General features: G+C 50.6%; 1 protein-coding gene and 1 long non-coding RNA gene across 2 annotated transcripts; both read right to left on the bottom strand.

The window, feature by feature from the left end:
- Window positions 1-11,804: 11,804 nt before the first annotated feature.
- On the bottom strand, window positions 11,805-13,239 carry LOC120238527. Its single transcript, XR_005530244.1, has 2 exons — window positions 13,105-13,239; window positions 11,805-12,537 (listed from the first exon to the last, which is right to left on the bottom strand). It is a non-coding gene; the product is annotated as an uncharacterized LOC120238527 (long non-coding RNA).
- A 24,201-nt stretch (window positions 13,240-37,440) lies between these two features.
- Window positions 37,441-38,172, bottom strand: NEUROG1 (neurogenin 1). Its single transcript, XM_039242247.1, has one exon. It carries the CDS (start codon window positions 38,170-38,172, stop codon window positions 37,441-37,443), a length of 732 nt encoding a protein of 243 aa, XP_039098178.1.
- Window positions 38,173-70,321: the final 32,149 nt, after the last annotated feature.

The raw sequence follows: 70,321 nt of genomic DNA, 5'->3' as shown, positions 1-70,321 counted from the left end.
ACAGTGTTGAGTTAAATACATCCCCAGCCTCAGGCAGCTCACTCTCTAGGGGGGAGACCCATGAAAAGTGACTGCATCACAATATGATGTTCCTAATACACCTGCAGTTTAGAGAGGGCACCATGAAAAGATGCTATTTGGAGTGACACAAAACCCAAAGCAAGAGTTGCATGTACAAGCTAAAGGTTTATTTTTCTCTCTGGATTTGTTGTTCATGGCTAACATGACAGCTCTACTTCATGAAAGCCTCATGAATCAGGTCCCTTCCATCCCTAGACTGTGACCTTCATCTCATCATCCAAGATGGTGGCACTGTTGCAGGTGGCAAGATGGAGGAAGAGATGAAGGGGCAAAGGGTGCACTTCAGCTCCCTCTTGGAAAAGGTCCCTGAAGGCTGCCCTGTGCCACTTTCGCTTATATTCCATAGGCCAGAACTTAGTCACATGACCACATCTAGCCATAATGGAGGCTGGGAAATGTAGTTTTTCTCTTGACCATTTACCCGGCAAAAAAATTCTATTACCAGGGGAGAAGAAAAGACAATCAGCAGTCTCTGTCACAGACGCAGGCAGTGGTGGCAGTAGGAATTAGGGGAAGTTTCCTCGAAGAGCTGGGACCTAAGGTATCTTAAAAAATGAACTGGAGTGCGCTATTTGCAGAGGAGAGGAAGGACATTCCAGACAGAGGAGACCGTGTGAGCAGAGTATAGGGTTGACATACAGCAGCGTGCCAATGTGTGTGTGTGTGCATAAATACATGTACCCATGTTGGCAGGCGTCAGAGTCCAGAGCTGATGCTAGAAAGATGGGCAAGCCTCAATTATGTGCCCTGTGCACCTGAAAAGGGATTTAGCTTTCTCTCCAAGTGTAGTGTGTAGTCTAAACTATAGAACTGAGCTGTAGGTCAATTTCTAAACTGAAATATTCAGGAAGTCAAATCTGCAAGAGAAGATGAAGCAGGAGAGGAAATAAGAGTAAAGGAGGGAGAGTCTTAGGTCCCTGAGCCGGGTGACCGGTGGGTGGAGGAGGACCAAGCTGCTGTGTGAAAGGGAAGAGGGGTTCTCTTTCTTGAGTGTGAGCAAGTTGGCCAGGGATGAGGAAAGCAGTTGGGGTGAAGGAGTGTCCAAGGAACAGAGGGTCTGAAAGCTGGACAGAGAGAAGGTTGAAGACTGAGTTAGGGGGGATTATAGTGGGGTGTGTGTGTGTGTGTGTGTGTGTGTGTGTGTGTGTGAGTGTGAATGTATATGTGAGATTTCAAAAGTGGAGGGAGTAACGGTGAAGAATGGTCACACAAAGAGTGTGGCTCTGAGAGGAGGCAAGGTCAAGTGTCGAGAGGTGAAGGTTGCTTGTGGGCCTGGAGCTGTGAGCAGCGATTTGGGGGTGATTGTCCCACCAGGCGTCCAGGTCTTCTGCGATAAGGCCACGCGAACAAGAGGACAGAGCCTGGAAAATCACACTGCTCAAGAACTAGCCTCTCTCTTACTGTGAATATTATCATCATATTATCCTAGTTGGTCAGCTGGGGTGACAGATGTGTGTGTGGTATCCAGGGGTGTGGGCAACTACTGCTTCTTGTGTTCATCCTCCTGGATGGGGAAACACATCCCCAGGCAGATCAAGGAGAGGAGCCAGGCCCTCGCCAGGCCACAGTCAAGAACTGTGGGTCAAGGTGCCAGCGCCTGCAGTCCGGTGGGGTATGGGTCGCTAGGAAACCAGGCAGGCCTCTGCCCGGCGGAAAGCTCCCTGTGTGGAGGGCCCGGCGCTGGGGCCTGTTCTCCCAGTGCCCCAGGGATAATAAGGACTTCAGAAAGGACAGCCCTGACTCAGGGCTGAAAGAGGCTTTAGTTCCTTGTTTGGCGGCTTAAAAAAGGCAAACAGAAGCTTTTCTCCTTTGGGGATCAATGTGAATCCCAGAAAATCCCATTATTTCCCTTTGAGATCAGTGGCCTGCTCTTGAGGGCTTTCTCTTCCCCAAGGCAACAGCCCTCTCCTCACTCTGTGTGAGCATCCTGCCCCTGCGTGGCCCCAGAATGGGCTGAAATAAGGGGTGGGGTGGGGGACGAGGCACAGGTGAGCCCCACACTACAGCTGTTTCCTCCTGCTGACTACTTATTCCTTATTCCAGTTTGATCCCTCCCTTCCCCTAAGATCAGAGGAGGCGGGTGGGCCAAAAAAGCCGCTAGGAAAATGTGTTTCAATGTCCTCCTCTTCCAGGAAGCCCTTTTTTGACCCCAGGAGCTGCCTGAGAGGTCTTGCTTTCCTAGGCTGCTACATCATTCAGGCTCTGCATCTGGACTGTCACCTCTTCTCATGATTGTAGGGGGCGAGATGCCTATCATCATGGAAGGATGACCATGATATTGATAGATGACATTTATTGAGCCTTTACTCTGATGCCTGGCCCTGGGCTAAGCTCCCTTAATATGTCTAACAACCTCACAAGGAAGGTATTATTATTATCCCCATTTTACAGAAAAGGAGACTAAGGTACGAAGAGGTTGAGTGTATTAGTCGACTCAGGCTGCGATAACAAAATACCATAGACTGGAGAGCTTAAATAATAGAAGTTTGGGAGGCTGGAGGCCCAAAATCAGGACACTGCCATGGTCAGGTTCTGGTGAGAGCTCCCTTGCTGGCTTACAGACGGCCACCTTCTCACTGTTTCATCCATCATGTCACAGAAGGAGAGAGAGGTCCCTCTATGTTCTTTTTATAAGGCCACCAATCCTGTTGGATTAGCATCCCACTCTTATGACTTCATTTAACCTTAATAACCTCATAAAAGCCCTAGCTCCAAATATAGTCACCTTGGGGGTTGGAACTTTAGCAAATGAATGGGGATGGGCATTCAGTCCAGAGACCAAATCACTGACCCACCGGGCACAAATGGTGAGTGGTAGACCCCTGGCTGATTATGAGGGAGGCGAGGAATCTATCCTGTACCTCTACATTTTCTGGGAAGTTTCTCCTATTGAGTCTTCGGTTCAGATGAACGTCTCCAGTTTAGCTTTTCTGAAAAGGAAATCTAGGGAGTGTGCCTGACCTCTTATCCAACTTGGTCCCCAAGTGCCAGCCACATGTCCAGAACCCACCCAGGGGCCTCCTTTCCAAGGTCTTCATCCAAACCTAGCCGTCCTAGGTTCTTACTAAGTGGGGAGCACTGAGCCGAGGACCAGAGCGAGACTGACCTCAGTGGAGATGACACCCTGAGGGTTTGCTTGCTTGCTGTGTGCAGACCCTGAGCCAAATGCTTTCCAAAGTGCCTGGCCTCGAGGAGAAGTCTCACCACTTGACAGGCAGTCTCAGAACGGGGTTAGGGAACCTGCCTTGTGAGTGCAGAGCCGAGGAGGGAATCAGGGACTCACACTGTGACCTACTGAGGTCCCAGGCACAGCTCAGTGACATCTCCAGTACAGTCTGGACATTTTTTCCCTGGCTGGCTGCCCAAAGCTCAATGATCCTCCGGGAGGGCGGAGGTTTCTTTGAAGTGATTTCTAAATAGGTGAGGTGTTGGTGGCATGTCCTTTCCAGTCATATCACATGCTAGCAGGGTGTACAGCAAAGCCCCAGCCCTTTTCTGGAGCTTGTGTTTGACTCTTCGACACTTGCACACAAAGGCACCCAGACACACAGTAGCCAGAAGGAGGTCTTTTGGAGACGTGCTCCAGTGAACAGAGAAGAAGGATCTTTCATTAGCATAACAAGAGTTTGCAGAGAAATAGGTGCTCCAGAGAGCACTTGAAGGCTACTTGTTATTTCAAGTAGGCTAACGTGCCCTCCAGCCTCAAGCTTTCCTGCAGGAGCCTGCTCTGGAAAGGGCTGTGGGGATGTTCCACCCCAGATGCTTCCCCAGGAGTCCCGAGAGCATTTGCACATCCCGGGCACGGGCTTTGGTCTGGGGAATGTGGCCAGAGGGGTGGACCTAGCCCAGCTCTTCTCTCCTGCAGCAATTATCCTGCTAGGTGGCAGCCCCACACCCTCCAGGGTTTTCTTTGCTGTGGGAAGGCTGATCCGCTTAAGGGGGCTCTGTGCTTGCTAGGCCTTTTGGCCTCTCTGTCCCCCCAGGTGGCCTCTACCCAGACTGATGCTGGATTTGTACTCACTCAGGCTGGGAGATGGCGTTGGGGCCAAGGGGACTGTTGGCAAGAGATCAAAGGTTAAGAGGGGTTAAGCTTTCACCCCAGAAGGTCACCCATCAGCCCTGAGACAAGTACCTCACAGGTATTTTCCTAAACCCTAGAGCAGAGGTAGGCTTGCAGGGAATGTCGATTCATTTACTAAGGAAACACACCATCTTCCTGGCTTGGATGCTCTCTCCCCCCACTTTCTTGTTACTGAACTGGCTCTGGTTAGGGTAAGTCACTGCCTCTCTGGGCCTCTGTTTCCCCATCTTTCCAGTAAGGAGCTTGGACTTGATAGGTTACCAGTCAAAGGCAGATGGCTCATTGTCTTGATCCATGTGAGCTCTTAAGTATATTTCTGTTCTTGGGCAGTGAGAGGATGTCAGGCCAGACAAGGTGGTTGACATGGAAGAAGGTCGGCAAGCAATCCCCACCGGGGCTGCAAGGTGTTTTTCCTGGAAATGCTGGGGATCAGGGCAGGACCCACTGGTCTAAATGGAGCAGCGAGGGAGGAGGAGTCCCAAGCTGTGCATCAGCCCCTCACATCTGCCCCTCTCGATGGCTCTGATTCAGAGGGGCTGGTGTCCAGCAGGCCCCACCAGTGGGGTGAGATTAGAGCTTGAGTGGGCTGATCTGTCCTGACAACCCAGCAGTGTCTTTGCAGAAGGGCTGGTGGGATATTCTTCCACCTGCTTGGCTCTGACCAGGTAGTTACAGCGCCAAGGGGAGACTATCAGGATGGTGGCAGCCTCAGCCATTGTGCAGCCCAGGGGCTCAGATCTCATGCGGAAGAGGCACACTGAGTGTTGTGGGTGGTGTGATGGAGAAAGAAAGGGAGGGGAGACAAATTACTCAGCTGGTCCTTGCCTCTCAGGGGCTTTCTGTTCTCATTCACAGGAGTACTCAAACTTCCTCTGCAGGGATCCTCGGCCAGGGCCACAGGCTCCTCCAAGACTGCCCTTTCCCATCTTGGTGGGTCACAGGACGGCAGCTGGTCTGAGGAAAGGACACCGGATGTGGACACAGGAACGACCAGGGGCGGCTAGGGCTTCATAAGCGTGGCTCTGGAGCCAGGAAGTTCGAGGATCGATCAGGCTCCATTACTGGCTGTGAAATTTGGCAAGTCACCAACCTTTCTGTGCTTTTGGATGGGCTTTCCATCTGTAAGCCTGGGTCATAATGCAGTGTCATTTATTGGGCACCATGATGAGTGCTCCATAAATGACAAGGCAGTAGCAATACAGGGAGAAGAAAGGAGTGGATATTGTACTTGATGTTGGAAGTTCTTGGGGAGAGAACTTTGTAGCCCAGGTGGGGAGAGGATGAGAGTCCTGGTGGTGGATAAGGACCATTGACATTTGTGGAGTGGCTGCTCCATTGCAGATGCCAACGGTTTCTAGTTCTTATGGCATTTATTCCTATCAACATCCCCATGGAGGAGTGTTCCTACCCTCCCCATTTTACAGATGAGCCCAAAAAGGCCTTGGGGTGGAGTTGGTTTAAGCCAGGTCTTGGATTCAGAGCCTGAGTTTGTGGTTGGTTTTTTTTGTTTTGTTTTGTTTTTTTATTTACATTCAAGTTAGTTAGCATATAGTGCAATAATGGTTTGAGGAGTAGATTCCAGTGATTCCTCCCCAACATATAACACCCAGTGCTCATCCCAACAAGTGTCCTCCATGATGCCTCTTGCCCTTTTAGCCCATCCTGACTCTCACAATCCTTCCAGCCACCCTCAGTTTGTTCTTGATTTTTAAGAGTCTCTTATGTTTTCCCCCCTCCCTGTTTTTATATTCTTTTTGCTTCCCTTCCCTCATGTTCATCTGTTTTGTATCTTAAATCCCACATATGAGTGAAGTCATATGATATTTGTCTTTCTCTGACTAATTTCGCTTAGCATAATACACTCTAGTTCCATCCTCAGTGTTGCAAATGGCAAGATGTCATTCTTTTTGATTGCCGGGTAATACTCCATTGTATACAATACCACATCTTCTTTATCCATTCATCCGTCCATGAACATTTGGACTCTTTCCGTACTTTGGCTATTGCCAGTAGCGCTGCTATACACATTGGGGTATATGTGCCCCTTTGAAACAGCACACCTGTTTCCTTTGGGTAAGTACCTAGTAGTGTAATTGCTGGGTTGTAGGGTAGTTCTATTCTTAATTTTTTGAGAAAACTCCATACTGTTTTCCAGAGTGGCTGCACCAGTTTGCATTCCCACCAGCAGTCAGAGTCTGAGTTTTTAAACAAAAGATCCCCCAACTATTAGATGGGCCCTCTACAATCTTGAGCTGGTTCAGCAAGTGGTTTGGTGTTGGGTAGAGAAGAAAGAAACAGAAGTCCCAGAGTCACCCTGTTCTTGTAGGGGAGGGAACAGAGAGGGGAGCCCACTCTGCCTTCCCCCAGAGAAGTGGCACTGAGGCTTCTCCGATCCTGGGCCTGGGGCAGGAGCCTGGAAGGGGTGTAGCTGCTCCATACACTAGGCTCATCCTGGCCTTGGCCGTGGGCTTGATGAGCCACAGGAGGCCAAAGGCTGTGCCTCTACCACCTTATTATGTTCTTCTGTGAAGAAGGGTAGGAGGGGGTGAGGAAGGCCTGTATCCTTGGGATAGAAAATAGGAGATGTGGAAATAGAAGAGTTTAAAGTGAAAGGAGATGTTGCTCTGACGGCCCGGTTACCGGCTGCATTTGGAGAGGGTCCCTGAGACTCAGCAACTCAGCAAGGCCCAGGCACGGACCAGAGACACTGGATCCAATGGCTGGACTGAGCAGCTTCCCCAATAGGACTTTGAGAGTGAGTGGGTGGGGGTAGGCCCCGCATTCTTCCCTTCCCCAGGGGGGCTCATCACCCTCCTCCCCCGGCAGCAACTGGACAGATGGCCGTCCCAGGAGAGGCAAATGGGAAGAGAAACCTCTGGCTCATTGAAGGAGGAGACTTAGGCTGGAGCAACGCTCACTGAGGGAGACAGTTCCCTCTCTAGCATTTTTATCATTGGGGACCTTGTCCCAGTGACCCCCTAGAACAGGCTGGGGGCCCCATAAAGTGGCTGTACCAGGACAGATGAGAAGAATGGTGTGCGTAAGAACTGGGGTGGCAGAGCTGTCTGACCCTGCGTGACCGCAGACAAGCCATCTGTGGGTGTTTAAAGTGAAGCTATTGCCACTGTCAGGCATCCTCAAGCCCAGGGACATCAAAAGGGCCTCACTCAGGCCAGGGCTGGGCCTTTCTTGTCCACGTCTCTGCCCATTTCCTGCCCTCAGAGCTTTTCAGGAATCTCTGACTATTATTGTGTGGATGCTGAGGCCCAGAAAAGGGAAGAAATTTTTCTTACTGTTATTTTTTTACTTTTTATTTTTAAATGTTTTATTATTTATCTTTTTTATAGAGAGAAAGACAGAGCATGAGCAGGGAAGGGGCAGAGAGAGTGGGAGACACAGAATCCGAAGCAGGCTCCAGGCTCTGGCTGTCAGCGCCGAGCCCCCTGAGGGGGCTTGAACCCACGAACCATGAAATCATGACCTGAGCCGAAGTCGAACGCTTAACCGACTGAGCCACCCAGGTGCCCCACTCTTACTGTTATTTTTGACCTTGGAAATATCTGAGGGCTCTCGATGCTAAATGAGGAACCTTAAGGAAGTGAATCAGGTTGGGTGATACATGTGTATTGGGGTCCGGGTTAGGTGGCCGTGCTATTTTTCCCTTAGAGGATTTGATGACATAGGGAGGGCACTGGATGACATTTGGTTTAGGTGAGACTGTAAGCTGCGCGGTCCTAGACTTACAGGGTAAAAAAATAAAATTGCCATGAGGCTCTATCGAGTTACTGAAAGCTGTCCCTGGCGGCAGTGCTCCAAGGCCAGCGCGTCTCCCTCACCCCTCCGGGAGCCCACTGGTCTTCTCATACTTCAGAGTCCGTCTGTGGGAAGGTCACTTCTTCCTGGAGTGCTGGACCTTATACCCTGCAAACCAGCCGCTCTGTGCCCCTCCCCCTCCCACCACCCCATTCTCTCTTGGGGGAAGCCACTCAGCACTGGGAAAGACAGACCCCAGCCAGAAACCACAGGCCCATCTCTGCGTGGCCTTTGATAGGCTGAGTGACCAGACAGGTCCTTTCTCTGATTCCCGTCTCAGGGTGTCTGGCTCCCTAAAGGGGGCCCTGTCAGTATTCCTCAGAGAGGAGGGCAGGGGTGAGGTGGGTGCAAGGCAGGGCCAGGACCCCCAATAAATCAATCACAGAACAGCTAGGCACCTACCTGCCTCCCAGATGAAGTTTACAGGGAAATTTTTAAGCCTTTAAAAACTTCCTGAGCTGCACCCCACATTGTATCAAGATATAAAAATGTGGCAAGTCTGGGTGGCTCAGTAGGTTGAGCCTCGGACTCTCGATTTTGGCTCAGGTCATGATCTCATGGATGTGGGTTTGAGCTCCCGTTCGGCTCTGAGCTGGCAGCATGAAGCCTGCGTGGGATTCTCTCTCGCTCCCCCTCTCTCCCTCTCAAAATAAATTTAAAAAAAATTAAAAAATTAAAAACAGTTTTAAAAAGATCTAAAAATACCCCCCAGATCCCATGTTAAATTGCATTTTTCTATGATTACACAAGTTAGGTTGATTTACAGTTGACTCATTAACGATGTTCTACGTACAGACATTTAATTGTTCGTTAATTTCAATTTTGCTGGAGTTGGATTGTTTTGTTTTTTAGAGCTAGTAATTATTTTCAAGTTTCGAATATTTCCTTAGGGCCTGTGATAAAGCCCGAGGCTTTGTGTTTCTGTTTTGTGGGGTTGTGGCTGCAGGCGGATTGTGGGGGGAGACGGGCCTATCCTCCCTCCGCCAGTCTCTGCAGGCCCTTCGGGAGGCGCCAGATTGTGTGGGCGGCGTCGCCTGGGGATGGTGGGATGTGGCTCCCACCCGGCTCGGGGCAGGAGAGCCTTACGGGCACGCCGGGGAAGCTCGGGCCCGAGTGGCCGCCTCCCCTCCCCCAGGCCGGGGTGGAGGCAGCCGAGAGCTCTCCAATTGGAGAGCCTTTCATCTCTTTGTTTTTACAGTGATTAACCCGTCCGAGCGCGCTCCAAGCGTGGCTCCAGGCAGCGCAGGGGGAGGGGAGCGGAGGGCAGGGCCAGGAGGGGAGGGAGGGGCTCTGGGCTTTGTCGCTTTATGGGTACTGTGCTGCCATAGCAATGGGGCTTTCTATGGCCTGACTTTCATTCGATTCCATTAAAAAGCCTGTCTGCTCAGTCTCGCGAGCGGAGTGGGCGTTCCGTTTTCTCCAGGCTTGCCCTGCGCCCCTCGCCCTTGGGGAGGGGAGGGCGCAGACTGGGCTAGATCGCCGGGCCTGCAGGGGGTGAGGGGGTGGCGAGCCGAAGACTTGATTTTGGGCACACAGCACCCTTGCCCGGATCGCCAAAGGTGGGCGGCTAGGCTCGCACTCCTACGACCCCGGGAGCCCCTTCCTCTCCAGGGGCGTTGGGGCTTGAGGGAGGCACGCAGTTCAGCCCTTGTCCGGCAGGACGGAGGCCAGGGCACCTGTCGGTCGCTCCACCTCTGCATGCATTTCACACTTTCTATCCTGTTAGGCGCCCGCACTCCTCTGCCTACGCGGACTTTTCCTCTTCTGGTTTTTATGTCATGTGGATTTAATCTAGTTAGACGATTTTCTGCTTAAAATTGCATTGTTAACAGCAATTGTTTAAAAGTGGACCGAGAATCTAGGCGCCCAATCTTTGAACCGGGCGGGTTTTGCATGCCTCTGCTTGGTGCTCCAATCGGCCTGTAAAGACCCGAGCGCGGAGGGGGAGGGCGACACAGAACAATCCTCGAGCTTTCTCGCTCTTGAGCCTTCAGGGCCTTTTCCCCAAGCGCAAACAGATGCAAATGTCTCTGCAAACATTGCACAAAGCTATAAAGAGAGAGGTGGCCTCTCCAGGCCTCAATAGCCCTTTAAACCCAGTCCAATTGCCCTTAAGTAGAGGTAAATGGTCCGCACGCATTTTTGCACTTCGGATGGAAGCGGGGGTGTAAGAAGCGCCAGCGCCTTGCGGGAGCGGGGGCTAAAGGAGGGCTCCTTCGGTGCAATGGTTTATGCCGCGTACCCCGGCCGCCGCGCACTAAGACGGGCCAGAGGGTGCAGTGGCTCTGGGGATGCAGCACCTCGGGCTGGACGCGGACCGCCAGGTGGAGGAAGCTGGTGCCGCGGATATGCGCGCCCCGAGAGGTTGCGGGTCCTTTCGGGCCCACAAAGGCCGCGCTAAATCGCCGCGCGCACAATAGCATGAAAGGGCGCGCACAGGCCCTTCAGGAACAAAGTGGGATCACAGTGCTCCAAGAAGACTAATAAGCTTTTTAACTGGTAGGCACGTCGGCTTCGCCTCGCCCTTTGTGCGCGCCGCGCGCCGCGGTGAGAGCGGGTGTGTACCCTCCAGGCCCCTGGGGATATCGGGGACTCTGCCTTCCGCGTGCCTCAGAAATCCTGGGGCAGCCGGAGCGCGTAGCACCAGGCGTTTCCTTCCAACCTCGCCAGCAGAGGCTCCGGAGGAGGCCTGCGGACGCAGTCCGTAGCTGGCCCCAAACCCCTGCGTCCTGCTCACCCACGTGGGCCTCGCGAATTTAGAGGCTTGGGCACTTCTTCATCCCTCGGAAGACCGTGTGAAGACTTCGGCGTCTTAGACCTTAAGAGGAAGTAGCTCCGAAAAGATGCCAGCGCGGGTGCGAACTCAGCTGCTCGTCCCCAGCACCTAGCCAAGTGGTCACTGCCTCCAGTCCAAGGCCTTCCCTCAGACACCGCTATGGAAATGTGCCCTGGGCGCGCTGGGCGGCCACACGCCGGGAATGGCCCCCTGCCCTTCACTTTCTTCCCTGCACTGTGCCACCTAACATACCATCCCTGTTTGTTGAGGCTGGGGCGGGGGGCATGGGGGGGGGAGGCGGGAGGTGCGGTGCCTGTGGGGGAATTGTGGTCACCGAACTTCCGGCCCTGTGGTCTCAGGTCTGGGACAGAAATCAAATTATACGTTAGGTATAGTCCCAGAGAGTCATCAACCTTTTGTACCTCAGCAGGGGTCGGTTGAATCCATTTGCTGGGTAGGAAGAAATGATCGCCCCACGGAAGGACAGGAGCTGTTGGTTGGGCTTCAGTGGCGAACCGAGGCATCTAAGTCTGCAGGTGTCTCTGGTCCCTATCAGCCCCTAAAATGTACTTTGAGGGCATGGACCATACTTTACTCCTCACAGGATGTGGCCCTTGAGGATGTTCCCCAGGTGTCTGTGGAACGAATGAACGAGTTAGGGAGAAGTGTTCTGGGCAGGGAAGTCTCTGGTTGTCCAGCAGCGAGAGATTTTGGAGCTTTGAGTGGCAGGAAAGGACAAGCCCTCCCTTGATGGAACCCCCCCAACCCTCCCACCCACCCACACACTCACTCCAGCCTTCTCTGCTCCCAAGCCCCTTTCCTTCTGCCATGGTGTCACTTTCACTTGTCTTCATTTGCTGTGTCAGCCCCGGGCTGTCACTTTCTGGAAGTGGTAGATCCCAGCCCCAGACCTGATCCAAACAGCCTGTCTTAAAGCTGGCGTTTTATGTGTGTGGCCAACAGCACTTTCCTCCACCGCAAACGCCTCGCCACCTTTAAATGCCGCCCAAATCGTGGTGGCAGCGGGTGTGCTTACCTAGATCATAGGCTGGCTAATGTTAGCCCCCATTATTTATTGAGGCTTTCTTTGTGCAACCTACTTCAACATGAAGGGTGCCAAGCCCCGCAGTTGGCACCGGTGTTTATCCCCATGGCACAGATGAGAACTCCCAGGCTTAGAGTTGCTGTCGCTTGTCAAACAATGGCAGAGTCAGGATTCGAACCTTGGCAATCGGTTCCAAAGCCCAGGTTCTGTTGCTAGTTTGTTCCAAATCGTGCTTTTTCTCTTCGCTAACTCCACCCCCACCCTCGGTACTAGAGACCAATTCTCCAGGCTGGGGGGACGCAGCCTGCCTCCCAAGAGGCGCGTCCTGGTCGCCCCGGGCAGGTGCAGGGCCCTGGCGGGCGCGTGGGGCGGGGTGGGGGCGTTATCTCCTGACCGATGGCGGCCTGCACATCTGTTTATCTCCGAGGCCGCGCTGGATTGGATTTCTCGATGTTTATCTCCCTCGGAGGAGCAGTGCGCTGGGGCCGCCGCGGAGCGCGCAGCTGCGAACCCAGCCGTGATTGACAGGTCGGGAACCTGGCCTCCTGCCTGGCTCCGTGTGGGTGTGGGCGGCTCCGCGGAGCTCACCCTGATCCTGACCGGAGAGAGCGCTGCAGGTGAGCGTGCAGGCAGCCAGGTGCCTCCGAGTTCCCTGGTCCGTCAAGCGCGCAGGCTAGGTCTCTGCTTCGTTAAGTACCGCTTAGCTGAGCCAGAGGGACAGTGTTGATTCAGCAATGCAGACTGGGGACAGAGGATGGAGTTGAGGGGCGGTGGGCAGTGAACAGATGGATGAAATCCCAATGAGTGCCTTTCCTAACCTGTCAGGTAGGCATCCTCAGGGAGCTGAGCAAAGGCCCTCAGAAGTGCCTGCTCCCAAGATTGCCTGGGGTGAAGAGGGAGGCCCCGTTTGGGGAAAGGGGAATGTGAGTACTAGTACAAGTACTTCCACGTGGGGCCACTTCAGGAGGTTACAAAGGTCAGTGAAACTAAGATGGACCATTTAGCTACCTTTTCTGGCCATACCCCCACCCATTCAGGTCGCCTCCCATGGTCTTTTGTTACTGCAGTTTGTACTTCTATATACACTCATGGCGTGGCCATGTGACTGATGGAGGTGCTGGCTCAGTGACCCCTGCCTTATTACATGGATGTCACCATGTATTGGTGATTTAAGTTCCCCTGTCCCAGTGGCTGCCTAATAGATGTGATCTGTCCCTCCAAAGTTTATTTTAATTCCCTCACTTCACCCACCGCCTAGCTCCCCGTTTTCACTTTCCAGCCCCCTTTAAGAGGGGGATTCCTGAGTACCTTTTTGTGCTCCTGATGTTAAGGACAGATTAGTACATCTGTCACAGCCCATATCCATCCCTTGCAACGGGGGCCTGGGGTCTTGAGCGACAGGAGATAGGACACTCAGCGTGGGCAGTTCCCGCTCTACCTGGGTCACTTGTTAAGCACTCAAAGTGTACAGAGAGCATTGGCTGGTCTTACTGGCTGTGCGGGTGGCCCCGTATGTTCAGTGATGATATCCAGGCACCTGGGTTTATCATTTCACACAGACTATATTGAGCCAGCTAGTGACAATAACTCCAAAAGAAAGTGTCATAATGGGCAAATGGATACTGGGTGGCTTCGCATGGGACACAGGTCCACCTCTCCTGGCAGAATGGGCACTGATTCTCTGGGCTGGAGGGCCAACGCATCCTTCTAGAGTGCCAAGAAGTAGAGATAGGACTGTTAGTAACCTCGATTGCCCTTCTCGCCCTGTACCGGACTGGCTATCTGATGGCAGGAGGTGTGCGAGCCAGACAAATGCTGGCTCGTTGGTTTCCTTACTATTTATGCTGCCCCGTGGAAGCAGATGATGGCTCTCACGACCCTTTACTGAATCACAAACCACACCGTCCATGGAGGCCCACCAGGAACAGAAAACCAGGGTACATACAGTGAGGGAGGAGATGGCCCAAGACTACGAGTGTGTTTCTACTGAGTGTTAGCCTCCCTTTTCCGCAAGCCACTCAGGCCTGGATCTCTGTAGCCAGGAGCTCTGCGGGGAGATCTCAAGCGCAGGGAAGGCCTCTTTCTGGTCGCAGTGACCTCTTTCTGGTCACTGAGTCAGGTTCAGGCTATCATAAAACAGTCTGCTTTGAGACATGACTGGTTAAGGTTGATTCAGGCTTCAAGACCTGGATTCTCTTTTCTTTTTGTGCTTTAGAACAGTCGCCATTAAAGTTGGCCTCGACCATGACAAGAGGTCAAGACAGACAGAGGGAGGGCCTCATCCTCCCAATTACTTCAAACTGGTACAGCTTAATCCATTCTTTCTGAAACGAATCTTTACGTCCCTGAAGGGACCCTGATGGCCTCTTACCACGAGGAGGCTTAAAAGGTTTCCCCCCCAAGAGCCAGGTCATGAACATCTTGAGGTGAAGAGTCAGGAATGGAAGGAACTTAACCATCCAGAGCCCTGGAACCTTGAGAATATTTGCTTTTAGAGAAAAGGCATGGAAATTGTCCTGGGCACAACTCCCAGCCCCATGGAGAGCTGCAGGCAGGGCTTAAGGCTCCATGTACAAAGGCTCCCCCAGGGTGTCCTGGCGCATCTGGGCAGAGATCCCCTCGATCTGGCTGCTGGTTCAGCTCTCCCCACACCTCTGGGTCACCTCCATCGTTTAGGCCACAGCGGTCAAGCTTCTGCTGCTCCCTCTTCTCCACCCCGCCCCACCCCTACTGTAACAGACCCTTCATCTGACCAAGTCCTGACATTTGGAATAATGAGATAAGGGCTGGGCCTTTAAGGAAGGAGCTTCTCTTTTCTATTTATCCTGCTGCCCTGATGATTCATTAAGATTCCCCTGTGTGGGGCTGCACAGGCACCCCCCCCCCCCCACTGTACTGCTCTGACATGTTCAGGGGTTCAAGCCTCCCTGTCTCACCCCTCCAAGACACAGGGCTGGACACAGGACACAGGTCCTACACAGAAGCCCCTGGAGGCCTGCCTCAGATCTGGGGATGGAAGCCTGGAGAAGCAGCAGCCCATTTTCACTGGCTGACCTGAGGGGCTGGGGAGGTCTCCCTGCAGAGGGCCTGGGCAGGCCGGTGGCCGTGGGACCTCAGGAGGTGTCCCCAATAGTGAAGCCTTACTTCTTTTTTCCTTTTGTGGTCAAGGGGTAATTGAAGATTGAAGTGGAAGTTCTCTAAGCACATGATATGCGCCGGGCCTGGCTTTTCCTTTCAGGGTCCTTAGAACTTCTTCTTCTTTTTTTTTTTAATAGTTTATTGTCAAGTTGGTTTCCATATAACACCCAGTGCTCATCCCCACAAGTGCCCTCCTCCATGCCCATTACCCCCCTTCCCCTCCCCTCCACCCCCATCAGCCCTCAGTTTGTTCTCAGCATTCAAGAGTCTCCTTAGAACTCCTAAGCCTGACACATAGCAGGTGCTGAGAAACACCAGCAGAATGATGGGGCAGCTATAGGAGTGAGGAATCAGAGGAGAGAGACCCCTTCACAGAGTTTTATTACCTGGGGCTCTGACATCATGTGCTATGCAGTTTGTAGCTTTCTGTGTCTTAAGAAGACATTTTCGGGGCTCCTGGGTGGCTCAGTCGGTTAAGCGTCTGGCTTCGGCCCAGGTCATGATCTCACAGTCCGTGGGTTCGAGCCCTGCGTCGGGCTCTGTGCTGACAGCTCAGAACCTGGAGCCTGTTTCAGATTCTGTGTCTCCTTCTCTCTCTCTGCCCCTCCCCTACTCATGCTCTGTCTGTCTGTCTCAAAAATAAATAAACTATTGAAAAAAATTAAAAGACATTTTCTAGAAAACTGCACAAATCAGATGGTTGTAAACTGGAACCTTGGAGTTGTCCTAGATTCCTAGAAACTGGGTAAGGAGTGTGAGTCTTTACCTGAGTGGCCTCTGGGAGATAATTAGGTTACAAAGGTGGAGTGCTCATGAATGGGGTTAGTGCCCTTATAAGAGACCCCGGAGAGCTCCCTCAGTCCCTCTGGGAGACGAGGACATTGTGAGAGGTCTCCCCTCAGGAAGAGGGCCCTCACCAGACCGTGCTGGCCCGCCAGTCTCAGCCTTCCAGCCTCCAGAGGTGTGAGGAATAAATATCTGTGGTTTATAAGCCACCCAATCAATGGTTGTTGAAGGAGGTCATCAAAAGGACATGACCGCTGGGTGACCCTTGAGCTGGAACCAGTCAGAGGCTCTTTATCTCCTACCTTCGCACAGGAACACACCCACTGTCCCTGTGCTAGGAGCCACTTCAAGGACAAAGCCTTGAGAGACTAATGTATTATTGAGACCACCGTGGAGCAAACCCCATTAAAACCTATGTATAAACTCTTCAGATTCTGACAGGAGGGTGCCGAGATTTACTCTTCTTGTGACCACCTGAGATAAGCCTGATACATAAATTCCCTTGCCTATTACAATTGCCATCTGCCAATCTGGAGTGGCCTGCCTCTCTCCTTGGGCTCTCCTTGCCATCTTTGTCCGGGGGCAGTTTCAAATTTCACCTGGGGAGTTCCGGAGGTTTCCAACCAACAGTCGTCGTTGGAGCTGACGATGACACGGATGCAGTCAGGGTGTCATTTGAAGGGATGACTGGGGTCGAAGGATGTGCTTTCAGGATGGCTCATTCACGAGGATGGCAGGTTAGGGCAGGCTGTTGGCAAGAGCCTCGGTTTCTCGCTTTGTGGACCTCTTCATTGGGCTGCCTGCGTGTCCTCCTGATGCAGCAGCTGGCTTCCCCCAAAGCAAGGGTTTCAAGAGACACCAAGGAAAACCTGCACTGTCTTTTCTGCCCTCACTTCAGAAGTCACATGCCATCATTTCCACAGTGTCTAGGGGACCCTACACAGGACATGAGTGACAGGACGTGAGGACGGTTGGGGGCCCTCTGGGAGGCTGGCTGTCACACCTTGTAATGTAGTCTCTACCTTCTTATGTGTCACACGCAGCATTCATGGTTTCTCTTTCTCCACTAGCTCTTTGAGAGCAGGGATGTTTGTCCTTTTGATTTCCCACGTGTCCACGTGTCCACGTGCCTGCCACATAGAGGCCCTTGATAGATAGTTATTACATTGTAGCTAATGTGAGCTGAACTATTTTCCCAGGGCCTGAAGAGGGTGACGGAGGTGATAGTCAGTGCTTCTGACTTATGTTTTTAAAACAAAAATCTAGTGTCACTCATTGCGACTGTTGGCTCTGGGCCTTTTTTTTATTTTTTAAGTAAGGTTCACCTGTATTTCAGGGTAGCTAGTGAGTTATGGGAACTTGACTCTGTTCTTCTGCTTCGCAGGGAGCAAAATAAAAGGAAGTTTCTTAATCTCTTTATGCCATAGTTTTCCTCATGGGAAACATGGAATATTGCTGGGTATTTTGAAAGATCAAATGAGACAACGAATGCAAAGTACGTCTTAAGCAGTAAGCTCTCCAAAATCGTGTTAATATCATTTGAACCTAGGAGGTGGTTGAATGTTAAGACAGGATGCAGGAGAGGTGGAGGGAGAAACCCTCTCTGGCACTTCAGAGCTGCCTGGATAAATCCTCAGGTGTGTGTCCATTCCAGAAGCATCTGTGAACACCCGTGCTGGGTTCCTGCCTGTGAGCAATCCAGACACCACCCAGGAGCGTACCTAGGCAAGTCGAGGAAGAAATGGGGTCCTTTTGCTCACTCAAGAACACCTTTAGCCAGATCCTACTGGGTGCTGGCCCTAGGTTTACAGGCAGCACAGCCCTTGGCCTCAGGGGACTCACCGTCTAGGGGAGGGTCACATAGGTGGACCAGGGGTCCTGGTGAAGTGTGGTCAGTGCAGTGTAGACACAAGTCCTAGAGGCTGGGGGACTAGGGGGCTCAGAGACAGCCTTATAGAGGAGGTGAACTTTGGGACTGAGTGGAAGTTGGCAGAAGTGAAGGACATAAGGTGGGGGAAGAGAATGTCCCCGCATAGGAAATGGATAAAAGCCTAAAGTCACACAAAGCCTGGCATGGGGTAAGGGTTGGGGTTGTGGAGGCATAAAGAGAGAGGGTGAAGAGGTGAACAGCCTGGAATTTTATTCTGTGGGGTTTTTATTTTGCAGCCCTAACACGACTTACAGAATGAGGTTGTCACACCTGTTTGAAAGCACACTGGTGGTCTTCTGGGTGACACCTGAGGCAGGGGGATGGGAGAGGATGCTGGTGCAGGGACCCTGAGGCGAAACGTGGGAATCCCAGTGTTCAGGACCGCACAGGACCCGCCCATGGACCCTCCAGTCTGATCAGCAGGTCCCTTCTGTGGGGTCTGCCCAGTGACTGCTCATGAAGGAGGCCTTGGGGACCACATCACTTTGTGATAGCAGAGAGCGGGGGATGGGGGATTTGATCTGCTTTTAACTCTACCTCTTCCCCTAGAAGAGAGGGGACTTATTTCTAAAGAGGGCCACCACCTCTTGTTCCCCTTTTCTCCCATTGGAAATGTCACAAAAGCCTTGTCACTGATTCTCCATGTTCTCCCAGTACCTGTGCTGTGCGTGGCTCAGTGTACTCTCAGGATACAGACAGTGGTTGCATTTATTTCTCCTGAAGACCAGAGTGTGTCCACCCAACTTTCCTGCCTCAACAATTTGTAGTATAGGGTCTAGCCCTTTTGGTGGACACCCAGTAAGCAGATGATGTTGGCAAATGGATTTAAACATTGTTTTCTTTTTTGAGAGAGGGAGCAAGAGAGTGAGAGAGGGAGAGCGAGAGAGAGCACAAGTTGAGGAGGGGCAGAGAGAGGGAGACACACAGAATCTGAAGCAGGCTTCAGGCTCAGAGCTGTCAGCGCAGAACCCAACTTGGGGCTCGAACCCATGAACTGCAAGATCATGACCTGAGCTGAAGTCAGACGCTTAACCAACTGAGCCACCCAGGCACCCCTCAAGCATTGTTTTTAAAGCTCTTTCTGCAGAGTCCTTTTTTGTGCATGCACACACACACACACACACACACACACACACACTCACGTGTGCATGCCCCCACTTCCCAGAGCCATCTTCCACAATGGGATTTATCAGCTCTGTCTCCACCCTATTCCCTCCCCAACCCAGGTTCACAGTCAGGGAAAGGAAAGATGAGCCATGTGCTTTTTTTTTTTTTTTTTTTTTTTTTTTTTTTTTTTTTTTTGTTTTTTTTTTTAGGGAGCCACATCTGTCATGGCCAGCCCAGACACTTTGACGCAGGCCTCTGGGAGCAGCCTGCAAGTGTCTTGAACCAGCTCTCTCTATTTGAGCGNTTTTTTTTTTTTTTTTTTTTTTTTTTTGAGCAATGACTGGGATCTCAATTAAAGGGAGCCACATCTGTCATGGCCAGCCCAGACACTTTGACGCAGGCCTCTGGGAGCAGCCTGCAAGTGTCTTGAACCAGCTCTCTCTATTTGAGCGTGGTAGGGAGCCCTCAAGCTGACCCTGGAGGGTCCTCGTGGTCTCCTGCACCTCTTCCCTTCACCGCTGACCCCCACCTAGCCCCATGCCTGGTGCTGGGCTCTCACCCTTGGGATCCTCACTCCCACCCTGTGTGTGAGGTGGGGGGGGAGGAGAAGTGTCAGGTGTTTGTGGTGGAGAAAATCTGGCAGCCCTGAATTTATTCCTGAATCAACCATCTGCTGAGTGTATTTTCCAGGATTATGATACATCTTTTGAGGGAGCAGGGGAGAGGAGAGAGCGAGAAAATGGCAATTCCTTCTTGACTTCTCCCCTGCTGTTCTCAGAGCCCTGGGAGACTTGGCAGCAGAGCCGGCATCAGGTCTGGCTCTGCCGCTTGCTTGGCCCTTGCAAGTCTGTTCCCATCCCGGAAATGTTCCCATCCTCGCTCTTTACCTGAGGACTCAGTGAGTCCTTGTATGCAAAAAGGTTTATAAACTGTAGATTGATGTGATCCTGTTTTTCCCATGTTGAGGAAGCCGGAGGACCTGAATGGCAAACATTAGATGAGGGTGGGGTGCATTTCCTTCCGACCTTCCGCAGCAGTGGTGTTAGGATGCAGCATTGGAAGCTGACCTGTGGTTATCAATTAATTAAAACCCACTGACTGCTGAAGGGGTGGGGAAGAGAAGGAACGACCCAGCACCTGCTCCAAAGGAGTGAGCGTGCACCCTGCCCCCCAACCCCAGCATCCTGGCTTGGCTTCAGTCTCTGACAAATGTCTTTTATCATAGCAAAAAGTGTGTGTTGGCGGGGGGGGTGGGGGGGAGCATAGCCTGAAGCTGGGCCCCAGAAGGAAGTGCACAGTTGAATCAGATGACCCAGATTTCCCATGGCTTCTCTTTCCCGCCCCTTCATGAATACTTCAGATCCCGGAAGAAAACCTTTCCCCCCCAGGAAGGGTGATCAGCTGTCTTGGTTTGTCCCAGACTGAGGAGCTTCCCAGTGTGTGGGACTTCCGGTGCTCACACACGGAGGGACCCAGGCAAGCCTGGGTAAGTAGATGTCCCCTAAGAGTTTATTCCTCTTGAATCGATCCCCGTTACTACAACAGTGGCAACATCACCCCCAGCCTCACTCCGCCCCCAGAAGGGAGAGGGAGGAAACTTGATTTTATCTTCTGCTTCTGCATTGCCAGCCCGATGGTCGGTGCGAACTGGTCAAGGAGCGGGTCAGGGTCCTTGGATGAGTCGCTCTCCAATTAATCTGAGGTTATCTACACAGGTCGTGGTGAGAGTATCGGCAGATAAGAGGACCATGAAATGCACAATTCATGTGAAGAGGGTGAGATCAAACAATGTTTGTCCAGCTCTGTCTGAAGAGAAGTCTAGAATAGGAGATAAAGGAGGTATATGTTTACCTTTTCTGTCTAGAGTTCTAAGTAGTAACATCAGGTAGTCAGGGGTTAACATGCTTGAGGTGAGCAGAGGTGACTTGAGGTGTTAGGGTGGTAAAGGCAGAGACTTTGCAGGTTGACCTTCCCTTGAGTCCTTGCTCTGCTGCTGATTTCCTGTGTTACCTCAAGTATGCACTTGACTCCTCCCCACCTCAGTGTTCTTATCGGTGGAATGAGAAACTTGTTTACCACAGGGTTGCTTTGATCATTCTGTCTGGAAAGTGCCTAGCATATGATCCCTGGCACATAGTAGGGACTCAATACCTGTGAAATTCCTCAGATCTCTCAGGGACTTCAATAGGCTTGGGAACTTTTGCTTTGCTTATCCATGCCTTTTTAAAGTATTTTTCCCCCCTGACCATGTTTTGTAATATTTGCTTCATGCTATAGAACACATGTAAGGTGTATATAAGTTATGACACAAAATTTAAGAAAGGTCCCCTGGAAACTCATCACTCAACTTAAGATCTCGAGCACCTCTTTGTTGGTTCCTTAGGGCTGCTGCAACAAATCGGCCCCAGCGGGGCGGCTTCAAGCAACAGAAATTTTGGGGCGCCTGGGTGGCTCAGTCAGTTTAGTGCCTGACTTCGGCTCAGGTCATGATCTTGCAGTCTGTGAGTTTGAGCCCCGTATTGGGCTCCATGCTGACAGCTCAGAGCCTGGAGCCTGTATTGGATTCTGTGTCTCCCTGTTTCTCTGCCCCTCCCCTGCTTGCTTCTGTCTCTGTCTCTCTCAAAAATAAATATTAAAAAAAATTAAAACAAGAGAAATTTATTCTCACAAAGCTCTGGAGGCTCCAGGCTCCAAAATACAAGGTGTGAGCAGGGCCACGCTCCTTCTGAAGGCTTTAGGGGAAACTGTCCTTGCCTCTTCCAATGTCTGGGGCTCCTGGTGTTCCTTGGCTTATGCTAGCATAACTCCAAGCTCTCTATCTGTCTTTCCATAGCCTTAGCCTTATTCCCTGTGTCAGTGCTTTGAATCTGCCTCTTGTTTCCATTAGCAAGACACAAGTCATTGGATTTAAGGCCCACCCTAAATCTGGAGTCATGTCAGCCTAAACCCCTTAACTTCATTATACCTGCAAGGACCCTATTTCTGAATTGAGTCATATTCGAAGATACTAGGGGATAGGACTTGGACATATTTTAGGGGGCACACTGTTCAACCTGCTGCAATCACCATTACATCTACCCATGGGCCCCTCGTATGACCCTTTGCCCTGCCCTTGACCACCATCCCGAAGTTAGTATTTTCTTTTGTTTTATAAAAAGGGTATTACATTGTTTATATTGCCTTTGTGACCTGCTTTTTCCATTCAACTTATATTTCTAAGACCCACTCATGTTGGTAAACGTAGTTGTAATGCATTCATGCTTAATACTGGTACTGTGCTGTGTTGCTACTGTAGGCTATTTATGCATTTTCCTGAAAATGGATATTCACGTTGTTGTTTCTGCTTTGGGGCAATTAAGCAATGCTTCTTTTACCTATCTGCTGGTGCTCAAGTGCAAAAGTTTCCCCGGAATATATGACTAGGAGTTGAATCGCTGGCCTCCCGGTAATGGCTGGACAGCGTCATACAAAATGAAGTCAATTGTTTTCCAAAGTAAATATACCAATTTGCATTCTCATAATTCAAGTCCACCATGTTCTCCACTCTCAAAGTGATGTTTTTAGCCTAGGGAATGCGAAAACCTCAGAAGTTATCTTCTCTATGTTGGTATTAGATGATAAGATCCCACCCCTCCCCCACCCCCATGATTTTCCCCCACAAAAGATGATTTCTGGTGGGTCTCTGCCCTCAGAGAGAAAGCGCCAGACCCTACAGCCTCACCTGCTGCTGGCTGCGTAGTCTGCCTGCTCTACAAATCCACCTTAATGGGTCATTAGAGGTGCCTGGAAACTGTAATTATGGTATAGCATTTCATGGGTTTGCAATTGCAGGCTGTGTTTTCTAGATGCCCGAATCAAGTCCACTGTAGAAGGATGTCTCTCGGAAAGCTTGCATATGATATTCTGGATAATGGATAAAAAGAGATGCTCACCTTTAGCTGAAGGCACGACTTAGTCCATGGTGAATGACGTAGGCATCCCCAACAACTGGTTGAAATAATGTACATTAAAACTGGCAGAGTGGAAGGCATGCCGGTGACCCACGAGAGCTAGTGTATGGCAGTATATTCTGGGAATCTTTTCTACAGGGGAAGGGGGACAAAGCATGGTTTGTCCCAGTGAGATCGCAAAGTCCTCACTAGAGGTGACAGAATATGAGTACAGCAAAGGATCCTAATCAGTCCCCTGACTGGGGAAACTGAAGCCCAAGGAAGAGACACCACCAGCTCCTGCTTTCAATGTAGGCCTTGGGGCTAGCTGCATCCTTTCCTGGAAGCCTAGTTAATTGCCTGGGCTGCCTTCCTGGAAAGCTGAGCCCGAATCAGGGATTCTTGAACAAGTGATGTATTGAATGAGTGTTCCCAGGGTGCACAGGGGTGAGGGAAATAGGACATGGCAGGGGAAGAAGGTAGGGCAAGGTGTGGGTTCAGTTGATATTAATAGGAGTCAAAAATGGTACAACCACTTCGCAAAGTGGTTTGGCAATTTCTTATAAAGTTCAATATGCCGTTCTTACAGGGCTCGGCAACTCCACTCTTAGGTGTTTCCCCCAGGAGAAATGAAAATAGATGTTGCCTTAAAGACTTGTGCGTGAATGTGGATAGCAGCCATTTTTGTTATAGGCCAAACCCGGAAACAACCCAAATGCCCATCAATGTGTGAAACGCACATGTGGGGGATCATCACTCAGCAAATAGAATAGTTTGAATCACTGATATGCATAACAACATGACTAAATCTCAAAGACATAAAACAGCTCATATGAGATGATTCCATCCAGTTATATGGAAATTAATGGCAAAACTCACCTAAAGTGTCAGAAAGTGAATTGGTGGCTGTCTGGGGTCAGGGAAAGAAGACAATTGAATGGAAGGGGACACAGGGAATTTTGTGAGGTGGTAGACGTATTCTATATTTTGATTGAGAAGGGGGTTAAGCCAGTGTATCTTTTTGTCAATACTCAACAAACTGTACACATGTTTACAAGTTGTACACCTGGGCACTTTGCACTGACTATATATTATGCCTCGTAAAGTTGTTTTGATGAGCAGGGAAATGTAGTTATATTTGGGTGATGGAAGTAAGGGTATTTTTTTATTTTATTCTTTTTTTAATGTTTATTTATTTTTGAGAGAGAGAAAGAAAAGAAGAAGCGGGGGAGGGGCAGAGACTGAGGGAGACGCAGAATCCCAAGCAGGCTCCAGGCTCTGCACTGTCAGCACAGAGCCCGACGTGGGGCTCGAACCCATGAACCGTGAGATCATGACCTGAGCCAAAACTGACTGAGCCACTCAGGCACCCCTAAAGTTTTATTTTATTCTTAATTTTTCTCTGTGTTTCTAAATTTTCTACACTAATGATCTCAGCACTTTCCTCTTCAAAAATACGCTGTCACTGTGAAAATGTTCTCTCCATCTTTGAAGCTTCAGCCCAGACGCTCTCCCGAATGCCTTACCAAATGCCTCTGTCAGAATGAACTGTCCCCTCTTCTCCATCACCTCTGACCTTGTCGCTACCACTACCAAGCCATTTGCATCCTGTTCTGGCCTAGCGTTCCTGGCTATGTACTTGTTCCTTGCTCTGTGGATGCCCAGTGGTGGAAGGGCTGTGTTAGCACAGAGCCCTGTACATGGTGGGTAGCTGTACAGTGTTTGCCAAGTTCAACTGGGATTTGCGAGACTGGGGAGAAGTTTCTGGGGAGATAGTTCAAAGCTGTCATCACCTCTACATGCACTCACTGTAAGGGCGGGAGACCGAAGCAGAACCCAGAGCAGCTGAGAACTTCAGGTCCAACCAGTTGCTAGCTGCGTAATCTCCTTTGGGGAACCCCTTGAACCTCAGCGTCTTTCCTGCAAAGTGGGGCAAACCCCTCCCTGTTTGTTGTGAAGCCTAAGTAGCACAATGCTTGACACAGTAAATGCTCAGTTGGTGCTTGCTGCTATTGTAATTATTGTCATTGTAACAAATAATGATACTCTAAAGTAAGGGAGCTGCCCAGACAGGGAAGTACTAAGATACACACAGGTAAATGAAGCAAGGGTTTTCTTCCTGGTTAAACACTTCTGCTTTGATTAGCAGTACGTAATATCAATCCTTCAAAGCCAATCAGAAATTAATTTTCTTCCAGATTAATGGTTTTTGAGAAAATCAAAACCGTTTCCCACAGGAGCAGGCATCCTGAAAGGAGTTTGGATTTTGCTGCCTCTGCTCTTCATTCAGGTATCAGGTGGCAACCAAGGCCCAGCCTGGAGGAGGCTGGCTTTCTCTGGAGTGTTTGCTGGAGCCGGGCTGACACAGATCTGATAGAGGTTGTCAGATCTCCGAAGAACAATCGAATTTCTAAGCAGAGCCCCTTCTCGGAGCTGCACGGTGCCGCGTTACATCTGTGAATGCCAGCGCGCTGCTAAGCACGTCCTGGTGAATAGAAGTGTTTTGATGTTTTGTTTTTGGTCGGAGATTGAAGTCCAGTGTCTTGGGACCCAGTGACTTCAGCTGACCTTCCTGCTACATGGACAGGGCTAAATTTCAACCCCTGGAGGCTTCTGCACACAAAACCTCATGCCTTGCAAGGGCAGGTGCAAGGAAACCCGGCGGAAATCTGAAATCTTCACTGCTTCAGAGACCCGAGCTCTCTTCTGTCAGAGGAATTAGGTTTCACAAGCCCTTTTTTATGTAGAAAGCATATCATTAAGGGAATCTGGACAAGGCAACTTATTAAAACTGCTGCTTGTAGCTAAGAGAAAGCCGTAAATGCCTAAGGATGTTTGAAAGCTAATGGTGTGCATTTTTATTACTATCAAATTTTGTATCTTTGCGAGCGAATCGCTTGGCCAAAGTAACAGGCTTCTAGAAGTTGTTTTAGGTCTCGATCATTCTGGAAAATCTGTTGTCCTCAAAACTTGTATTCCAGTTTTGAAATCGGTTTTCATTTGTAACTTTTCATTGAGTGAGCAGCCTTATAAAATTTGCAAGTTTACTTTCTCACCATTTTTGAGCTTCTCTTGACAGCTCTGACTCCTCCAGTCTTGATTTTTACACACAGCTAGTTTCTTCACCATTTTGATCAATGTGTACGTAACATTTGCAAACTATTTCCCTTTATCATCTTATTTAAGCTTTCTGTGCCTAAATAGTCTTAATAGCCATTCTTAGCAGATAATACTTTTACCATGGCATGATTCTGTTCTGTTTTCTGAGTCGTTGTGTACTTAGAAGTTCGTTTGGTGGTTGCTGTTATCAACATATTAGTTGCATCTTTGGGCAGTGAGGGTTTTCTTTAAAAATTTTTTAGCATTTATTTATAAAATTATTTTTGAGACAGAGACAGACAGATGGACAGAGAGACAGAGTGTGAGTAAGGGAGGGGCAGAGAGAGAGGGAGACACAGAATGTGAAGCAGGCTCCAGGCTCTGAGCTGTCAGCACAGAGCCGGATGCAGGGCTCAAACTCACGAACCACGAGATCATGCCTTGAGCTGAAGTCAGACGCTTAACTGATAGAGCCACCCAGGTGCCCATCTTTTGAAAAATGTTTCCTTTAACTATTTTAGAAAAGGTGGCTCTGTGAGGTGCTTTGATATTTGCAAGGGTCCCCAGTCTCACATTCTCTCTCAAAAATAAATAAAACAATACAAAAATCCATATTTTGGAGATTTATGCCATGTAAGTTATCCCCCCCACCAACAGTGGTCACCTTACAGATGACAAAGCTGCTGAGGCAAAAGTTCTTCATGGTCCAGGACTGAGGACCTTCTACAGCATGGCGATCCTTGCCATTATGGCGGATGGGTTCTGACTAAAAGCGCTCAGGTGTGCACACTGCCACTTTGACAGGAAACATCCTCGGAGGTTTGTTAGGACCCACAGGACCTGACTCGGTCTCTTTTTCTGTTGTAGCCTCCACCACACACCCTCTTGGCGGAGCCCCATCCATACTGATCCTGTCGCTGTCCTTTGGAGCACACCCACCTCACCCACCCTGATCTGAGCAGGGCTGATTCTCATCACCCAGGTGTCAGCTGAGAGGCTGTCTTCCAAGAAGCCTCTAGACCATCACTTCTAGAGTTGTTTCCATTCACTCGTTAGCACATTTTCCTCTTTAAATCTTTGCAGAGCTTTTTATCACGATCTAGCATTTTGTGCCTTGACTGTCTCTCCCACGAGTCAGTAAACCCCATGAAAGCAGGGATCCTGTCTGTCTCAATTTCCCAAATCCTAGAACAGAGCCAGGCACACAGTGGGCACTCAATAATTATTTATTGAATAGCTGAGTGGAACCTTTGCTTAAGGAGCACTTACAAAGAGTTTCCAAGGAGATACTGTGGCATTCAGAAAATTTGAGTGAGGGGGCACCTGGGTGGCTCAGTCTTTTAAGTGTCCAATTCTTGATGTCTGCTGGGGTCATGATCTCTCAGTTCATGAGATCGAGTCCTGCATCAGGTTCTGTGCTGACAGTGCAGAGACTGCTTGGGATTCTTTCTCTCTCTGCCCCTCCCTGCTCATGCTCTCTCTCAAAATAAATTAAAAAACATTAAAAAGAGAAAGAAAATTGGAGCCAGATACACAGTCGATCCTTAGTAAATACTAGTGTTGATGTGATTATTTTGCAGATCAGTGGTCAGCCTGGGGAGAAGAGACTCACACTCCAGGCTATTTCCTTGCAGCATTATCTCTCTGGTAGTGGCAGCCTGTGGCTTCCAAAAAATGTTGTTAGAATATTTGTGATGCAGTGGCCTGTATGCAAGGAGGGCTCATTATATGCATTCATTCATTTGGCCGGGTCTTGCATTGTACTATCAAGAACTCTGAGTTTGACTGTATCCTACTTGCAAGCTAACAGCTTAGCCTGCTTTAGTTTCACACGAGTAGAAGATATGAGACTCTTGGGTCAGAGGCAAAGGATTGTTTCTTACTCACAGCATTAGCAGTAACCAGAGTATTATCATCTTTGTGATGGTTTCCCAAGCTCTGATTTCCAAAGGGTGACACGAAGAGGGCCAGCTGACATCTCCACACACAATGAGTTACAGGAGAGGAACCCTGACTTTCGGGAACCTGATTCTCTTATACTGGACAGTCTCCCTTTGCCCCACATGGAGACACTAACTCTGTCTTCCAAGGGTATGCGATATATACAGATATCTTTGAAAAGGTAATCTGGATTGAAGAGTGCCTCACCTCACAAGATGTGTAGAAATGCTTGAGACTCATGGAGCATTGTGTCAAATTAAGAAGCATGGTAGGCCCTCAAATTTTTTTGGGTGAAGGCAGGAATGAATAGCAAGTATTGGACGCAGCACTACACAGTCAAGTTAGACATGGCTTCTGTTATCAGTGGCTTGTGTCTTCCTACTAGGGAAATAAATGGTAAGGCAGTACATGGGTGAAGCATTTGTGCTCTGGGCTCAGATGCCTGGATTTAAATCCTGCCACCATCACTCATTAGCCTTGCAGCCCTGCTATCCGATTCCTCATCTCTAAAATGGAGGTTAACAGGGGTGCCTGGGTGGCTCAGTTGGTTAAGGGTCCGACTTCAGCTCTGGTCATGATCTCACGGTTCGTGGGTTTGAGCCCCGCGTAGGGCTCTGTGCTGACAGCTCAGAGCCTGGATCCTGTTTCAGATTCTGTATCCCCCCCTCTCTCTGACCCTACCCTGCTCACGCTGTCTCTCTCTCTCTCTCCCTCTCTCTCTCTCTCTCTCTCTCTCAGAAATAAATAAAACATTAAAAAATTTAAATGGAGGTAACAGAGCTATTGTAATTAGAGAAAACCCCAGTGCAATCGTAAAGCACTTGGCTCAGTGCTGAACCTGTGGTAAGTATCCAAGTAAGTGTTAGTTACTAGGCTGAACCGTATGAAAGTGCCATTTCTGTAGTTCAGATCCCGGCAATTTTATATGGTTCCACCTAATCATATCATTTTTGTGATTCATCTTTTGCTTGGTTCCAATTCCTGATGTATAAATGGCTGTGAAAAGCAGAGGTGTGCCCAGCATCAGGTGAGGTGAGCCTGGAGAGGCAGAAAAGTATCTGGGAAAAAGAAATGGGCCTAGAACCAGATGCGGCTCTGAGCCCCACCTTCTCCTCTCATTAACCCCGTGACCTTGGGTGAACCACTTAACCTCTGAGCCCCTTGTCTCATCTGTGCAATAGATACAATAATCCCTTCTACCTCACTAGACAGCGTGAGGCTAATATCAGATGATGGATGTGAAATTACTTTGTAAACTGGCAGGCACTGTACTTATACTCAATATGAAGAGTTCTTAAAGGCTGTGAGATTTGCATCTGGCTTCAACCAGACCGTCACTAGGTATAATTTAATATCCCTCCTAAGTCCTCTAATCACAGTTTTACATTTGAAGTATGGCATCGGCCCCTAAACTCAGATTGCTGCATTAGAATCAAGTTACACTAGTCAGGTTTGTATCTAAGGCCCACAGCCTTCAAGCACCATAGAGACCATCTGGTGACCAAAGAAAGAGATCATCTCATTACAAAGGATAATTGGCTTGCAGCGAAATCAGTCAATAGCTGACATTTATCAAGCTCTTTTAATGAGCCAGGCACAGTTTTAGCTGTTTATGTGAATTACTTCTCCCTGAAACCTTGAAACATTCTATGATAGAGACTGGTGATGTTCTTACTCCCCATTTTACAGATGAGGAGACTGAGGCGAAAAGAGATGAGCAATTAGGAATTGGCAGAACTGGAAGGATGAGTTACATTGCCTGAGCACCCTCAAGAATAGTCAGAGGCACCCATTTCCAGTACGTTTGCCCCATTAGGGGGAGGCCGGAGGGACATCTCTCTTGGGTAGCAGTAGTCACTCAGCTGCCACTGGTATATGGGAAGCCTCCCCCCACCCCCGTCCCACAGCCAGCCTGGGCAAGCCAAGTCCGCTGGGCACTTGCAGGGGGTTAGAATGGTTCCTCACTCCATTTTGCTGCCAGCCTGCCGATGCCTGGCTGAAGAAGTGAGTGAGGACTTCGGCTTTTACTTCCTCACTTGGGTGGGGACTCTGTGTGGTGTGAAAACTAAGGCTCACCTTGCAGGGTTTCCCATTTGTTTTGAGCCTGTGCTGTCTCTGGAAGAAGCTTGCTTCTAGCTCCTTGGGACTAAAGCCTTTGCTCAGAATCAGCAAGTGGGATGAGCTCACGGTGATGCCAGACAGTTAGGGTAAGCCTCAGTTTACACAGGTGCACAATGATATGGTGGCTTAAGGAACAAAACTGAATTCTCATTCACTGAACAGTCCAAGGGGGCCATTCTAGGTGGCCAGGTGGCTCTGCTTCTTGCCGTCATTCAAGGGTGCAGGGTCGTCTGAATGACTCTACCATTCCTTAGGGCAGAGCTCCTTAAAGTGGTGAAGGGCTCCTTTTCTTTTCTGTTCTTTTCTTGTCTTTTGTCTTTTCCCTTCCCTTCCTTTCCCTTCCCTTCCCTTCCTTTCCTTTCCTTTCCTTTCCTTTCCTTTCCTTTCCTTTCCTTTCCTTTCCTTTCCTTTCCTTCCCTTCTCTTCCCTTCCCTTCCCTTCCCTTCTCTTCCCTCCCTCTTTCTTTCTTTCTTTCTTTCTTTCTTTCTTTCTTTCTTTCTTCCTTCCTTCCTTCCTTCCTTCCTTCCTTCCTTCCTTCCTTCCTTCCTTCCTTTCACTCTTTCTTAACATTTTCAATCCATTTCTGAGCAGCATTTTTGTAAAAAAAAAAAAAAAATCAAAATGTGGAACAATGGAGGGGGGAAACCCCCAAAGACAGACAAAATACAAGCTTAAAATATTTTATGATTTGATATAACAGGCTTAAATTGATATAAAATGAAATCTAGAATAACTACTAAATATACCTTTTCCCATTTCTATATGTATCTCATCAAGGACTAGTGCGGAAAACCCTTTGAGTGGCATTGGTCTGGGTATCGTCAAGGTCCGCACGGCTGAAGCTAGGCGGCATCGTGTCCAGGTGATAGTCATGGAAGGACCTCCATCTCGCTCCATGATCATTTACTTTTTTGTATTTTCAGTCTTAATGAGATATAATTTACATGTAATAAAATTCACTCTTTGAAGATGCATGAGCACTGGCAAACTGTGTAACTATCATCATAATCATGATATAGAATATTTCTATCACCCCAAAAAAGATTTCTGGGGCTCCATTTTTAATTAATCTTCTCCCCCCACGTGCCCCTGGAAATCACTAATCAAATTTCTATTCCTATAGTTTTGTTTTTTTCCGAATGCTGTGTAAACGGAATCATACAATAAGTAGCTTTTAAGTCCGGTGCCCACACCCCCACTCACCTAGCATTAGGATTTTGAGACTCATTTATGTTCTTGTATATGTCAATAAACTACTTTCAGTTGGATAAGCAACAGTTTCTTTATCCCTTTTCCTGTGGATGGTCACCTGGGCTCTTTTTAGTTTTTAGAGAGTATAAATAAAGTTAATATAAACATTTGGATAAAGGCTTTTGTGTGAACAAAATGTTTCATTTCTCTTTAGTCGATACCTACAAGTGGGATAGGTGAGTCCTACAGTAAATGTATAACTTTATAATGAATTGCCAGACTGTTTCAAAGTGGTTTTGCCTGCATTTAGCTTTTAGATTTTATTCATATTTAGATTTTATTAATATTTTAGCCAATAGCTTCCCTCGTTATATGGCAGCCACTTGTCTCTCCCACGCTTGGCCCAAGGTGAAACAGTCCTTACGCTCTGCCTCTCCTTGGAGGAGCTCTCTCTTCCTGTAATTCACCTTATTTAAATGGCTTGTGACCTTCCATCTTTGATTAGCTGACAAAAAAGTCATGATTCTGTAGGTTCTATGACTTTTTATTATTTTTTTAGACTGGGAGTGGTGTTCTTTACAGCTTGCTATGCTTGATACAAAAGCGCAAATTTCTGCCATCATCGTAAAAGTATCGATCTAGAAGCGGCTTGCAACATTTCCGCTCATGATCCAGTTCAAAGACCCAGCACATGGTCACGCTTAACTGCAAAGAAGTCTGGGAAATGTAGGATCGTCATGGGCCCAGAAAGAAGAGGAGCATGGGCTTGGGTGAATAACCACGTTTCTGTCACCAGGCTCCAAACAAGGGAAATAGAACATAATTCTGGACTTGTGCCAGGTGCACACACAGTAGGTACCCAGGGTGTGTTGAGGGTGAGGTTAACCTAAGAGATCCAAGCAGAATAGTGTTCAGGGATAAGTGCAGTTCTTCAGGTAGATCAAGGATCAAATTTGAGGTGACAAGGCAGCCGCGACCTTTTGCTTGTGTCTCAGTGACGTGAGACCACCTTGGTGCACGCTGGGTGCACCTTGTCCTTTCCTATCAAGGCTGGAGAAAGCCTTGCTGCTCAGTGGCACAGCGGGCTTCGCCTGAACAAGAGAATGACTTCAGCAGGCAACCGGGACTGGCGTCGAATTGCTGCCAGAAAGGACCGCAGAAGCTCAGCCGCGTGAGACCCTAACATCCGGTTTTTGCATCCTGCCCTCCAAGTTGCCTGGCTCCCAGATACCAGCCTGGCAGGCAGCAGGGAAGCTCCGTGCAGGAGTGCTGGAGCTAGGTGTTTGTTCCGAGCTAGCCCCCGGAAGTGACGGCCCCGAAAGTGACATGCACCTGGGGCTTGGGCTTGTGGGTTATACAGGCATGCAGTGCGAGCTGGCAAGAGCACCCTCCAGGCTCCAGTCTTCACCATTAGGCTCTTAGGTGCAGAGCTTTAGTGCCTCAATTCCCTGTGTGGCCTGGATTGGAGCAATCCCAGAAATATTTTCTAAAAGAACTGCAGGACTTGGTAAGATGGATGGGGACTTTGTAGCCAGATGCCAAAGAATGATGAAGAAACTGATTTTTCACACGTGAGGATGCCCCCAGGTTCTGAGCCCTGCTGTTTTTGCAAACTGAAAACAGTGACGCCCCAGGTGCTCGCCACAAAGTCAGGGGCACGGGAGGCGGGAGGGGAGCTCCACGCCCCGCTGTGCAACCTGGCACAGAGCTCGTGCACCGGGTGGAGGGAGAGGAGTGGGCTGCTCCTCACTTTGCCACAGGCCCTTCACGGCAGCTGCGGCCCTATCTGTTGCTTGGTGAAGTTTACCTTGGATCATTCTGGGCCCTTCAACATGTGGCACGTGATGCTTCCCTTTGCATTCCCTCTGAGACAATCTAACAAGCAGTAGGCTCACTAGAGCGGGATTGCCTAGGCTCAAACCCCAGCTTCACGACCGCGTGCTCTCAGGAAAGTTCTTTGACTTCTCTGTACCTCAGTTCCCTCATCTGAAAAAGGGAGATAATGATATTATTGACTTCACGAGTTGTGAGAATTAAATAGATTAGTAGGAGTAGTGTGTTCAGAAAGGACCTGGAACAGAGAATTAAGCACTACAGAAGCGGGAGCCCGGATGTTGACGTCAATGGTGATGATTTTGTTGAGCACGTTGCCCATGACATCAGGAGCCCCCTTTCCCTACTCCATTGTGAATTTTCTCTGGGACATTTTTCCTTACCCCAAGCCCGGAGCAAGTTACGGCTGTTTTGAGCAGCAATCTGTCTTTGATGTTATGAACACTACAACTCATGTGCCCATCTTTGCTTTGGGTGCTAAATGAGGAGTTTCAGCAAAATTAACCACATGCAGAGAGAGCTTTGGGGGGATGGGTTCTAGGTGTTCATTGGTCCTGATCCAAGTCCTTGAAGGCATCCTGGATTTCTCTCTTTCTTTCATGACCCCAAACAGATCCCACCTTGGCTTCTTCACAAGTGGTCCTGCTTCTGATGGCTCTTCGCCCCTTCTACCACTGTAAGTCTTTCTTTGGGACCAACCTGTAGAGGCTTAGTTGGGTCCCTGCCTCTGTCCTGGTCCCTGAAGCCTACCATCCCTATAACAACCAGTGTGGCTTTTAAAAATATAAATCAGTTCATTTAAGAAGAAAAGTGGGGGCAGGAGGGGTGCCTAGGTGGCTCCGTCATTAAGCTCCAACTCTTGGTTTTGGCTCAGGTCATGATCTGGCAGTTTGTGAGTTCGAGTCCCGCATCGGGCTCTGCGCTGACAGTGTGGAGCCTGCTTGGGATTCTCTCTCTCCGTCCTTCCCCTGCTCATGCTCTTTCTCTCTGTCTCTCAAAATAAATAAATAAACTTAAAATATATATGTCAGTTCACATCTCTCCTCTGCTTTCAACCTTTCAATTACCTTGAAAAACAATCAAGATTTGCACTGCCCCTCATCTGTCTCCATCCTTGCCCCCCCAGGCCACCATGCCCTGTGTGCCTGTCACATCAGCCTCCTTGTCATCCCTCCCTACACCATGAACAGCCAGGGCTCTCTCCTTGTGGTGTCTCCTCCCTGGCACCCCTCCGTCCAGATAATGCCATGGCTTGTTTCTTTCCTCTCTCACCTGAGCCCCCCTCAGATGTCATCTCACTAGAAGCCCTTCCCTGACCATCTTTTCTAAAAGAGCAGCCTCCCTTTAAGCCTGGCATTCCATACTCCCCTTGTTTTACTTGATTTTGTGTTCTCCTCAGCAGCTGCCACAGTCTCTCATGAATTTATTTTGTCTTTCCCTGTGAGACTCTAAACTTTCCGTAAGCTTGTTTTGGGGCGTCCTGGTCACTATGGCGCCTAGAATGGTGCTCAGCACACAGCAGGGGATTCACAAGGAGTTATTAAAGGTAAGGGTGAAATCCCGCATTTCCTGAGCATCCCAGTCTTTCCTGGCCTGGTTTCCTGAAAGCTTGGATCCAGGACAGAAGTAAATAGAGAGATCAAGAGAGAGAGTAAATTAGCCTGTCTAGGTGCCTTCTGATTCTTCAGTGGAAGATTCTTTTGAAGAAGTGAAACATGGCTGTCAGCAGGAAGTCCTGTGATCTATACTTGATTGGAATATTTTAGTAACCTCTGGCCTGTCTTCACAGATGCCAGTGGAGAGATGAGAGTTTGCTGCAGGAACAAAGAGGCCCCTGAGCTGGGGATAAGCATTTTAAATCACTTTCCTTCTTTTCTCTTATTTGAGAGTTCCAAGGGCTGAACATAGGTGCTTTCTTCTTTGGAAGAACAGCATTAACTGGCAAGGGTGAAGGTAACTCCCTCCCACCCCTACCCCAGAAATTGATGTTGCAGAAGATGCTCCTTTAGGTGGAAGGTGCTCTGGGACCACAGCAAATTTGGGAATACAGTTTGCTCTTCTCCAGTCTGGGGCGTAGTGATGTTTCCCATTTTCGGTGCTGACTGTGTATAGTTATAGGAGACAAAGGTCCTACTGTAGCTGTGAGCTCCAGGATGCCTGGGGGATTTCAGGGTGTTTGCTGCTAGTTTTCCCAAGGATTTTGGACAATGATAAACATAATCAGCTGTTCTCCTCTGGCCCAGCTACGTGCTCCTGCACCATGTCTGAGCAGAGTCCCCTGCCCGGCTGGCAGTCCTGGCCTGAAAGGGAGCCACTTCCGAACATCCTAGGCACAGGAAAGCAGAAAATCTGATGCAGACCGTTTGTGTCTTTTGCTATAGGAAAATGCAAAGCTAGTAGAGTGAATTAATTCCGAGACAGACAATGGAGTGGGGCCCCAGGCAGGGTCATTCAAGAGACACAACTTCTTCCTTGAAGCTTGCAGCAGAAACAACTCCATTCTGAGCCCTCACAACCTCTGAAGCTTTTCTGGGAGGATTCTTTGTCTGCTCTGAGGGCAGTTAGAGAAGGCATCCAACTTTCCAGAACCTTCGGTAGAGGAGTCCTTTTTATCTGAAAGAGGGCTCCTTGCCTGTGGCGGGGCTTAGCAACGCCTGCTGGAGACCCAGCACAGGAGTCTGTGGAACCAACTCATCAGGATGTATGAGGAGGGTAAACATTTGCACAAGCGGAAAATGCTATTAGTGGCTTTACTTTTGGCCCTCTGCTTCTATTCACCTCCTAAACAGGTACGATTTCTTTAGCACGAGAGCATACTATTCTCCTGAACCCACTTCTGCCTCCCGCCTCTAAATAATTCAATTCATGAAAAGGGGCAACTCAGTGGGGGGAAAAATTGATCTTCACGTGCCGTAACTTGTAAGCAGGGGCAACAGGCAACAAGGTCATTTTAAGAAGTATCTCTTGTAATCGTCCACATTCTGAAATTTAAAACAAAACTGCCAGTGGTCAACGCTGTTAGCTCCTTGTCAGACAACGGACAAACACGCTTCAGTCAGGAAAATCCCCCCTGGGTTTGGGCGGCTGACTTCTCTGGCAGCAAAAGAAAGCTTTGGCTGTTGCCCTTAAAGACTGGTTGAGCAAACCAGGACTGACCCACTGAAAGTCTCCCACCCACTCCCCCTCTCACTGTAGGCACAGCCTGTGGGGGGGGGTATATGCGTGTGGGAGGGTGTGCAGGCACCCTAACTCACAATTTTAGGCAGGTGCACACGCCATCCAGGCGTACCACACCAGGGTAATTCATCCCACACCTCACAGCCAGGGTGATCCTAGCCTCAATGGACAACAATTTGGAGGCATTGTTTACAAATCAATTTCTCCCTCTAAATAGGCTGTTATAAGAGTGGACCCTTCTGCTGGCCCAGCCTGGGCCCACCTGTCACTGGGACTTCCTAGCCAGTGGTCACACTGTATTGATCTTTTTAATCCCCTCTCTTTGAAACACAGAGCCAGCTGATGTGGAGTTCCTCAAAAGAAAGAGTCTCCCACCGCCCCTACCTCTACAGGTAGCTGCATATCCGGGGCTAATTCCCCACTAAAAAGTCTTAATTGGCTTACGGGAAGCCTGAAAGATCTCCCTTGTGCTTATAAGGTGAAAGGAAATGATGTATCCCAAATGCCCTGGTCGTCTTTATCCAGTTCTCGGTAGAAATCAGGTGCATTATATTTTTTAAATTGTTTTTGAAAAGGGATTGGAGAGTTTGGAGGTGAGTGAGGATAGTGTTTCACTTTAGTGGTTGAGCCGCCAGGGGAAGAGAAGAAAGCCTCAGAGAGACACCGACATGAGGCGAGAAACTTGGTGACTTTTTTTTTTTACTTAGTTTTTATTTACACGAAATATCTGCAGTACAAAAATGTAAACTTTGATACCTCATAATAATAGAATAAACTCTTTATGTACAAAAATACATTTTCATATGAAAGAAGCATCTTGAATAAATTAAAGTACTTTCCAGCCCGGTGCCTGAATAGCTACGCAAGTCTGGGTTCTTCCTGGCGCAAGCCTGCAGTGGTGGGGGTCGGGATCCATAATGCATGAAGTCCACTCCTTGTCTCTCCTTTTTAAGCCTTTTCATTGTATTGTCAGCCGGCTCAAACCGAATTTTCATGCTCGTTTTTCTTCATTAGAGTTCTACAAATTGTAAAATTGACTTTTCACCTCGTCTTCAGGGGCTGAGCTGTCCCTTTTCTAAATCACACTGAAGTGGTGGCTGGGGTCAGCTCTGAGCCAGCCACAAAGGAGGTTTTGTGGAGTTCAGAAAGTGCAAAAGGAAAGGCCGTCTAGGGGTGGGCAGGAGGGGCCGAGGGCTGAGGGCTGGAGAAACAGACCAAGGGGCAGCCACGGCGAGGGTGCAGCGACCTAACAAGCGGCTCAGGTATCCCCCACCCCTTTAAAGCTCCCGCTTCCTCCCTCCGCCCAGACTGAGGGTCCTGAGGCTGCAGCTGGGGCTCCAGCTACTGCCTGTTGCTTGAGGGAGGGGGAAGGTAACGGTGTCCCTAAAGGGCCTAGTGGTAAGGGATGAAACAGGGCGTCGGGTGGAGCAAGTCTTTGGGCAGCCCGGGGAAGGAGAAAAGGGGGTCGCTGGGGCCGCCGTAGGCGAAGTCTTCCGAGGCAGCGGGGCTACTGGGGTCAGAGAGTGGCGAGGCCGCGGCGGCGCAGGGAGAGGCGGCGGCACCCGAGCCCCAGGACTCGGCGTCGCTGGAGGGGCTGGGGGGCCCAGGCAGGCAGGGGGCGCACTGCGGCGGCAGGAGGCGCTCCCGGGCACCGCTCCCGGGCAGTCCTTGGTCGGCCAGGCGCAGAGTCTCAGCCAGAGCCCAGATGTAGTTATACGCGAAGCGCAGCGTCTCGATCTTGGTGAGCTTGGTGTCGTCGGGGAAGGAGGGCAGCACGCTGCGCAGCGCGTCCAGAGCAGCGTTCAAATTGTGCATGCGGTTGCGCTCGCGGTCATTGGCCTTGACACGCCGGCTCCTGCGCAGAGAGTGCAGCAGCGCCTCGGAGCGCACACGCGCGCGGCCCCTGCGCCGCCGCCGTTCCTGCTCGTCGTCCTGCACCCGGGGAGTATCGGACGCCGCAGGAACCCCGGGAGCGCCCCTGCGCACTGGCACGGGCGTCCCTGAGGAGGAAGCTGGCGGTTGGAGCCTGGCACAGTCCTCCTCGTCGGTGAGGAAGCCAGAGAGGTCGCTGCTGCTACTGGCGCAGTCGAGGTCCGAGAGACATTTCTCCAGAGGGGCTGGCATTGTTGCGTGGCGCAGGGCCGACGGGCAGGTAAGAGGGCGCCTGGAGGTCGGGAGCCCGGGCTGAGGGTATGGCCGCCGGGGCGCACTTACGTTCCAAAGGGCCCGGGCCTGCCCTGTGGCCGCTGCGGGCGCGAAGGCCGGGAGAGGTGCTGGGGCGGACCTGGAGCTGGGTTTCACCTCCTCGCCTCGTCTGCTGCCTCCGAGTGATCTCGCCCGCGAGCAGATCAGCTCGTGTGAGTACCGAGTGTGGCACACGACCGGCCTCAGGACCCCTTAAGTACCCGCCCCAACAATGGACGCCCCCCTCCCTTGCCACCTCCGCCCCCGCGGCAGCCCCCGTGAATGGAGCGAGGCGGCAGGTCAGCCCCGTGCGGCGCCCGGGTATTTGCATAATTTATGCTCGCGGGGGGCCGCCCCGGCCCCTCCCCCCTCCCGGAGCGTGCCCGTAATTACCGCGGGCCAATCGGCGGCGGCGCGCGGCCCCGGGAGCAGTCTCCGGGCTGAGCTGGCGGGGGCGTCTCCAGGCAGTGAAGCGGAGGCGGGGGCGCCCGGCGATTAGCGGCCCGAGGCACGCTCCTCCCGGGGCGGGCCCGGCGCCCCTCGCCGGGGTGGGATGGGGAGGCGGGGCCCGGGCTACGAAGTGTGAGCGGCGCAGCAAGTTGCGGAAACCTGGAGCCGGCTAGGAGCCGGGGTTCGCTTCCTCTCTCCCGCTGCTGAATGGGCGCGGGACTTTGGTCAAGCGATTTGACTTCACTTTCCCCACCTGTAAAATGGGACGCACGTCTACCCTGTTGAGGATGTTGTGAAACGACGTTCGAGGGACAGTTGGCGCGGCGCTTTTGTAACGCGGCGCCGGATACATGTCTGGGAGAGGCGAAGCCCTCAGAACCGAGGGGACACCCTATCCAAAGACGGGGAGTGGCCGGGTGTGGATCATAGAGCAGAGGGCTTCTTCCAAGTTGGTGAGGAGGTAAAAATGTCTCTGCTGACCCTCACCCGCCGGGGGCGGGGGCGAGGCGGTGGAAGAGCAGGTTGGAAAGTAAAGGAATGGATGATTTTTCAAGTTGAGTGCAATCTTGGCCAAACACTCGTAACACCACCTTAGTCCTCCAGCCGTCCCACCCCAACACTTTCAAATGACGTAAAGTGACCGAAGTATGCGAATCCCCTGTCGCCAGAAAGCCCTCCTTGCTCCTCTCTGCCCCTCTACTTTGCTCTGTCTCTCTTGAAGGTGCTGGTAGCCTCCTATGCTCCCTGGAATGTGAGCCGGACAGAGGACCTGGCTTTCCTGGCCCAGAAGAAAGGGTAGCAAGCACTCAGTGCGGCCACTATCCACCTCCCCCTATTCCTTTTCTCTACCTTAATGATATAAACGCACCTATTATAGCAGAAGGTTTACACTCCGCCTGTCAGCGGTCACTTTGCCCTGGTCACCAGTGTTCGTTTGGGAGCAGTAGATCCCAGACATGCCCTTTGTACTTAGGGGGAAATAGTCGCTAAGGAACAGCGCCAAGTTACAGAGGTGGTGGGAAGGCTAAAAAGGAAATGAACACCTTTCAGCAAAGTTTCTTAGTCCTCTCCGTGATAGGTTGGTGATGGCCTCAGGCCTGGTCTCTGGCCTGCTGTCCTCAGAGCTGTCTCTGCCTTCGACACTGTCCCCTTTCTACAGGGGTGTTGTCTGGAGGCAGAGCCTGGCCTCTGTGGGCTGTCCGGTGCGGGTCTTCAGGCTTCGTGGACTCTACCCGGCCCTGCCTTCACCTCTGCCATGCCTTACATGTCCTCCCAACCTGGAGAGAAGGCTGGACACAATTATCATATATAAGAGCTTTAGATTTGTTAGAAATCGCAAAAAGCAGAGTTAATCAGCGTAAGCAAGAAAAGGGAAATTGTTGGGTGATGTGAGGCATTTCAAGGGACACGAAGGTGCAGGTATATGTGTGAGCCTGCAGGAGCCTAGGCTTCCTCAGCTGTTTCCAGCCCATTCCGACCCTGCTTTCCTCAGGCTTAGGTGCATTCCCACCACCCTTGACGTGACATTGCTGGGCCCTTGTATTGTATCCTTGAGACTGGAGTACTAACTCACCACAAATTAGGTGCCTTGAGACAACAGCTATTTGTTCCCCAGGAGGCTGGGATTCTGAAATCAAGGCAACAGCAGGGTTGGCCATTTTTGGAGGCTCTGAGAAAGAATGTATTCCGTGCCTCTCCTAGCTTCTGGTGGCTCCTGGTAGTTCCTGGTGTCCCTTGGCTGGCTACCTGCACCACTTCAAGGTCGACCTTCCCCTTCTCTGTTTCCGTGTCTTCTGTTGTCTCTACGGATACTTGTCACTGGATTTAGGGCCCACCCTGATGTAGATGATGTCATCTTGAAATCCTTACCTTAACTCCAGCTGCAGCGAACCTTATTACAAACAAGTTCACGTTCTGAAGTTCTGGGTAGACATGTCTTTTGAGGAGCCCCAGTTCAACATGCCACAGCTCCTTTTCTGAATTCCTGAAGGAGAGAATCTGTTTGTTCAGGAGAATCGGGCCACTGGAGTGGCCATTTGTCATTTCTTGGCTGCCTTACACCTGAGGAGCCTTCCCGTTGAGGAATCTGAATGCATGAGCACCTCCCTCACCATTCTCAGCAATCGGAGTGTGACCATGTGACTTAAGTGGTACCAACTGCATGCCCTGCTTGGAACTTGGGCTCTGAGAAGCGACAGTTCAGAGTATACATGTGTTGTGCCGACACCCCAGAAGGGCTAGTGGCCAGTGGTGGAAGGATTGGTCAGGAGCCCGTGGATATCCTGCCCTAGCTCTTCCGTGGGTCTGCCTGTCCCCCAGACCCCCCAAACTCCATGCCTGTTTCTCTACTCTTCTCACTGGCTCTGCAAGAAAACCCATAGTAGGGCTTTTCCTAGTAGGGCTCTTTTGCTTGAGTTGGCTGGGTTTGACGTCTGTGGTTTGCTAAATAAAACACCAAGTTAAACGTTCAGTTGGCAAAGCTGGGCAACTGAGGCAACACATATACCATATTGCTTGTCTGATCTGGGACAAGCACTGTGCTGGCCATTGGGTTAACAGGGACGACAACCTGGCTGATGGGGGTCCTGGGCTCTGAACCTCATAAGCATAGGGTTCACTGCTGGCAGAACCCTTGGAGATTATTCATCCATCCATTGTACCTCATACTTAGGACACTGAGTTTGCAGATGGAGGGGTCTTTTCTCCAGGTTACCCCAGGGGTCTCTGGTGGTCAAACTAGGGCCAGAATCAAGAGAACTTCCAGCCTCCCTTCCATGTTTTTCTGTCACAGTTAATCAGTGAGTTTACAGTGAGCACTTCCTGCCTGCTCCCTGGGCCAGATGCCCGTGTAGGGTCAGGCAGACCTGTGGTCATGGGGCAAGGGAGATGTGGCCACAGAAAGGTGACCTGTCATTGGCTAGGAGAAGCACTGAGGGACTCCTAAGGGAGCAGATCTGAAGAGCATTGCGCATCCCCAGAGGGAAAGGAGGTAGTTAGGGAGGTCTTCCTGACAGAGGGGGACTTGAGAAGGCCTTGAAGAATGGATGGGATAGGAACAGAGAATCTAGGTAGAAGCGGGGTGTGTGTGGGGTGATGACTGTAGCAGCATTGTGGGGGTCAGCGGGAAGACTGTAGGAGGCAGTTGTGTTGGGCCTTGAATGGCCATGGCAGCCTCTCTTCTTCCTTTTTGTCTCCTTCTCCTCTTGCTTTCTCTGGGCAGGGCTGAACCAGTTGGTCAGTGGTTTACTCCACACGGGCATCCAGCACAAGTGGGGAACAAATTCCAGTCTCTACCACGTGCCGAGCCGTGCACCGTGATGTGAGATCGCATCTTCCTGGAGAGGTGTGCTTTTCAAGGGTGCCCAAAAGCACTTGATGAGCTCCCAGTGGCTCTGTGCTCTCTCCTGCCTGTGTCCCCCTCCTCTGCCAGAACCTTCGTGACCTGACTGGGCAGGCACATAACCTTGCCCTGCCTGCTCCTGGCTCTTGGGCAGTGCATGGGGCACCTCCTCCCTGGACATTGGTGCCTGCCTGCTTTGCTTTTCATAAGTGCATCTGAGGCTTGGCAGTGGGGGGGGGGGGGGGGGGGAGGAAGGGCTCTCCTGCTAGTGACCCACTGAGGATGGAGCTAAATCCTGGGAAAATCAAAATGGGGTGGTAGCTTAGGCTCAGGTGTGTCCCCTTTGAGGCTCAGGGCTTTCCCTTCTGAAGAAAAAGCCTGGGAAGTTTCTCCTTCCCTGCCCCCACCCTCCCATCCCTTGGAGCCTAGTACAGGGCACACAGTGGAAGCCTGCATTCTCAGAGCACAACCAGACCCTCTTTGGGCACGTGGTACCTCCAGCCAAGTGGAGAGGGCTGCGCCAGGTGTTATGTCTGCCTGCTGCGTGAGCCATCCAGCTGCCCTTCTGCTGGGGGCAGAGGTGGGTCAGTAGGGCAGATGTTCCGAGGGACTGGATTAAACCAGAGTTTCTCACTTTGTGCTCACCTGAGGTGGTAGGGGTAATGGGGACCCCAGCCCAGATGCTCCGGGCAGGATCTGGAAATACGGACCACATGCTGAAGTCGTGATTGACTGATCCTTAGAGCTTCTGTTTGTCACTCACATCAGAATAAATGCCTTGCTTTAGCATTCGCCTTCCTATGGTGTGCTCACCTAAGCCTGGAGGCAGATCAGACGTGTTTCTGTGACAGCTCAGAGGTATTCTAAGTGATGTCAAGACAGGGGCTTCTGTCATTTTGCTTGCCTGTGTGACATCCGGGGGTGTCCCTGGGGGAGGGTCCCTGGAAGGGATGCTAGGGCTGGAAGGTGCACCCCTCTTCTGGGCAGCTCTGGAGGTCTGACTCAAGACCACTGTAGAACTAGCAAGGCGATGATTTCATTCCCTTCTTGAGCGGACTGTTATGATGTCAACACCCTGAGGAAGGAACCAGGCTTCTGGAGAGACGGGAGGAGAGGCTTCCAGGCTTGAGAGAGGCATCTGATGTTTCCAGGGAAATTTGAAATTCTTGGTGTTCTTTCTTTAAAGTGAAGAAAGTCCAAAATAGGAGAAAATAGTGGCAAATTAAAAACGTTTACCTGTAATAAAGTAACGTGGTCAGCATATACATGTACAAAGCTATCTGTGGTGTTCACAAGACACTTTCAGAATTTGAAAACAATTTTATGTGTTTTTAAGTAAATGCTACACCCAATGTGGGGCTCATTTTCAAAACCCCTAGATCAAGAGTGGCATGCTCTACTGAGTGAGCCAGTCAGGCGCCCCAGACAATTTCAGAATTTTAAAAAGCACATCAAATCATCACATGTATAGACATGGAAATGCAAGGACGGAAGCAGATTTAAATTTGGGGTCGCACATCCTTTTCCTCTGGCCTTGTCAGTGACTCGATGAGCGTGTGCGTGACTTCATTTGGAGTTAGTGCCTACAGCCTTTGAGCCCTTTTGTGGACATGAGGCTGAGCCAGATGGCCTCCTCGCTGTCCTCCCGTTCAATTATCGGAAACCTGATAGAGTTTCTGTAAGCCTGAGGTTGAGCAGACTAACTACCTTTTAGAGACGCTGCTTTGGGAATGAGGCTGAAGGGTTAGCGTCTTGTTATTCCAAGGGCTGGCTTGGTCATCTGAATGTGTTGGGGCACGGGGCGGACATCATCGCATTTCATACTTTTCTCCCAAACCGTTGTAGCTGAAATTTCTCATTCCCCAGCCACACCAGTTGTTAGAGTATCCGTTTCAAGAGTGGTGTTTAGGATAAGAGCAGTGAAGGCCGGTGCTGTGTTACTCGGCCACTCTGCCACCGGGGTCTTGGGTGCAGTGCTGTGCAGTGTACTGAGTTTATAAGGCAGATTTTTGCACAAAGTCAAGTGTGAGGGCCACCCTTTCCAAATAAGACCGTTTAACTAGCATCATAATTTTCTTTCAGGAGCTACCTGTGGGGAGGGGTGGTGTTGGTTTGCTGGGTGGCATTTTGGAAAGAAAACACTACCCTCTTTTTTAGAAAAAAGGACAAAGGAAGGTGCAGTGGCTCCAGAGGAAGCGATGAAGGATGATGTTGGACCCAGACGCACACAGTGTTCCTTTCAGTCTGTTAAATACACCCGCAGATATGCGTTTCCATCTAAGAGAAGCAGGGTAGGGGTGGGGAATGGAAAGGAGAAACAATTCCCTATTTTCTTTACTGATGACCCATGACAGTTGTGGAAGGGGGAGCAAACGGGAGGGGGGAAATGAGGCAGGAGGGGGGAAACAGAGGGGTCTTTCAGTGACAGAGCAAGGAAAATGGCAAATTATCCATGGTTTCCAGAAATCCGTGGAGGCCCCCTCAGCCCCTGCCCTGCTAAATACAGTGCCGGCTGTATGCATTTCCCACCTCAGAGATGTCTGCTTGAATATTCCGGGGCAGTGTATCCTGACGTGTTTGGTTGTATACAGTCTGCCTGCTTGCAGGATGAATGTCTGCTTCCAGGCGAAGTCCTGGTGCAAATCAACTTTATTCTAGTGCCGTGTGAGAAATGTCTTGCAAAAACACATTGGGCTGTTCTGCAGCCCGATGAATGCTTTCCACAAGCAGTTTTCAAATCTGATTGGAGTTCTCAAGCCTCGTGGTGGCGACAGTATGTGCTTGGGCTTGCCCAGGGTTTGAGGTGCGTTTGTGGTTTGGGCCTGTCTTGGGTGAAACAATGTCCTTTTTGTGCCTAAAGTGTAGTGGGGGAGGTGAAGGGGGTGTGCATGCTTGTGGAGGGAGGGCCCACGGGGTGCAGACCCTGAAACGAAAAGGGAGCAGGCAGAAGGTACCCACCCCACCCCCCTTCCCCAACCCCCTCGGCAGTGAGGCCTGGAATCATTTTCACATCAGCTGTTTGAGGCTAGAGTCAATCTAGAACCTCCTTCAAAGCATCTGAGTTTTGCCTTCCTAGATTTCTTGAAGTGAAATCTATGGGGCTCAGATTTAAAAACAAAACCTAGGCCCTGCTGTTGCTGTCACCTGATTTAGCTCCCCACGGCCTGGGCCAGGCCGCACCTGCCATGGAATATTGCGACAAAGCCAGAGTTCATTTTTTCTGTTTCATGGTTTCGAATCCTTAAGAACATCTTCAGTGGGGATTAAAAGCACGCCCCCACCCAAGATGTTTGTGGGTCAAATGTGGGAAAACTGTATGAGGGTGTTTTCTTCTGTGTGTACAGAAGTCACAGTGAAATTTATCCTAATGGAATTGAAACTCGCGTTTTATGGGGACGATTCTGAAATAAACACAGAGAAAGGAGGAATAGCTGAACTGTTTTCCTTTTGCTTTTCTCTACCTTAACGCTCCGCTACATAAATTCATGTTGGGTTGGAACACAAATGCATTTTGTTTGTAGTAATTAAAATGTTTTAATGAGACAACCATAAAATCCACCATTAATTATTTTATTTCAAACACTTCTGCCTTCTTTTGAACCAGGTCTATTTAGAAATAGTTTAGAGAGTAGCCTGCAGTTTTATTCTTTCCTCCGCATTATACACAGGAGTGGAGAAGTCATTTATAAATAATTACACAATGTTTTGGGTCTTTGGGCTTGTATAATATATCAAAGCGATTAGTACACTTATTGTTCCATTGTAAGTGCTTTTTTTCTCCTTTCAGTTTCACTTGCCTTGTCTTCCAGCTAAACCTTTTTCTGGAAATCTTTTGTCTTCTTCATTCTTTTTGCTTGTTACAGTCCGGGAGCATTCTTCTTATTCAAACACTCACAGCAGGGGAAAAGAAAGCGACTTCGGCCGCATCTTAAGTTTTACCGTAACTTTCTGGCATTTTCTTTTCTTCCAGTTTTCCCAGACTACCTAGGGGCAATGAAGAATTATAACATACATGAGTTATTGGTACTCCCCTCGAGTTAAAGGGGGAAGAAAGTGCCTCATTTTCTATGCCCCCCCCCCGCACCCCTCCCCGTCCCCCAGGCCTGAGCGGGCGGCCAGCCGAGAAACAATGTATTTATCACTTTGCACGTCTTCGGGACGCCGGCCGCGGCCGCGCGCCCCCGCCTTCGCGGCCGCCGCTCCTTTCACGAGCCCCCAATAAAGGCTCGAGGGCGGCGCGGCCCGGGCCAGCGCCCGGGCCAGGGCGCGGCGGGGCGGGCCGCGTGCGGGGATTAGGGCTGCACGAGAGGCGACTGCGCCGCGGCCTCCAGCCACGTGAGGGGGGACGCGGCTTCAAAGGTGCCCCCCAACTAATCCTTGTTATCCGGCGGAGCCCGCCGCTCCGCGCTGGCTCCCCCGCCTGCTCCCGGAGCCCGGCGGCCGCAGGGGCGGCCCCGGGCCAGCCTGCGGGGCGGCGGGGCGGGGCCTGGGGCTCCGGAGGCTAGGGTGTCGTCGGCGGCAGCTGGCGCACGCGCGCGTGGCCGCGCACGTGGGGCGCTTGCTAGAGGAGTTCGCGCGAAGAAGCCCCGCGGGAAGAACCCCCGCGGGAGCCGGCCCGGGGCCCCCACCCCCCGCGGGGGCGTTTCCGAAGCCGGCGCGCGCTCGGTCCCGCGGCCCCCGCCCCGCCGGCCCCGCCCCCTCCGCCCGGGCGAGCGCGAGTCGCAATCTGTCGGGCCCTCGGCCCCGTTTCCATATGAAGGGCGCGCCGGGCGCCTTGGGAGCGCTGAATGGCCGCTCGCGGTCGGGCGGGCGCGCACGCCCCGGGCCCGGGCTGGATTTGGCTGCATTTGCATAGCAGGTGCTGGTGCTTGTCCATTCTTACTTAAAGAAGTTTTAATATGGGATAAATTACCAGGAATTAGGAGCAGGCGTGGGCGGGAATAAAGGGACCGTGTCGCCCGTCTTCTTATCGCCGCCTGGCGCGGGGAAGGAGAGAAATAATTAAGTGAGATTCGACTTTGGAAGTCGTCTCCTTAACAAGCTACAACCCTGCCCCTCCCCTTCCCCAGCCAAAAGGAGCGAAGAGAAAACAGGAGACAACTATTTAAGCAATTTGATTTCAGAATCTCTTCTACAGTCAGGAAAGCAATAAAATAATCCCAGGGATAGTAATACGATTAGCGACCGAAGATCTTTGAGTCAGAAAGTCGGCTTGAGTTTAAAATGTTAATCCTGGCCCTAATCCGCCCTGTTGGCAGACTGGAGGACTGTGCTACAGTCGTTAGGTTTTCTTCCCTTACTCTTAAAGAGCCATCAGGTGAGGCCACTTTCCGCGGCGGCCCATTTCTTGATGACAAGGAGGGTACACTGGTTTGCCCAAGGCGACATCCCCCCATCATCTCTTGGGGATGCTGCGCTAGACCCCGCCCTGGGAACCAGGCCTCTGTCACTGTGCTGGCCTCCCAGGTTCATTCCATCTGTTTGGAATCTTGCAAAAGCTTGGAGCAAAGTGGATTTTCAAGGAGACGGGATTTTGAGAGGAGAGGGATGGGACAGCTCGTCCGCCCAGCCTGGTCTCCCATCCTCCTTTAAACCAGACCCCAGGCTGTCCTCTATGGCTGGAGGGGCGCCTGGGTGGCTCAGTCAGTTAAACGTCTGACTTCAGCTCAGGTCTTGATCTCATGGTTTGTGAGTTGGAGCCCTGCGTCAGGCTCTGTGCTGCCAGCTCGGAGCCTGGAGCCTGCTTCGGATTCTGTGTGTGTCTCTCTCTCTGTCCCTCCCCGACTGATGCTGTCTCTCTCTCTCTCGGAAAGAAATAAACATTAAAAAAAATAAGATGGAAGGCTGTTTTTCAGGTTTTCAAGTTCTTGGGGACTAGGGAAGGGGAGTGGCTGCCTCAGACCCTAGCCTGCCAGACTGGGTCTGCTGATCATATTTGTGGGGAAAATGCCTGAAGTCTGGGACCCTTGAGGCTCTCCAGATAGTTGGGCTGAGTAGGAGCTGTCGTGAAGAAAGGGTAGACCGTTATTATTGCTTGTTAAAGCAGTAATACCCCAGTGCTCTCCACACCAAGATGCTGCCATATGCACTGTCATAGTCTGGGGTAACAGGCTGCCTGTTCTCTGAGGGACAAATGTCAAGGTTCTCTCCTTTGCCTTCTTGCCAGGGCGCTTTTCTCTGTCTCTCTCAGGCCCACACACTGCTTTTTCAGCCCCCTCTGATCTCTGGCAGTTTCTCTGGGCCCAGAGTGACCCCACTTTGGGCAGGATTGCACCCGGGACCTTGCGGGCAGGGCTCTGGCTTGCCCTAAGCTCTTCCCAACAAGCCTGCTTTTCCTGGAAGGCCGTGTGAGATGCCCAAACGGACCATATGGTTTGGAGCGAGAGCCTTGAAGCCCACAGACAATGGGGGAAGTGAGAGGCCCAGGTCAGTGGCGGAGCTCACGCGGCTGCAAACCTCCTTTTCAGTCTAATGAAGCTGTTGTCTGGGGGTAATGATGCAAATGCCCCGGCCCTTTCTCGCCATCGATAGTCTAGAACGTGATTTGTCATACAATCTGAATCTTTGGGAGGACTTTCGACGGAACCTCCCCCAAGGATGGAGATGGGCCATATGTGCACTTTGCATCTGAAGTGGGGGTGGGGGCGGTGGGAGGGAGGACGCAGCCGCTCCCACTTCTCAGAAGGACTGCCTCTGACAGCCAGGAGGACTCAGTCCCCAGGAGCCCAGTGCTGCCTGACCCCACAGGGCTCACGAGTGGGCGCAGTGCCCTGGTGTGTCTGATGACAGATTGGCAGCGCATGGTGGAAAAAAGATGCAGAGGATCTGGTCATTCTGAGTCGGGTGCCGTGCCGAGTGCTCCAGCTGATGTTCATGGCAGGCAGGATGGACACTTTGGTATTTCTGAGACAGAAATTGTGAAAGAGAAGTAGGGGCCAGGCGATAGGCATCCTGAGCCTGGAGCAGGTGAGGGAAGACACAAACCAGAGAGAGAAAGATAAGCAGGAAGAGTGTGCAAGCCAGCTCGCACTGTGTTTGTGTGTGTGTGTGTGTGTGTGTGTGTGTGTGCGCGCGTGTGCGCATGTGCACATGTGCACAGGAGACAGTGGGGCTTTTGCCTCACATGAAAGGAGGCAGCTTCTCCCTGCACCTGCAGCTCAGGCCCTGTGAGTGCCCACAGAGTCTGGGCACAGGAATATAGGACTCCTTAGCCATCTCAGCAAAGCAGACTGCCTTGGAATGACTGAATAGCTCTTGTTTACCAGATGCAGTAGAGAAGCACCCAGAAGCCCTAATAGCAATGACAATGAAGGGGGAAGAAGGGTCTTCGAGGTGGAGTCTGCCCTAGAAGGGAAACAAGAGAAGCAAAGATGACAGTCACATCTGCCCCCAGGTGAGGCCTCTCTTTTCTGCCACACCCTCTCTGTGCCCTCAGGCACGGTGCCTGGCCTGGTGTCCCTGGCGCTCGAAGGGTAGTTGTGGACAGAGGGGATATGCGTGTGGGCACTGGGTGTTCACATATGCCTGTGCGTGGATCACATGTGTGTACACATGTGTGCACCTACGCAGCCCTCCCTCACTTTAGAGCAGGGATTGGGTTGCATCTCTTCTCTGGGGTTACCCACTTCTGTAACCTGAGCGTTGGCTCCTGGACCAGCACCAAGGCCCCAGGCTCTGCTGGGTGCCAGGTCCCTGACTGGCAGAGGGCTTGCGGGGGGTGTTGGGGGGTATCTGTTCACTCATTCTGCGGTAGTGTAACTTTAGGAGTTAGAATGGGATGGGGTGGGAAATGGAGGCCTATAATCCGAGGAGAGGTCCCTAATTACCCCTGCTGGCTGTGTGTGTATGTGTGTGTTGGGGGGGGGGTCAAGGGCAGATTGAAACCCGGTCACGCCTCCACTGCCGATCACACCCATGGCCACAGGTAAGTCGTAGCCAAGCTCTGCCAAAGCCCCGGCCACATGATACTTTCTGCTCCCTCAGATGCTCCCAGCCTCCCCTCTGCACACTGAAGGAGAGAGGCGGAGGGGGCAACTGCGGTGACGACACCAGCTCTCAAAGCCCTGGCCACAAGCTGCTCACCGCAACACCTGTTACCATCGAGCAGCGTATCCCGGGGTGGGGGCTGAGAGGTGGCCGTCCTGGCGTCTGGGGTGGGGTGGGGGTAGGGTGCTGGGGAAACTTTGGTTAGAAGCATGGAAATCTTTCTAAAGCCTCCCTGTCTTCTTTCCTGCTGTAGCACATATTCCAGATACCCCTGGGGAGCATGAGCCCTGGGAATGCCCAAGCTCGAGATGCTCCTTAACAGCCCTCTTTACTGCTCGACTCCACCATCCTCCTCCTCCTCCTCCTCCAAGTCCATATGGATATAAATACCGTTTCTGAACAGTTTTTTCCCCCCCAGAGGGACATTGAGCCTCACCCTCAGTTTGTATGATCTTATTTAATCTGCCTTTCCAGTATGAGGAGACTGAGGCTCAAGGGGGTTAAGATACACCAGGCAGGTCATGGGCCCGGCAGGCTGTAGAGCCAGAATTGGAGCCCAGGGCTCTCTGGCTTCAGTGCGCAGGACACTGACCACGGGTCATCTCCCTTTTCTCTTCTATGTCAACATCCACTCTGTGGTCAGCTCCACCCAGGGGCTGGCGGACACGGGATGGAGACCACAGCGCTACCTGGTGGGGAAGGGCAGCATTGCAGATGCGGTGAGGCTCTGGAAGGTCTGTTCTTGCCTGTTGGTTGGTCCCTCTTACCGGGAAGGGCTGTGACCATGGCATACAGGAGTCATTGTTGAGTTTGAAGTCAGCTTCTGTTCTCATTTTCTTGGTGAGAATTGAGAAGTCTGGGTTCTGTTCCCCTTGCAGAAAAATTTCAGAAAATTATTTTCGCACTCTCTGAATCTCATAAAAGAATGACGGGGTGGGAGATGGAGGGGTGTCAGGTGTTCCCAGGGGCTTGCAGTCCAGGAGGAGACCTCCAGGCTCTAGTACTGCTGTCACCTGAGGTCTGGGGAGTCACCTGGCCGTGTGACAGCAAATGGTTTCCTCCCCTCTCTGGTCTCCCGAACTGCTTGGTGAGCAGAGTAAGCTCTGAGAAGCCAGAGAGCAGCCCTGTGCTGAAGCCAAAGCCAGCAGCCTCTCTGAATGGTGAAGGGGACATGCTGTGGGCTTGCTTTAGTGTGGAGTTCATGCTTCTAGAGTTTGTGGGCTGGCCCAGTCTCCTTGTCCCCATGTCCCTGACACTCAGCATGATCTTTGCACCGACATACTCTAAGTTATTCATGTTCATTGGTTCCGTAGTTGTTCATCCACTTCACTCACTCACTCACTCCTTCATTCGTCGCCAAGATGGTAAGTCAACTTCTGGGTAGAAGAGCATCTGACTTCTAGAAAAGCCCTTCAAGGCTTTTCCACGGCACTCGGTATAACGTGCCGCCATCTTTTACTTTAACTCTAGTCAGTAATGCTCTGTGCTATCTGCCCCTTGCCGACTTGAGGGGATCATGTGGGGGTATTTCAACCTCACGGCCAGTTCCTCTCCCCTTTGCCCTCTGGGTTCCAGCAACACTGGTCTCTCTTGAATGCCTTTAATTCTCTTGACGGCTTTGTCCTTGTCATTCTGCCTGAAGCGCTCTCCCCACGTGGTTCCTTCTCAGAGGAGGACCTCCTGATGGTCGGGCAACCCTCTATCATGGCACTTTGCCCTCTAGCACATGAATCTGTGGGTAGTCTGCATGCTTACTCGCTGCCGTTCCCTGTCTGTGTCTCCGACCAAACTGAACGTTCCGTGTGTGGCAGCACCCTGTCTGCTTATTAACCTCTGTCTCCCCTGTAGATGGAACAGTGTTTGGCACCAAAGAGGTGCCCAGGGCGTTTTGTAGTGGAATGTGGGCATGCATTTGGATGCATTTTAAATGGTGAAATGTGGGGGTGCCTGGGTGGCTCAGTCGGTTAAGTGTCCGACTTTGGCTTAGGTCATGATCTCATGGTTTGTGGGTTCTAGCCCCGCGTCAGGCTCTGTGCTGACAGCTCAGAGCCTGGAACCTACTTCAGATTCTGTGTGTCCCTCTTTCTCCGCCCCTCCCCTGCTCATGATCCATCTCTCAAAAAAAAAAAAATTGTTAAAAAAAATTTAAATGGTGCAATGTGTGTTTCTCTCTGTCATGTATGTCTCCGCCTCCTCAGCTCCAGGAAAATCTGGGCTCAAGAGAGAGTGAGTGGTGGGCGAGTTTTTAGTGTGACACACCGGGAAACTGGGTGCTTCTGAGTGGAGTGTGTCCGAGGTGAGTGTGTCTCTAGGCACAGGGACATTTTCGGACTTGGCTGGACAGAGCATGTTTCTTACCTGCGCCTGAGTCCCATCGGGGGATGATCTTGTGTCTTCCTGGACATCCTGAATCACACTGTTTGTGCCAAGAGGAAGCACCGCTGGAGGAGATGTCTCTTCTCTTTACGAGAGAGCTGTGTGGGCACGCCTCTCTCAGCAGTGTGGGAATGCACAGGGCAGGCTTTCCGGTCCACACTGGAGACTAGACATCCCTGGGATGCTCACGAGGGGCAGGGAAGAGGAAGGACCCTCAGAGTAGAGTAGGGACTGAGCAGTTGCTGGGGGCAAGGCTCACCTGGGAAGGTGACCGTCAGCAGGGAGAGAGCTGGGACTCATTCTTAGGAAGGCCGTGCAGAGTGGCAGGGGCCAGGGGCACATCTCCGTCATTTCCAGGAATGCACGCGTGATGGTATGTTTTGGGTGGAAATGTCAGTGGCCCCAACCCTCCAGCAAGCCCTCAGCACCTCTCAGTTGCTCCCTTTCTTCCCCCAAATCCTGGCTCTGCCCACTGAGCACTGGCAGGGGGTCTAGCTGAGGGATGCAGGTGGGAGAAGAAGCCATTCCTGCCCTCAGAGAGCTGGGACTCTGCCTGGGAATCAGAACACGGGTGTGCAAAGCAGCCAGTGGACACGGTTTCAAACACAACCCTGCCGGTGTGCTCTCATCCACTCATTCTATCGCCTACCAGTCATTTATGGGGTACCTCCCAGTCTAGGGTCACTGTGTGCAGTGCTGGGAAGCCTGAGAAAACTGGAACTGCCCTCTTGGAATTTACGTTCCAACAGGAGTCACAAAAATGAATAAACACCTAAGGTAGCAGGCGTGGTAACAAGTGGTAAATAAACAGGGTGCCACTGTAGGGCAAAACAGGAGATACTCTAGCTGACGTGACAAGGTTGATCTCTGAGGAGATGACATGGAGTTGATACTTAAATGACGAGAAGGAGACAGCCATGGGAGGTTCTAGGGGGAGAGCATTCTAGGCAGAGGCCTTAGGAAGTGAGGACTCTGGGGCAGGACCAGGTTTGTGTGTGAAGAACTGATGGAAGACGAGTGTATATTGAGAAAGCCTTCCGAAGCGAGGTGTGGAATTTGGAGAGACAGTGCACAGTACTGTAACACGTACCATGTGCCTGGCACGGTGCTAGTGTTACACCTGATTTCATCCTCCCACAAACTCAGCGAGGTGCTTACTGCTGTGCTCCTATCCTACAGAGTCAGCAGATGCTCAGACAGCTCAAGCCTGTTGCCACAGGCCCCACAGCAAGGCAAGTGGTGGAATCAAATTTTGAACCTCAGTCTGGTTCAAGAGCCCAAGTTCATAACCACTAGGTGATTCGATCTCCCAGCGTACAGGGAAACCGTACAAACAGCATGTACCTGTGACATGGAAAAGGACAGAGAAGGGAGACACCAGGGACAATTGTAGTCATGGCCTTCGGCTGTTGGAAGGTCATATAGAGAGGTGTGTGGATAACTATATGATGGAAAAGTCATCATTTGCTCAAGAGTCTGCTTATTCTTGCTGGAGCAGGGCTTCCTGTAGGCAGCCTTAGCTATCTAAAGGCAGGAAGCAGCGCCACCTGTTGGTGAAAGAGGGTGATGATTGTATGACTCGAGAACTCGTCCATCCATTATCACCCATGAAATATTCCTTAGTCACCTACTGGGTACCAGGCCTGCCCTGGACGGGGTGGGTAAGGGTGTGCAAGAGAACCAGGAGGCACTGTTCTGCTTCCAGAATGAAGAGGGCTGAATTGGGAGGCGGAGCCGCCTACCTCCGTCCCTCCTGTGGGTACCGGGGGATCTCAGAAAATAAACAGAAATGGATACGCCAGAAGGGAGGGCTCTAGGGGGGCTTGAGGAGCTTGGAGAGGTTCTGGCAATGAGGCAGACCTGAGCAGGCAAGTATTTTTGCATAAGCTATTCACGGCAGTGTTGTTTGAAATACAGAATTTTGGTAAAAACCAGCCATGTGTCCATGAGTAGAGAAGTGGTAAATATAGAGAAGTGGCAAGTATGTTGCATGCCCATAAAAGAATACTATGTAGCTATAAGAAAACAATAAAAGACCTCTTTAAGTACCCACGTGGAGAAGTATCCAAGGCATAGTAAGAGAGCAAAACAAGGGTGAAGACTTAACAGCGTGTAGAGTATGCCATAGTATGCCATGGGATATAAATATATACAAAGACAGGGTATTAAAAAAAATATTAGTCTTGCTTGCCTAAGCCAAGAAAACTCTGAGGTGAGCAGGACACTGCTCACACAGTGGTTGCTAGAGTGATGGAGTGAGTGGGTGGCGGCAGGTATGGGAGGGGTAATGTATCTTTTGATTATTTTCAAATTTTCAAATTAAGTGTATTATTCCATATTCAGGTTAGTGGGTTTTTAAAAAAAGGAAAATTATAAACAAGCAAAAAGTGAAATGAAATTCTGATCCCACTGGAGCTGGGCTCTGTTCCTCCTCCTCTGGGTCTTGGCTTCCTTGGGTCTTAGAGCTGATCAACTTGTGTGGGTCATGGGTGGTCCAGAGTTCTAGAATCTGAGAACTTTTATGGGGAGATTACCCGTCGAATTGGAAACCCTATAAACCTGTGTGTGTCAGATAAGTTGTTTCTCAAAGGATTCTTGTTAGTCTCTGTTCTTCCGTATTTTCTGATTCCTGGATATCAAGATCCACCAAGTTGCATTCATGAGCCTTTTGTACTTCATTGTGCTTAGTGGTGAGTCAGGTTGGTGATGAGTCATTTAGCTGCTGTCACATATTTACTGAGCATCTACTAGGTTTGGGTACTGTGAGTATTCCTGGGATCGCCCCAAAGAAGCCTTAGTCCCAGGTTCTGCCCTTGGCAGAGGGGCTTAACCTGGAAGGAGAGCAGGGAGCGCTTGGTGACCCCCCAGTTAGGAAGTCCCTTGAGTCTGCCTGACAGAACTAGGAAGGCTTCAGGGAGGAGGAAGTGCTTACGGGGAGACTCAAAGCATGAATGGTAAGTAAACGTTCCTCCAACATACAGGGTCAGTGAGAAATGGCGTTTTTTTTGTTTTGTTTTGTTTTTTGTTTTTTTTACTGTTGGAGCAGGTATGTTTCCTTTTCCAAGTGCTCTGTGTTTCTTTCGAAAAAGAAAGTCATGCCTTCTGTTTCTTTTTCTTAGTTTCCAGTAAAATTATTCTATTTCAGAAACACTTTGTCTACACCCTGGTCGCAAAGAGGTGGTTGCTGCTCGCAGTCGTATAAGGGCAGAGGTCACGGTGCGGCTGGTAAGGCCTCTGATCTTCCAGCCCTCGCCCTGCCCTGCGGCCCCTGCCTGCGTCTTTAGGCCTGACTCTGCCCGCCACGGGAGCTCGGAAACGCTGCGCGTGGCTGGCGCGTGGCCTTGGTCACGGGGGTCTCCGCTTTCTCTTGTTACCTCGTGTGTGGCAGAGGGGCCTCCTAGGCTCTGGTTCTCCGGCCAAGGCCTCCTAACTGGGCCGTGTTCCCGTTGTGACCTGTTTCCCTGTTTGTGGCATAAGAGGGTGGGCAAGGGGACCTGCTCAGGCCTTCTAGAACTCACCGCCTATGACCATGATGCGGAACACATTGGGAAGCTCATGATATTTCGCAGGGAATGGGGCCCTTATGTTGCGGCGGGCACGGCCTGTCTCCACCTTTCTGTCTGGATAAAGATGATCTTTCTCTGAGCCTCAACCAGGGTCAGCGGAGCTCCTTGAAGGACCATTAGTTGGGGACAGGCCTGAGTCTGGGTGAAGGTCTCTCCCCTTTCAGGCCTCAGTCCCTTCCCCTGGGTCACCGAGAGGCCAACGGAGGAGGTGTTTTCCAGCTCCAGCTTTGCCAGAAGCATCCCTCGTCCCTCAGTGGTGGGTGTGGAGACCATGGCCTTGAGGCCAGCCTCTGCCCTTGGCTGCACGTGCTTTCTGAACATCTAGTGGGAATGAATCAGAGCTGTGTGTGTCCTTCCTCAGCAGGTGTTCCTGAGAGGGGAGCTAGGGGGCAGCTGTAGGAGCAGAGGGTGAGGAGGAGGGGGCATGAGAGCCATTTGGCCCCTCCTTCCACTCAGGGAGGGGCTGCTATGAACTTTGAACATTATTATTATTATATTTGAGAGAGGGAGAGGAGAGTGCATGGTGGGCAGAGGCAGAGAGACAGGGAGACTGAGAATCTTGAGCAGGCTCCACACCCAGCACAGAGCCCAACGTGGGGCTCCATCTCACCGCCATGAGAACATAACCTGAGCTGAAATCAAGAGTTGAACGGAGTCTCAGCTGACTGAGCCACCTCGATGCCCCAACTTTGAATGTTATGATCTCCAGTGAGTTTATAATGAAAAATGGCAGGCTGGGGAGAAGACACCCTGTAACTTTGAATTTGCCTCTCTCCAGATCGTACTGTGTTATGTGACAAATTCATAGTTTTAAAAGTCTGCCAGATTTTGGGGGCCCTGTGGCAAAATGTCATTTAGTGATTTGCAAAGGTTAAAAGCACTGGCTTATTGAATGCAGTGCAGAGATGCTTCAGGGTTGTTTTGGTGTTTCGTCCTGTGGCCTCGGGCGGGAGTGCGAAGAAGCCCTCTAGGGGCTTTCGGAGCTGCCCTGCAGCCATGACCCTGGTGGGACCTGGGCTAGCCTTGGGGGGCGGCTCTTTCTCTGGAGGCGCAGTGTTGAAAGGAGGAGAGGAAGGAGGAGGCAAAGGTGTCCGTGAACTTGTGGGTGAGTGAAGTCTATTGGGAATGTTTCCCAGCCCCTGCACTCGCTTTGGGGACCCCCTTGCCGCCTCCAGTCGCTTTCTGAGCCGCCACTAGGTGGAGCTCGGCACTAAGCTCCCAAAGGCCTCTGCTCCCTCCGGGAAGCCCTTTCCAGGCTCCAGAGCTGGGAGATGGGTGCAGAGGACTTGGAAAGAAAAGTGCTCAGAAGCATCCCCCCCCCCCCCCCCCCCCCCCCCCCCCCCCCCCTGATGAGCATCACAAAATCTCTGCCCTGACAGAAATCCCTTCTCCTTGGCACCCAAACCAGCCCCTCCTGCCTTCCCCCTCCCCCCCGATTTTAGGGGCCCTTTCCTTCCGCCACAGGCCAGGGAACGGAAGCTTGGAGGGGTTGCCCAGCTCCCAGAGCCAAGCTCCCAAGTCCACGTTCTACCCTGGGCACGAGTCCTACCTTGTATCACAGGGTTCTGTGCTTTCTTTCCCCTTAGGTTGCTGCACGGCACGATTCTTAGGTGTCCGTCTCTCCGTAGCAAATGAACTCGCTCACTGTGGCAGCCAGTTACTGCTGCACCGCATGAGAGCGCTGCGCTGGCTGGGCACCCCGAGTGTTGTGAAGAGAGGAAAGAGCGTTGCTGTTTAAAAAAGCGCGCTGCTGCTTCTTCTTCTTTTTTTTTTTTTTTAATTTTTAATTATTTTTGGGAGAGAGTGTGAGCAGGGGAGGGGGAGAGAGGGAGAGTTGACACAGAATCCAAAGCAGATTCCAGGCTCTGAGCTGTCAGTGCAGAGCCTGACGTGGGGCTGGAACCCATGAACTGTGAATTCATGACCCGAGTTCAAGTTGGACGCTTAACTGACTGAGCCACCCAGGCACCCCGGCTTCATTTTAAAAAGGTACCATTTGTGCAGGAATAACAGTTAAACAATAGCCAAGAGAGTCTAATGAAAAGAGAGTCTTCCTCTGCTCACCCAGTTGCCAGTATCCTTCCCTGGAGGTAACCACTGTTACCAGTTGGGGGTTCTTCTAGAAATACATTATAGGTATTTGTGGGGAGAGAGAGAGTGAGAGAGAGAGAGAGAGAGAGTGTGAGAGAGGGATAACAATTGGTGGCATATTGTTCTGGATACAGGGTGCCCCAGATCCATCTTCTGCCTTTTTGGTACCCTGCATGGTGCCCCAGAGGCTAATTGTTATGGACTTTGTGGGGGTGGGGAGCTCCCACACCCTCTGCTTTCAGGAGGGCTCTATTAATGGCAGGCAGCAGCCAAAGGTGGTTGGTAGGAAGGGGCTGAGAGTGGAGTAGTTTTTCCTCTCTCCTGCCTGTGACCTTGACTCTGTCAAAGGTTCTCCCAGCTGCCCTGCCCTCCAGCTCCCGTCCAGGTTGGTACCATTCCTTGTCCCTTCAGGGCTTGGCTGCTGACAGCTCCCCATGGTCACTAACTCCAGAGGACTGCATTATCCTACTCGATTTCCCTTTATTTTGCCCACATTTTTTTTTTTTTTTTACAAATAGTTTATTGTCAAGTTGGTTTCCATATAACACCCAGTGCTCATCCCCACAAGTGTCCTCCTCCATGCCCATCACCCTCCCCCCCACATCCATCAGTCGTCAGTTTGTTTCTCAGCATTCAAGAGTCTCTCATGGTTTGCCTCCCTCCCTCTCCCCCACCACTTCCCTCCTTCTTCTCCCCCTTGTTCCTCAGTTAAGTTCCTCCTAATCCTCCTATACGTGCAAACATATGGTATTTGTCTTTCTCTGCCTGACTTATTTCGCTCAGCATAACACCCTCAAGGTCCATCCATGTTGCTACAAATGGCCAGATTTCATTCTTTCTCATTGCCATGTAGTATTCCATGGTATAGATAAACCACATCTTCTTGATCCATTCGTCCGTGGATGGACACTTAGGCTCTTTCCATGTTTTAGCTATTGTGGAGAGTGCTGCTATGAACATTGGGGTCCATGTGCCCCTATGCATCAGCACTGCTGTATCCCTTGTATTTTGCCCACATTTTTATAAAGCCTTCCAGGGGTGTGCTGGGAAATGTTTCATGACCATCTCTCTGGGAAAAAACCAAACCAAACCAATTGGATTTGTAGCTTTTCCTGATTCCTGTAGTGTGAACACTCCCATCGTGGCTGGTACCGGGCTTACCACGGTTTAGTAACTGGCTCATAAATATTCTGAAAATGGAGCCGTTGGCTCTCATGGGCTGGTACTGCTGGCCCCAGCACCTCACTGACTTTCCTTTATTAAATTATCTTTTATTGCCTGGTTTGAGTGTGCCATTCATTTAAGGAATACTGGTCAGATATTTTGTAGGATGTCAGAAATGGGCATTTTGGGGCATCTGGGGGTGGCTCAGTCAGTTAAGCGTCCGACTCTTGATGTCAGCTCAGCTCATGATCTTGCCGTTGGTGGGTTCGAGCCCCGCGTTGGGTTCTATGCTGACAGCTCAGGGCCTGGAGGCTGCTTCAGATTCTGTGTCTCCCTCTCTCTCTCTGTTCCCTGTTTGCATGCTCTCTCTCTGTAAAAATACTCTTTCCAAAAAAAAAAAGAAAAAAGAAAGAAAGAAAAGAAAAGAAAAGAAAAGAAAAGAAAGAAAGAAACAGGCGTTTTTGATAATAACATTCTGTCTACTCTCCAAAATGGCTGAGCCATTTCTCATTGGATCCCATGATCCTTGAGCAGGGTTTTTGCATGCACTGGGTTGGCTGAGTGGAGTGATACAGAAGAGAGGATCTGGAGTGCTACTTTATCTGGGGAGAGAGGTCAGAGAACATTTGTTTGGGAACAGCCTGTGTAAGTATGTCAACAGGAAGCTTCCTGAAGAGAAGGAGGAAGGCCTCCTACCTCGGTATCGCTGTCTAAGCTATAGAACCCAGGGTGTGGAGAGGAGCAGGGTGGGAAAAGTTGAGGCAGGAAGGACCTGGACTGGTGTCTGACAGCTTTGACTTGACTCTGGCTTTGCCACTTGCTGGCTGTGCTGTTTTTTCAGGTGTCTGAGTTTCAGGTTCCACATCTACTGAATGGGGATAAACGTTCCTCTTCTCCGTAAAGTTTGAGGACTTGATAACGTATGTCACATGTTCCACGGAGGGCCCCTCACATTTTAGCTGCCCTCTGAGTGATAGTTTTTGTGATAATGATGATAACTGGTCTGTAGAGGAATTTGGGGCCCAGAGAAGGCAAGAAGTCTTTGCCTTTAGAAGCTGTTTATTCTTGAAGGAGCTGGAAGCAGCCCCTGTCCTATCAGGAAGGGTGTGTTTCCAGAACTCAGGCACCTAAATCTGCCTTTGGCTTTTCTTTCGGGATACGTATGCTCTTTTAGGACAAGTGCATTCGGCCACCTTCCATGGAGTGCCTTCTTCAGAAACCTGCCTGGCATCTTATTTGGAAGGAACACAGTTGGGGCTTGTTTGCGAAACTGCAATGCATCAATTTCTTTGTATTTAGAAACTCGAGTTAAAAAATATGTGTTTCTGGGGCGCCTGGGTGGCTTAGTCGGTTAAGCGTCCGACTTTCGCTTAGGTCATGATCTCGTGGTTTGTGGGTTCGAGCCCCACGTCGGGCTCTGTGCTGACTGCCAGCTCGGAGCCTGGAGCCTGTTTCAGTCTGTGACTCCCTCTCTCTCTGACCCTCCCCTGCTCACACTGTCTCTCTCTCTCCTAGAAATAAATAAAAACATTAAAAAAAAAATTAAAAAAAAATATGTGTTTCTGAGCGTACTGATGTTTTTCCAAAATGAAGGTTCAAGGTTCTGAACACCAAACCGGTCCTACCAGAATGGGGTAGAAAGTGGGGACTGCCCGCCTCCTGAAAATCTTCCACTGACAGTTTGTGAACTTGCAGGAATGACGTTGAGATGTGGAGGAGAAAAGGGATCCAAGATTTCTTCCGGGGATTAAAAGTGAGTCCAAAATTGCAAGGACTTGGGAGAAAAAGGCTCTTGTTGAGTTTCCCTTTGAATAACCGAGCCCCTTTCTCTCTGAGCACTAAGTGTTGAGATGCAGCGACCTCACTGCCTAGAAACCCAACAAAGACTGGCTTGGTGGCTGCTTTGAGGTTTCTGTTCTATGTAGAATTTTAACCGTGAAAAGACACAAAGATTGGTTTCTTCTGAGTCCTTAACGGAACACCACAAAGGGAGACAATTAGCGGGGAGCTGGGCTGCTTTCTCCCACAAGCTCTGCCGCTGCCGTTCAGAACCCCTCCAGGAGCCACGTAGGGTACACCACCCAGCCCCTCTCCGTCTCCGGTGCTTGGAAATGTGCCACAGACTCAACTGTGCAGGTGTGGAGATTGCTGGGCTCCAGAGCAGCCAGGGGCTGTGGGGTCTTTATCTGTAAGCCTGGTTGTGCCACCTGCTGGATGTCCTAATCTGTAAAATGGGATAATAATGCCGGGATTGAAGGCCTGCTCTTTGGATGAGGTGAGAAATCATGGACAGTGCTGGCTTGGAGTAAGCGCCCTATCGTGGCAGTCCTTTATGTAGTATTAGTGTTCTTACTGTTCCACACTTTATTGTTCAGATATCCTTCTGCTGGACTTTCAGAGAGAGCCCTTCAGACTATTCCCAGCTCTGCGTCCTCTCCTGTGACTGGGCAGGTCTCCGTGATTTTCTTGTTCATCTTCTCATTATACATGAGGCTAAGAGGCCATGCCCCTGACCAGGAACAAAGCTCTAGATCTCTCTGAACTCACCTCCTACAGAAATAAAGGTTTGGTGACATCTCCCTCCCCTTGCTTGTCTCCTGCAAGGGTTAATGGAGACAGTGGAAACAAAGCGTCTGGCTCAGTGCCTGACCCCTGGGAGATGCTGAGAAAGGCTCTTTGCTTTGCCTCTGCTTGGACCTTGAGCTGGAAAGGACAGCTAAACATACAGAGTACCTCCCACAAAGGCCATGTGCTGCCTACACATGTAACCTGGGTGACCTCGTTTCCTCACCTGGTTCGTGGAGAATAGTCTAGAGGGCATGGGTGTGGACTTCGTATTAGGACTCCTGGATTCCAGTCCTTTGTCGCTTTCACCAAAAAGGTATAACTTTCTCCAAATCTTACATTACTCATTTATAAAAGGGTTGATAAGGATGTCCAGAACATTTAGATTGTTCCAGGGTGAAATGACACGAAGGATGTAAAACATATGGCCCACAATAAGAACTCTGTAAATTATTGCTGGTGTTCAGTGAGTGAATAAATAGTTCTGTAGTTGGCGTGGGAGTAGGTTGTCTGACTATGTATATGTAATGAAATTGAAGTACGTACCATAACATACTCACTTGTATGCTAACCTTTTGAGTTTGGTTAGTTATTTGTTTATTTGTACATATTGTAAATAATGCTGCAGCGAACATCTCCATGCAAGTATTATTTTCCCTGAGTGGGGTTGTTTTCTTAGGGTCGACTCCTAGAAATGATATTGGCCGAAAGGGTATATCCAGCAGTTCCTAAGGATATTTCCATATTGCCACACAGGCTGCAAAGAGAGATTTGACAATACAAAATAGAAAGGGTACTGTTACCCACATCAATCTCTTCTTTTTGGCCTTTTAATGAAGATCTTTCTTGCTTGCTTACTTTATATTTTCATCTATTAGATCAAAATCCATGGCCTTAAAATGTACTATATCCTGTAATTATTTCACTATAGAATTTAATAGGTCTGCTATGAATAATTATGTATTTTTAAAAACCTTATTAATTATAAAGTTATTGCAAGCATTATTTATTTCCTCCAACTTGGCTTAATATTTTTTCTCTTTTATTCATGTGTTATGTCTCTTGATTAAAAGTGACAGAGACCTGACTCTACCTTAAGCAAAAGCAAGAATGAACAAAACCATTGCTAGAATGATCTTAAGCAAAACCCAGAATGAGGTGGCTCCTGAAATTGAGAAGAGAGAGCGGGTACAAGTTCAGGCAGAGTTTGATCTAGTGGCTAAACCCATGTGGTTTGTAGTCCTGGTACTTCAGTTCTCTGCTCCGATTCCTTCTGTGGTGGGTTTGTGCTCAGGCAGGTTTTCTTTAAACGACCCCACGCGTGACCTCTGGTGCTCTCAGTCCACATCCTATGGCTGGTGACCAGAGGGAAAAGAAGCCGCTTTCTCCCGCTTCCCCCTAGCAAATCTTGTGACGCTCCTGATTGGCTTTCTTGGGTCATGTGTCCGGGTCTCAGCCAATCAGCATGCTGATGGGGAGGATGCTGGGCTCTGGCTGGCTGTCCAGTTTCGGGACCGTCCCTACTGCTGGGGTCAGGTAGGCGGGGACCTCGTGATTCACCGCTCCCTCGGGCTTTCCGGGCTGGGACACGGCAGGGGCAGGGGCTTCCAAAGGAAAGAGCCAGAAGCTGGGTGGTGGTAAGCGCAAAGGGGGAAGTTAAGCCGCATGCAAGTTGTCATGTCACCACAAGATGGCGCTCTCGCTCTTTCTCCTTCACGTGAACACTGCCTTTTGCCAGGGTCTTTCTCTGCGTTTCGTATAACCCGCAGAGGTCTCTTTAGTGGGACTCCTCACCAGTGTTCCCAGAAGAATTCAGACCTTGCCACGTGTAGGAAAAGGAGCAGGCCATGGTAGGGGTTGTGCGCCACGAGGGGCCGTGTGCCAGGAAACGTGGTGCTGTGTAGACACAACTGCTTCAACACACAGAAGGTGGTTTGACCCCAGTGGTGGAGTTCCGTCACTGTATTAAGCCTCTTCCCTTCAGCCTGATTCCTCAGTATGAAAGCTCTGAGTACTTTCCAGAGTCCATTTCATGGAAAAGAGGGTTTGAGTTAATCCGGACTCCGAGAATCTCTCAGGAGTATTTGAGAAATCTCAAGCCGCAGGCTTCCTGAATCTTCTCTCTCCCACCAGGCAGCCCCCTGTGCTGAGGAGGCCAGCTGTGCAGTGGGGGCACCCACCGCTGGGCTCTGGTGGACCGGGGTGTGAGAAGGGTGCAAGGCCACTCTCCTGGGAATGCCTTCCAATGACTTGGGTGAACTTGGGTGAATGAATGTCACAGTGTTAGGGCCAGCATGACCCTGGGGACATGGAACCTTCTGGTCATGGCGGACCACAGTGTATCATAATGTTCCACAGGGTAGATTAAATGCTCTTAAGGAAGAACCTGAACTTCAGGGCTCAGTTCTAGAAGCATTTTCTCACACACTAGCCCCCAGTAATACCCCCCTCCCCCAACACCTCACCCCTAGCTTTCCTTTCTCTACTAGTCATGAAACAACTCCTTTGCACCAGGCGCTTGTCAGGGTCTGGGAACTCAGAGACAGAACCTATTCACTATTATTAGAGACTATAGGAGAGACAAACATATCTAGAAATAAAAATGCCAATCCGTGTGCAAAAATGCTGAGGGTGTCGTGAACCAGCGTGGCTTGAGCAGGGCTGAGGTAAATTTTGGCTTGGCTCTTCAGTACCTAGGGTGACCTTATGTACATGATGGACTCTCTCAGACTCCGTTTTGTTTTATAAAACATGGCTGGTGGTGAAGATGTCAAGGCCAAGTTCATTGAGTTGATGGGAACATTTAAGGAGAACATGTGTAAGGCACTCTGCCCCGAGCTCAGCACAGGGACGTGTGTAAGTCTTATGGACTGGCTTGTCTCGGATGGGATTTGCAAATGTCTCAAAGCTGAGGGACAGAATTAATACACAGGGTGATAGAATGTGAATTTCAGACACTCCCGAGAGGTTTAGAGTGTCAGGGAAGAAATCGGTGAGACTGAATTTAATTGGGATGGAGGTACAGCAGTGGGCTTAGGTTCAAGAGATCAGGTGGCAGATGCAAGGTTGGAATGGGCGTGTGTGTGGCAGGAGACTGTGCTCTTGTATGATGAGCCCTTGGGGATCAGTTAAGTGCTTGCCTAATGGATGTGATGGGGTGGCTCAAACTTAGGAGGGGTTCCTACAAGCACAGTGTCCTCGATAAAGGAAGGGAGCCTCAGCCATGCAGGAGGTAGAGGGCCATCTGGGCGGCACAGGGCCCTGAAGCCGTCACCTGGAATGGCTGAGAGGGCGCACACGTTAGCCTGGAGGGGCTCAGGCCTGTCACAGCGTGGGTCCCGCTTGCCACAAATGTCAGGGGTCGGCCCCTGAAGAAGGTATCCTGCTACGTCTGTGCTGCTCCAAAGACCTCAGGAGGCATCTTTCAGTTTCCTGATTCAAGGAAGAATTGTACAACTTGAAAAAATTTTTTTTTAATGTTTATTTTTGAGAGTGAGAGAGACAGAGTGCTAGTGGGGAGGGGCAGAGGTGGGGGGAGACACAGAATCTGAGGCAGGCTCAGGACTTGATGTGGGGCTGAACCCACGAACTGTGAAATTGTGACCTGAGCCGAAGTCGGACGATTAACCGACTGAGCCCCCGGGCGCCCCAGAACTGTATGACTTGTGAGCACTTTTCCAACAGTGGAGTGAGCTGCCTTATGCGTTGTGAGGCTCCCGGTAGTAGAAGAAACCTTGGAGCAGCCTCTGGATGCCCTGTGTGGGGTGGTTGAAGACAGGAAGTACTCACACAGTCTCAGGAACCGTAAAGATGACTTTGGGGGAATCCCAGAATCACCTGAAATTGTAAAATAGCCTGAAATTGTTTGTAACCTGAAATTGTTTGTAAGAATAACAGTTTTTTTTAGGGGAGAAGGAAACATAGCATTCACCAGTAAATTTTCAGGAGGGTGGCTAGCATCCAAAAGCAGATTAAAAATACATAATTTTAAAGAAATTTAGCTATTGGGTGTAATGTAGGACTAGATTTTAAGGTTGTTTTTTCTCCCAGATGTGAGAGTCTTTGTTAAATTGCTAAATATGTTCTTGTAACGTGAAATTATTGTTATTATTAGCTGCCAATTTACTGTGTCCCTATTATGTGCCCCAAAGAGTTTTGCATATTCTACTTGAATTGCCTTATTTAATGTTTTAAAACATTTTTGAGATTAAGTATTATTGTTTTTCCCATTTTATGTGATGAAACTGAGGTGTGGAAGTTTTCAGAAGGTTCCAGATTCTTTTCTTGATAGCTATGTGTTTCCATGTCTGGCTTAAAAATTTGTTTATTTATTTTGAGAGAGAGAGAGAGAAAGAGAGAGGGAAAGGGAGGGGCAGAGAGAGAGAATCCCAAGGAGGCCGTAGGCTCTCAGCACAGAGCTGGAGGGCTGGGCTCGATCACACAAATCAGGAGATCATGGCCTAAGCCCAAATCAAGGGCCTGATCCCTAACTGACTGAGCCACCCAAATGTCCCTGGCCTTTTCATGCCCAGTGAATGTGATGTTATGTTGGAAATTTTATTTATTTTTATTGTTACTTTTAGAGAGAGAGAGAGAACATGAGCAGAGAAGAGGGGTAGAGGGAGAGAGAATCTTAAGCAGGCCCCATCCTCAGTGAGGGGCTCAATCCCACAACTCTGGGATCAAGTGTTGGACACTCAACTGACTGAGCCACCCAGTTGCCCCATGTTGGAAATATAAAGGCAGGATGATAATAATAATAAGCAACCATGTATTGACTTTTTACTTCCTGTGTTGAGACATTTATCTCGTTTAGTGCTCACTATGGCCCTATAAAGTTGAGCTGGGAGAAATTAAGTCACTTGCCTATGGTCATTAGGTTTTAAAGAGAGGACCTGGGGGTGCCTTGGGTGGCTCAGTTTGTTAAGCGTCCGACTTCAGCTTGGGTCACGATCTCACATTTCGTGAGTTCGAGCCCCACACCAGGCTTTCTGCTGTCAGAGTGAACACTGCTTCAGATCCTCTGTCCCCCCTCTCTGCCCCCTCTCTGCTTGTTCCCTCTCCCTTTCTCCTTTAAAATAAATAAATAAACTTAAAAAAAAATAAAGGGAGAGGAGCTGGGATTTGAATGGGTCCATCTGGCTCACAGCCTGCGTTCTCAGACTTGCAGACACTTGGGGACGGGACATGGAGCTGGGACCTGGCCCCTTCTGTGGGTCTGTCTCACGAGGGACTGTTTGAATAGATTGGGGAGGGGAGTGGCCCCGAAAAGCCCTTAAGGGTCTGTGGCAGGGCAGGGCGGGACAGGCAGAGCCACAGCTGGATGTGCCCCGAAGCCTCGGCGTGGGGGTAGGGGGCAGGACGCCAGCCTGCGGGCTAAGCGCATGGAGGACAGCTGAGTTCCTGAGCCTGGACTCATGCGTCCCCCAGCCACCCCAGCTCCAGGTGACTCCTCGAGGTGAGGCTCCCGCAGAGCCTGCATATCAGGGCTGTGCTCTCTCTCAACTCATGGCCCCTTCTGGCCTCAAGGAAGGCAGTAAGTCAGCAGCCGGGGGTAGGAAAGCACCAGACTGGCCTGAAGCTGGCAGCACGCCATCAGAGGGGAGTCGTGTTCAGGGCCCGTGTGGGGGCAGGAGGCGCCCTGGAGGGCTGCTGGGGTGTGCCCCGATCTTCCTCACATGCCTCAGCCCTCCATCCCTGAATCCGAATAGGATGTCAAAGGCCCGCATCCCATTACCACTCACCGGGCATCCCTTGTCAAGGAACAATTTACCTCAATCCTCTGGGAAGTACAGGCCGCTTTGTTCTCTGCAAACCAGAATCTGATACCCAAGCTGTCTGGGGAATCTTAGACCCACGGAGAAGGGGACAGGGATTTGGATTTGGGCCTTCACTGAATGGACAGGTATCCTGAGTACCGTGTGCCTGTTCCCCAGAGGACAGTCCACGGGCGTCAGTCTGCTCCAGTCTTGATCTTGCCAGGGAGGCAGGCTAGGCCTGAGCAGGGGAAACCAAGAGGTGGCCCAGGAGGGTTCCGGAGGGCGCCCTTTGGCGTTAAAGAGACGCCCTTACTTCCAAATGGCCGACACTTGCTTAGGAGCAGGTTGTTCAAGGGAGTGGATTAAAGAAGCACTTCTCACATCCACACAGCCCCATGCCCAGTGCACTCTCCTGCCCTGTGCGTGGAGTAAGCGCCGCATATAGGCTGCACCAGAACTCTCTGAAGGGAGCGAAAGGGAACCCCGCCAGCATGCCAGCATCTCACCTGGACAGCAGTCATAGACCAGCCTCGTCCCAGGCCCCAGGCAAACCGGGACAGACGGTCCCCCGATCTGCAAGTGTCGAAAACAAAATCAAGACCCGTTGGCCACTGTGTGAACATGGACACATTACTCAGCTTTCTAAGCCTTCAGTTCTCAATCTGTAAAATGGGGCTCCAGACAGAGACTGTTGAGAAAGCCCTCGATGAATACCATTTGTGGTGGCCGTTATGGCTTTTATTAAACTTGGTTGCCCTTCACAGTGCGGGGAGTCAGCAGGGCTGATATCTCAGCAGTTCTCAAGGAATTGAAGGGTATTCTTTCTCTCAGAATCCTCTCGGTTTATAATTTTTTAAAAATGTACTAATGCAAGTAATTAACTCCAGTCTGTCTTTGCAGAGCATTATTTTACGGGGACAAAAGCCTTTGTAATTTAGAAACATTCCTGTTCTCCTTCGAGAACTGACTTTAAGGAAACAATGGGTTGAAAGAAAAAGCCTGTTGCTTCACCTTCCCTTTTGCTCCGGGGAAATAACGTTGATGAGATGAGAGCCTCATTTGCATCCAATTAGACATGCCTGCAACTCATCCCACAATGTCAACCCTCATTAGGAAGTGGGGCTGATTCTTTCGAACCTCGTTTTGAATTCATTTTTTGAAACCACAAATGGTTTCGCCTTATTTCGAACTACAAGGTCGAGTCCAAGTTGATGCTAGAACAGCCATCTCAGTTACTCAGCCTCTTTGGTGGCTTCGGGAACGGGCTCTGGCTGCCGCTTCTCCAGCTGAAGTTGTGTCTGCCAGACGCAAACCTGGCTAAGGCCGGCTCTTGGGTGGCCCAGGGTAAGGGGATGAGTGAGCTCTGTTCTCTAAACAAGAGTGAAGCCTCAGGTGAGGGTCTGGCCGTCTTCCCTGGGCCGGGGGTCAGCAGGCACTGGGAGGCAGTGTGCACTTCAGGGCGCAAAAACCCTGGCAGACGCAGCTGGGTCCGAATCCTTTGTCTGCCACCTGGGAGCTTCGTGAATGTGGACAGTGCGTTCACTTCACTGAGCCTCGGTTTTCTCATCTGTGCAGGGGAGCTACTGACAGAGCCCCCTTCTCTGGCTGTTTGCAGGATCCAGTGCAATAAGGCATGTCAGGTCCTTGGTACAGGGTCTCACTGACTTTGCGGGTTCACTGCTGTCCCTGTTTGCACGGGGTCCCCGGGGCAGGGAGCTTAGAGAGCCCTGGGCTCAGGTGCAGCTACTTTTTGCTGCCCTCTGGTGGCAAATACTAGAGCGGTCTGGCGAGGAGGAAGCAGGGAGAGGTGACCTTCCTAGTGTGACAATTTGGGTTCCTTGATGATCTCCGAGAATATCTGTTCAACTTTTCAAAAAGAAGATGGCAGAAAAATACCCTGAGGTCCCTAAAGTCAGGATGGTGTCTTCCTTGTGTGGGAGGTTGCCCAGAAAAGCTGTGGTCGGTATCCTTGCCCGTAAGGTTGGGCAGGCTGGCCGCAGCTGTGGCTCACTGGGCAGGCCCGACGGCAAAGAAGAGGGATAGGAAGAGACATCATGAAATGGGGGCCGTAGATGTTGGAGCTGGGGCTGGTTTCCCTGGACATTCAGTAAGGGTATGGCTGGTGTTCTGATCTCTCCAGCATCCCTGTGGTACTCCCTGTCATTGCTGGCCTGTTTTGTCGCCACTGGACACAGAAACCACAGCCACATCGGAGCCAGGATGGAATCAACACTTCCTGTTTCTGTCTGAGAGCAACTGGCAGTTTGCCCTGAGCCCTCTTCTTGGTCAGGGGTTGCTTCCTCCAGGACTGAGTGAGCTGTCCCTTTGGAGCAGCCCTGAAATCAGCCATGCAGCCCCCCTGGCATCACGCGCTTAGACTGGCAGGCAGTGTCAGCTGGATCTGTGTCGCGCTTGTAGCCGGGGAGTTTCTGGAGGAGTCATTTCCGGCAACCAACACAATGTGCGACGCGTAGCAAACTCCTCCTAAGGAGACAGTGGCTGGGTGGAAGACAGTGGGCTCTGCCCTTGAGGACAGAAGAGCACCTCACCAAGCCTGTGCCCACGGTGCCCGATGCAGGCCTTTGCACATGTGGTAGCTCAGTAAGTGGGTGCAGAGAACATAGTCTCAGGGTGCTCCTTGAGACGAAGATCAATTCACAGGGCTTGAGTACCTCACAGGTGCTGTCCTAGGTTCTGGGAGGTTTTTACAAAGATGAGTAAGACATCGTCCCTGGCTCCTAGGAGCACACCTTGTTGGATGTTCAGGTTAAAACGAAACTGTTAAATTGTGG

Source organism: Hyaena hyaena, unplaced genomic scaffold (genome assembly GCF_003009895.1).
Source record: "Hyaena hyaena isolate Hyena2069 unplaced genomic scaffold, ASM300989v1 scaffold_214, whole genome shotgun sequence".
Taxonomy (NCBI): Eukaryota; Metazoa; Chordata; class Mammalia; order Carnivora; family Hyaenidae; genus Hyaena; species Hyaena hyaena.
The sequence above is the reverse complement of the archived record's forward strand: the minus strand, read 5'-3'. Positions and strand labels throughout refer to the sequence as shown.

Excerpts from the sequence above, each read along its gene's own strand:
- NEUROG1 (XM_039242247.1), bottom strand. The coding sequence starts at position 38,172 with ATGCCAGCCCCTCTGGAGAAATGTCTCTCGGACCTCGACTGCGCCAGT.